Source organism: Salvelinus namaycush, chromosome 24, assembly GCF_016432855.1.
Source record: "Salvelinus namaycush isolate Seneca chromosome 24, SaNama_1.0, whole genome shotgun sequence".
Taxonomy (NCBI): domain Eukaryota; kingdom Metazoa; phylum Chordata; class Actinopteri; order Salmoniformes; family Salmonidae; genus Salvelinus; species Salvelinus namaycush.
In genome coordinates, this window is record NC_052330.1 from 36,295,789 (window position 1) to 36,367,877 (window position 72,089).

General features: G+C 44.8%; 1 protein-coding gene across 3 annotated transcripts; it reads left to right on the plus strand.

Annotated features, from left to right (window-relative positions):
- The first annotated feature begins 880 nt into the window (after positions 1-880).
- On the plus strand, positions 881-58,839 carry LOC120019208 (feline leukemia virus subgroup C receptor-related protein 2-like). 3 transcript variants are annotated; one of them, XR_005472302.1, is made up of 11 exons: positions 881-2,013; positions 13,715-13,856; positions 26,350-26,490; positions 30,506-30,573; positions 38,545-38,648; positions 43,093-43,203; positions 43,736-43,841; positions 50,776-50,887; positions 52,529-52,584; positions 55,501-55,653; positions 58,266-58,839. XR_005472302.1 is itself a non-coding variant. In XM_038962526.1 (10 exons), exons 1-10 carry the CDS (start codon positions 1,408-1,410, stop codon positions 58,329-58,331), a joined length of 1,512 nt encoding a protein of 503 aa, XP_038818454.1. In that variant the 5' UTR covers positions 882-1,407; the 3' UTR covers positions 58,332-58,839. The 3 variants fall into 3 exon arrangements, 2 of the variants coding, with proteins under 2 accessions (XP_038818455.1, XP_038818454.1); XM_038962526.1 differs by lacking the exon at positions 55,501-55,653 and having other exon boundaries at positions 882-2,013; XM_038962527.1 differs by lacking the exons at positions 50,776-50,887; positions 52,529-52,584; positions 55,501-55,653.
- Positions 58,840-72,089: the final 13,250 nt, after the last annotated feature.

Consider the following 72,089-nt stretch of genomic DNA (forward strand, 5'->3'; position numbering starts at 1 on the left):
GTCCGCCAGATCAGATCAGACACACACACACACACACACACACACACACACACACACACACACACACACACACACACACACACACACACACACACACACACACACACACACACACACACACACACACACACACACACACACACACACCTCGGACAAAATGACTTAAGTAGTACTTTCAAGTATTTTTACACCACTGTCTATTCCTCACCGGTCTGGAGTATGTGGTGAGTCATTCACAATATAATTATATTCCTATACATTCTGCTTACAACAAAATATCTTGCATGTTTCAGAATGTTGCATTGAACGTGGCTAAAATTGTGTTATTTCGATCACAATTGCCACAGTAAAGGGAAACGTTAATAGTGTTAACTAACAGGGGAAAACTCAAGATGCACGTTTAGAGGGAACATTGGGTGGAAGCTTATTTTTAGTCGGCAACCACAGTTGGGATGTTCGGTTGCAAAATGTAGCTCCTCCTCCATCGTGCCCAATTTCAACACAGACGGCATTGAGGGTTCATTGGGTAGTGGGTTGGTTGGCCCTACGTGGTGACGTAAACGGGCGTTTACGTTGGACGTGTTCGTTTTGCATGGCCCGGTTGTCCGTCTCAGTGGAGTTTAAACGTTTTAAAAACACAGGTGCCAAACTCATTCCACGGAGGGCCGAGTGTCGGTGGGTTTGCGCTCTTCCCTTGTACTTGAGTGATGAATTAAGGTCCGTAATTAGTAAGGAATTCCTCACACCTGGTGGACTTGGGCTGAAATTGAAAGGGGAAAAACTAAACCTTGCAGCCCATAGGCCAAGCTGTCACGCCTGTTTTAAACCATCCCATTATTGGTCCTTAAGAGAAATCTCCACCCACCCGAGACAGCTGGCCATGTAAAACCAACTGGCCCATTGATACTTCGCTCGACGCTGAACAGAATGACATCTCCATACATTATTTAAAAACAAATGTAGGGCTACATTTGTTGAGTTTGAACGGCTTGTGAAAGTAGGCTACTGTTTTTTTTGTCAACTTCAGCACAACAGGAACAGGAAAAGTGCCCCTATGCAGGCTACTTGCAAATGTAGTCTATGAGTGGCTTGTCTAGTTTACCCTTTGCACAGCGAGTTATTTAATAGTTGTTTAGCGAACTGAAACTTCACATTTTCATCTCAGGGAATGCCTTTGCTTTAAACTACTTTATTTGCTAACGTGGCATCAAATAGAAAGTGGTGTCGGTTGTAGTTTCTGATTGGTGAACTTCGAGAGGTGGTGTAGCTGGTTTGGCTTGTGTACTAGAGTACTGTCAAAAGATCTGGAGCTGTCACATAGCCAGGCTGGTCCGAACTCTCACTAAAATGTAAGAGGCATACGTGTCTGTATTGTATTCACCTGCCCGTCCTTAATTAAACTTCAACATGAGTGGCGAAAATGAAAAACCCGCCTTGGTTTATGGCGAAATCAACGACAATCAAAATGTGTTAGATCTGGAAAAAATTACAATTATGAAGTATGCCGTTGACAGCGAGGACGTGCGCATGGAGCACAAGATAGGACTCCAGAACAGCGACGATACAAACCAAACCATCAAACTATACAAGCGGCGATGGCTCATCGTGTTGCTGTTCAGCTCGTATTCTCTCTGTAACTCGTTCCAATGGATCCAGTACGGAATTATCAACAACATTTTCATGAAGTTCTACGGGGTAGATTCTTTCACTATAGATTGGATGTCTATGATATACATGTTGACTTACATTCCCTTCATATTCCCGGTCACCTGGTTACTGGATAAGAAGGGGCTCCGTGTCATTGCGCTGGTTGCTACAGCCATGAATTGCGCGGGGACTTGGATCAAAGTGACCAGTGTGAGACCCGACCTGTTCGCGGTCACCATGTTCGGACAGTTCTGCTGCTCCTTTGCGCAGGTGTTTATCCTCGGGATGCCGTCGAAGATCGCCTCGGTGTGGTTCGGATCGGAGGAGGTGTCCACCGCTTGCTCCATCGGGGTCTTCGGAAACCAGGTATGTTATGTTGTCTAAGGTCCAATATATTCAAAAGTAATTGCAGATGTAGCTATTTGTTTATGTTGTCAGTCATTTTGCACTTTTTTTTAATGATTAGTCACTTATCGGAATGTTAAAGATTACTCCACCCATGTGTCCATTTGGTCCAGTTGGGAATTGCGCAATGACGCAAGATTCTCAAGCCACCGCTGGCCTATATTGGCCAGTTGGTAATCTCTCATCCTCTGCCCTCAAAGGTGAAAGGTCAATGTCATCACGTACATATTCATTTGTTCCACTGACGAGACTGAGAGAACAGTGTACAGTGTGAGTCTAGTCACAAGTTCAAGCCACCATGAATAATCTCTTTATCTCTGGGCCTGAAAGGTGAAAGTCACAGTTACAGATGTATTTGTCCCACTGACCAACTGGCCTGGCTTGAGAGATCAATGTATAGGGTTATCTATACCATAGCATAATCACAGGACATAAGCCCTCAGGGCACCATAACAATTTCAATGGAAGTGGGAAACTAAACATTTCCATTTACTCCTCTCGAGTCCAATGACCATTTGCCAAGTAAGGTTCCTGTGTTGTTGAAGTTCTAAGTTTGGACGTCATGCTTGCTTCTTCATTCCGTGCTGTTTGAGATCCATAGGTGCTGAATAAGGGATTCTCATATCTCTTTATAACGCACGTGCAGGAACACTCAAAGTAGCACCGGAGTGAGAGACTCACAAAGCTGTGTGAGGAAGACGAGATGTTTCTGAGGACCAGTCAAAAAAACATGGGCCTTAGAGACAATCCTTAGGCTTAACCTTCTTGTTACAGGGAAGTCGACATCTCAGCGTAACACTTCTAAAGGATATGTATCTACAGTAGGCCTATTTACATGTTTAAAAAAACATAAATTGACATTGTTACGTTACAGCCTTATCCTAAAATTGCTGGGGATTCGTAAAAAATAAATATCTATGCACAATACCCCATAATGACAAAGCGAAAATAGTAAAGAAAATAATCACAAATCTAAAAAAAAACGACCTTATTTCCATAAGTATTCAGACCCTTTGCTATGAGACATGAAATTGAGCTCAGGTGCATCCTGTTTCCATTGATCATCCTTGAGATGTTTCTACCACTTGATTGGAGTCCACCTGTGGTAAATTAAATTGATTGCTCATGATTTGGAAAGGCACACACCTGTCTATATAAGGTCCCACAGTTGACAGTGCATGTCAGAGCAAAGACCAAGCCATGAGGTTGAAGGAATTGTCCGTAGAGCTCCAAGACAGGATTGTGTCGAGGCACAGATCTGGAGAAGGGTACCAAAAAATGTCTGCAGCATTGAAGAACACCATGGCATCCAATCCATAATTCTTAAATGGAAGAAGTTTGGAACCACCAAGACTCTTCCTAGAGCTGGCTGCCCAGCCAAACTGAGCAATCTGGGGAGAAGGTCACCTCCCTGACCAAGGCCCAAGAAACTGATGGTCACTCTGACAGAGCTCCAGAGTTCCTCTGTGGACATGGGAGAACCTTCCATAAGGGCAACCATCTCTGCAGCACTCCACCAATCAGGCCTTTATGGTAGGGTGGCCAGATGGAAGCCACTCCCTCCACAATCACCCGACCTCAACCCAATTGAGATGGTTTGGGATGAGATGGACCGCAGAATGAAGGAAAAGCAGCCAACCAGTGCTCAGCATATATGGGAACTCCTTCAAGACTGTTGGAAAAGCATTCCTCATGAAGCTGGTTGAGAGAATGCCAAGAGTATGCAAACCTGTCAAGGCAAAGAGTGGCTATTTTTGAAGAATCTCAAATATAAAATATATTTTGATTTAACACTTATGTAATCATGTAGTAACCAAATGTTATTTCATAGTTTTGAAGTCTTCACTATTCTTATTATAAAGGAAAACCCTTGAATGAGTAGGTGTCTAAACTTTTTACTGTGTTATTTATATATATATATACATATACTACACAATCTGACTAAAACCCAGATGAGAGCGTAGTACTTTTTCACAGTTGCGTTTCTCTAAGGAAGTGTACACCAGTGTAGGCTAAGTTATTCGGCTAATGTGGTAATATGTTAGGCAAATGGACTGGAACACCAGCTATAGCTAACTACTGAGTTGTTGCACATTAACAGAGTTGTCTTAATTCATCACATGTTGTCTTGAAACACACAGAGTAATTTAACCTCTGACCTCTAGCTGGTGTTCATGGAGACTTTGCTTCTTCTCGCGTCAGTTTGTTATTTTCATAAGTATTGTTTTGGTTTTTCTTTTCTTATTCCTAGTTAGTGATAACACTCATTTTCAGGCCCACAAATTAACTTTGAGACTGGTAATTAAATAATGAGACGGGTTTTCTCTCTTATTTCACGTTATCCCATTGTTACCATGCAACAAGGTGTCTCAGATGTGCCGATGCCTTTTCCAAATAAGGAAGTGTAAAAATAAAAATAAAAATAACCAGGACACTGCATTCTCTTAAGTTATCATGAATTAATTCACCACGCACTGCAATAAGTAACCTCAGATCAAGTTCTTTCCCTATTATTTTTTTAAACTATACAATAAAGTTTACATATCCTATGAAGGCTAAGTTATTCAGCCAGTATGGAAATGTATTAACCAAATGGGGTGAATCACTGAGGCCCAACTGTTCATGTGAAACTACTCAGAGTTGTCTTAGTTTAGCTGAAAAACATTCCTTACCTCCAGGAGATTTAACGGGGGATTATCTAGCAAAAAATCTACAAGGGTGCATGTGTCAGCATATGGTCTCACAAGTGCTCTGAGGATCTCATCTCGGTACCTAATGGCAGTCAGGCTACCTCTGGCGAGCACATGGAGGGCTGTGCGGCCCCACAAAGAAATGCCACCCCACACCATGACTGACCCACCGCCAAACCGGTCATGCTGGAGGATGTTGCAGGCAGCAGAACGTTCTCCACGGCGTCTCCAGACTCTGTCACGTGCTCAGTGTGAACCTGCTTTCATCTGTGAAGAGCACAGGGCGCCAGTGGCGAATTTGCCAATCTTGGTGTTCTCTGGCAAATGCCAAACGTCCTGCACGGTGTTGGGCTGTAAGCACAACCCCCACCTGTGGACGTCGGGCCCTCATACCACCCTCATGGAGTCTGTTTCTGACCGTTTGAGCAGACGCATGCACATTTGTGGCCTGCTGGAGGTCATTTTGCAGGGCTCTGGCAGTGCTCCTCCTTGCACAAAGGCGGAGGTAGCGGTCCTGCTGCTGGGTTGTTACCCTCCTACGGCCTCCTCCACGTCTCCTGATGTACTGGCCTGTCTCCTGGTAGCGCCTCCATGCTCTGGACACTACGCTGACAGACACAGCAAACCTTCTTGCCACAGCTCGCATTGATGTGCCATCCTGGATGAGCTGCACTACCTGAGCCACTTGTGTGGGTTGTAGACTCCGTCTCATGCTACCACTAGTGAGAGCACCGCCAGCATTCAAAAGTGACCAAAACATCAGCCAGGAAGCATAGCAACTGAGAAGTGTTCTGTGGTCACCACCTGCAGAATCACTCCTTTATTGCAAGGTGTCTTGCTAATTGCCTATAATTTCCACCTTTTGTCTATTCCATTTGCACAACAGCATGTGAAATGTATTGTCAATCAGTGTTGCTTCCTAAGTGGACAGTTTGATTTCACAGAAGTGTGATTGACTTGGAGTTACATTGTGTTGTTTAAGTGTTCCCTTTATTTTTTTGAGCAGTGTATATACATTGCAATTATTTTCGAATGAGCGGCCGTTCATGTGCAAAGGATTAGCACTTCAATTAATATAATTATCAACTGTAGTGAATCCATTTTGTCTTTCCCGCTCTTTTTCTGTCCCACCCCTTTCCATTGTCTACCAAGCGTCATACCAGTTTAGCCCAATAGGGTCTTATCAATACGTTGTTAGTAACCAATATCTACTGTTTATGTATCTGTGGTTAGTAAGTAAATAATTAAGCCAATTTGTATAGCTGATTCATCATTTAGGCTAGGGTTCGTGCAGATATCCAAAGGTATGCGACGTTCAGTAATGAGAACTGATGAGGGAATATTGATACGTTACTAGAAGACTAATTGTTAAGATATGAAAATATCTGAGGAGTCAATTCGGAAGTAGACTCTATATAAATTTTCCCGTGGTGCCCCAACTTAGTCAATTAAAGTTAACGTGATTAAACTAATCATATAATAATTACAGAATTATTTGATAAAATAAAATAAGTCTTCACATTTTAATGATAGTCAGACACGACAAGGTGTTCTAAAACTTTGGGCTGAAATATTTGAATATTTGCTTTGATAGTCGTTTTTACAATTTGTCGTATCAATGCTTAATAAAAAAAAAACTAACCATCTGATATTTGAATAGACATTTTATAATTTCATAAAGAGAAAAGTAAAGCTGTTAACAATTTTTGTTAACTAAATTGTTTTTGTTGAAAACATTGATTGCTTTTTCAAGTGTGTGTGAGAATGTTGCTTACTCAGTCGTCAATTGACAGCATTTTGGCCAACAGGTCCAGATTGGACCATACCTGAAGGAATCTTAAAGGTCCGTTTCACAATTTTGGACCACACATTATTGGGCTCCCGAGTGGCGCAGCGGTCTAAGGCACTGCATCTCAGTGCAAGAGGCGTCACTACAGACCCTGGCTTAAATCCAGGCTGGATCACATCCGGCTCATGATTGGGAGTCCCATAGGGTGCCGCACAATTGCCCCAGCATCATCCGGGTTTGGCTGGGGTAGGCTGTCGTTGTAAATAAGAATTTGTTCTTAACTGACTTGCCTAGTTAAATAAAGGTTACATTTTAAAATAAATTAAGATACAGTAGAGCACAGCTGAGTACAATGCAGTAATGTCGAGTGTATTCAGTACTGTATCCTACTGTACTATCCTGAATGAAACCCTACTGTACTCTGATTGCAACTGCACTGTACTCTAATATACAATAGAGTTAAAATCAGCTGTACTGTATTTAACTGAATCAAACTGTACTGTGTTGTCCCAAAAATTATTCTAAGTGTCTTTCCAACGTCCTCTAGCTTAATGGGTACATTACCGAACAAAACGAACATTTCTTGTGGGAGTCCTGGGACTGTACTCATTCTATTGAATTAAAATCAGCTGTACTGTATTTTGCTCTACTGTGCTCAACTGAATCAAACTGTACTGTGTTGTCCCCAAAAATTATTCTAAGTGTCTTTCCAACGTCCTCTAGCTTACTGGGTACATTGTTACAATGGGGTTGATTGTCAGATTGTGACAACCAGTCCTCCAATGCTAATGCTAGTTAGCATTAGTTAGTAAGATGCTCGATAGCACATGGCTTGACCTAAACTTAAATAGGCTTGAAATAAAGCTGTCCCTTTCCTCTTTTCAATAAAAGTAATTGTTTATGGATACTCCCATCATACAACTACTTATTAAATAAATAGCAAACATATGAATATTTACTTTAACCCATGAGAAAATCTATTCCCCCCTCAATGTTTTGTGATTCTGAATTGACCACATTGATGACCTCTGTTATACAGAACACTTTTCTTTTATGTTTTTATTTTATCTTGATATTATTCTCCAAATTATATTATTATTCTCTAAATGATATATATAGAACTCAAATAGGCTGTAACTACTTTAGAAGCACATATTGTGCCCTAAAAAATGAATATGTAATGCTGTAAATGTACTGAACAAAAATATAAACAATTTCCAAAGATTTTACTGAGTTACAGTTAATATATAGAAATCAGTCAATTGAAATAAATTCGTTAGGCCCTAATCTATGGATTCCACATGACTGGGCAGGGGCACAGCCATGAGTGGGCCTGGGAGGGCATAGGCCCACCCACTTCCAAGCCCACCCACTTGGGAGCCAGACCCAGACATTCAGAATGATTTTTTTTTTCCCCACAAAAGGGGTTTATTACAGACTGACATTTCATCAGCTGTCTGGTTAGCTGGTCTCAGACGACCCCGCAGGTGAAGAAGCCGGATGTGGAGGTCCTGGGCTGGCATGGTTACACGCGTTTGTGAGGCTGGTTTGAGGTACTGCCAAATTCTCTGAAACAAAATTGGAGGGATGATAAAGAAATTAACATAATTCTCTGGCAACTGCTCTAGTGGACATTCCTGCAGTCAGCATGTCAATTCTGACTTCTGTGGCATTGTGTTGAGACAACTGCACATTTTATTGTCCCCAACACAAGGTCCACCTGATGCCTACCTAATTATTATTTTCAAAATCAGTAAGTAATCAAATCAAGTTTATTTTTTATATAGCCCTTCGTACATCAGCTAATAGTAGAGCCTTAAATAGATAAGTTAACTTGTCCGTGAGATTTACACGGTTATCAAAACGTCACGCCAGGGTGAGCCTCCACACAACATAGCCCTTAAGTGTTTCTAAAATCCCCTATGGGGAAAAATTAATGGTGGAAAAAACGATTGGAGCCATTTCCCTGTTTTGACCACTAGGTTTTATGGGTATTATGACTCATACTGTGCTACTCTATTGCAGCCAGCACTTGTAGGTCAAAGTAACAACTCAAATTAACACATCCCTCAGAAAAACGAATCATAACTTAAACTGCACATCGCTAATCTATGATCATTGATTTCCGTAAGATGCTATCTTTCTGTCTGTGCCCTCAAATGTTTGGATATACTAGTAAAGTTAACAGGTTGTTAGCTAGCTAGCCAATGAGGTAACATGCTCTAAAGTGTAAAAAAAAAAAAAAAAAAGGTTAACAACGTCGATGTGCGAGTAGTTTTAGAACTGCCCACAACATGGTTTATGGATGGAAAAAGCGTTCTCGGCGATCCTCTACTGGAAGATAAGTATTGCGCTGGTAAAATGGGACAGATCTTTTGAGCTAGACGCAAGCTGTTTTCACTGTAGTAATGGGTACTTTTGAAACAACGGTACAGCGAGCCCTTATCATTACAACAATTTATATTTTCATAGTCGCACAAAATAAAACTCCGTCGCACTGCTAAATATTTTTGTGGTATGCCCCCTCATCCCCTCCATTAGAGCCCTGACAACACATCCAAATGAATGATAGATTTCACAATTATTTTCTTAAATGATTGATCAACACAGATACTTAAGGTACTTGTTATGTTGTCTGTGACTTGGTGGCTACATGGTGCTGAATGTGCATGGTGATGAGCCTGAGATCTATTTATCTCCAGTAAATATCAATGTCTTCATTTTGTGACATGATGGTTGGTGCTTAGCTGCCAATTTAACAAATGAAAAATGATCTTACTCTGAAATCCATCTCATCCATATAAACCTAACCTGTCCAGTTTTCACTATCAGCCAACTGCAAGTGGTCTTGGATCGTTAGTATTTTAAATACCTAGAGAGTTAGAGTTGGGTTGAATAGGTCACTGTGGCAAGAACTCTGTGACATCCGCTTTCTGAATAGAATGTGTGTTTTTACTCTTTGGACCAAGGGTCACATGTTGTATCTAATCGGCATTGAGCTAATCCACGAGCTCCAAGTCCACTAGTGAGTGGATATTTGATCCCCTAAACGGGTGACGGTCCCAAAGCATAAAGATGTATCATTTGATCCTTATCCACCACAGAGTATTTCCAACTGCCTTTACACCGTCGGCTGGGAAAGCGTCTGATGTCAGTCATTTAAAGCTATCAGCTAAAATCAATTCAAATCACATGCTTGGTAAACAACAGGTGTAGATTAACAGTGAAACGTTTACTGACGGCTCTTCCCAACAACGCAGAGAAAAAAATAGGTGTTGCAGACTAACAGTGGGTGTTGCTCAAAATGCGTACTACCACGCTTCAAGCACGCAAATTGGAGCATGAGTCCAAATCAAAGTATTCCAAACGGAGCACGGAGGGCACTTCTTGAATACGTACTCTCTGTTTGAACATATTTTGAAGCACACATTCGATGGAAGCTTCAAAGGAAAGTATGCAAAGAAATATGATGCAATCACGTAAAACAATGTACGCAACATTTCTTGAAATCGATGTCGGCCATTATTTGAGCTGAAGCGAGATAATAATTATAAATAATAATAACAATGATAAAATACACTACGACTGAATGAATGAAATGTTGCCGATTTGACATCTCATTTGTTGCCTGACTACAATATCTTATCTAGATACATTAATAAATACATGCTGTGTTATTTTTGCCATGTTTACCTGCCTACGTACCATAGATCATAAGTCAATAGTGCTAACTGTCTAGCTACTACAGTCGTGGCCAAAAGTTGAGAATAACACTAATTTTCAGTCTGCTGCCTCAGTATGTATGACGGCAATTTGCATATACTCCAGAATGTTATGAAGAGTGATCAGATTAATTGCAAAGTCCCTCTTTGCCATGCAAATGAACTGAATCCCCAAAAAACATTTCCACTGCATTTCAGCCCTGCCACAAAAGGACCAGCTGACATGTCAGTGATTCTATCGTTAACACAGGTGTCAGTGTTGACGAGGACAAGGCTGGAGATCACTGTCATGCTGATTGAGTTCGAAAAACAGACTAGAAGCTTCAAAAGGAGAGTGGTCCTTGGAATCATTGTTATTCCTCTGTCAACCATGGTTACCTGCAAGGAAACATGTGCCGTCATCATTGCTTTGCACAAAAAGGGCTTCACAGGCAAGGATATTGCTGCAAGTAAGATTGCACCTAAATCAACCATTTATCGGATCATCAAGAACTTCAAGGAGAGCGGTTCAAACGTTGTAAAGAAGGCTTCAGGGCGCCCAAGAATGATCAGCAAGCGCCAGGACCGTCTCCTAAAGTTGATTCAGCTGCGGGATCGGGGCATCACCAGTACAGAGCTTGCTCAGGAATGGCAGCAGGTAGGTGTGAGTGCATCTGCACGAACAGTGAGGCGAGGACTTTGAGGATGGCCTGGTGTCAAGAAGGGCAGCAAAGAAGCCACTTCTCTCCAGGACGAACATCAGGGACAGACTGATATTCTGCAAAAGGTACAGGGGTTTGACTGCTGAGGACTGGGGTAAAGTCATTTTCTCTGATGAATCCCCTTTCCGATTGTTTGGGCCATCTGGAAAAAAGCTTGTCCGGAGAAGACAAGGTGAGCGCTACCATCAGTCCTGTTTCCTGCCAACAGTAAAGCATCCTGAGCCCATTCATGTGTGGGGTTGCTTCTCAGCCAAGGGAGTGGGCTGACTCTCAATTTTGCCTAAGAACACAGCCATGAATAAAGAATGGTACCAACACATCCTCCGAGAGCAACTTCTCCCAACCATCCAGGAACAGTTTGGTGACGAACAATGCCTTTTCCAGCATGATGTTGCACCTTACCATAAGGCAAAAGTGTTAACTAAGTGGCTCGGGGAACAAAACATCGATATTTTGGGTCCATGACCAGGAAACTCCCCAGACCTTAATCCCATTGAGAACTTGTGGTCAATCCTCAAGAGGCGGGTGGACAAACACAAACCCACCAACTCCAAGCATTGATTATGCAAGAATGGGCTGCCATCAGTCAGGATGTGGCCCAGAAGTTAATTGACAGCATGCCAGGGCGGATTGCAGAGGTCTTGAAAAAGAAGGGTCAACACTACAAATATTGACTCTTTGCCTTTGACACTGATGAAATTCTTGTAATTATACTTCAATATTGCATAGTAAAATCTGACAAATCTAAAGACACTGAAGCAGCAAACTTTGTGGAAATTAATATTTGTGCCGTTCTCAACTTTTGGCCACGATGGTAGTTGCAAACAAAATAAATACAGGCTTAATTTATTTATTTTTGGGGGCTTGCCTGTTTTGCATGTTATTTTGGCATTAATACATGGTCTTATCAATTTGCATTTGGTACCTTGGGTCGAGTGTTAGCACCAACTCACGAAACCCCCGTTTCTACACCGTGTAAATTGGGGCCATGTTAAGTTGCAACGGCAGCTGTTAACTCCTTCCATCTTCGTGATTCTTTGCAATATTGTGTGCCGCGGGCAAAAGCCTCTTGCAAACGTCTGAGTCGGGGGTTTGTTTAGAGCTCTCGGCTATACTTTTGGGTCTCATCCGTAGACTCTCATTCGTACTGTTTCACATAATTCTTGCGTAGGTGGTAAGAGGTTAGTGGTTTGAGCCTGTTGTCGGGACCGGCCTGCGGCATATTTTGCAGAGGTCGGTTTTTTGGTCTGTCAGACTTTTCATACCCAAACCACGTCCATGCGACCGAAGTAGTCCCTCTTTTAGGTACGGGCTCTGTGTCTCCGGGCTCTGTGTCTCCGGGCTCTGTGTCTCCGGGCTCTGTGTCTCCGGGCTCTGTGTCTCCGGGCTCTGTGTCTCCGGGCTCTGTGTCTCCGGGCTCTGTGTCTCCGGGCTCTGTGTCTCCGGGCTCTGTGTCACGCTCACTCTCCATGTTTGTGTTGCAAATGTCTTTCCACATGGCTTTCTCCATTCAACTACCTGTTGCTGACTTGGTGTTCAAGATACTTTTGACCATGTAGTGTTGTATGTGGGCTCTCCTTCAAATTAGTGGATTTGGCTATTTCAGCCACACCCGTTGCTTACAGGTGTATAAAATTGAGCACACAGCCATGCAATCTCCATAGACAAACATTGACAGTAGATTGGCTTCACTGAAGAGCTCAGTGACTTTACACATGGCACTGTCATAGGATGCAATCTTTCCAACAAGTCAGTAAACCAACTTTCTGCCCTTCTATTGCTGCCCCGGTCAACTGTAAGTGCTGTTATTGTGAAGTGGAAACGTCTACGAGCAACAACAGTTCTGCTGTGAAGTGGTAGGCCACAAGCTCACAGGACCACCGAGTGCAGAAGCATGTAAAAATGGTCTGTCCTCAGTTGAAACTCACTACCGAGTTCCAAACTGCCTCTGGAAGCAAAATTAGCGCAACTGTTCGTCGGGAGCTTCATGAAATGGGTTTTCATGACCGAGCATCCGCACAGATCACCATGCATAATGCCAAGCGTTGGCTGGAGTGGTGTTAAGCTCTCTGCCATTGGACTTTGGAACAATGGAAATGGTTTTCTGGAGTGACGAATCACGCTTTACCATCTGTCAGTCCGATGGACGAATTTGGTTTTGTCGGATGCCAGGAGAACACTAGCTGCATGGTTCAGGCTAGGCCCCTTAGTTCCCGTGAAGGGAAATCTTACCACTACAGCATAGAATGATATTCAAGACGATTCTGTGCTTCCAACTTTGTGGCAACAGTTTGGGTAAGGCCCTTTCCTGTTTCAGCATGACAATGCCCCCGTGCACAAAGCGAGGTCCATACAGAAATGGTTTGTCAGGATCAGTGTAGAAGAACTTGACTGGCCTGGACAGAGACCTGACCTCAACTCCATCGAAGACCATTTGGGATGAATTGGAACGCAGACTGCGAGCCAGGCCTAATCGCTCAACGTGTACAGTATGTGTTGGTCATATAGAGTCTCTATGGTTACATCACTTTGTGGCTTTTCAAAAACTAGACGTCACTTCTGGACATTTTTGGAAGGGATGGACCAACATGCACTGTGAAGTATCACGTTTGAGCCAGGTTAATTTTACACTGGTGTAGTGCTACTGTAACTAGATTGAATGAAAAGCTGTCTGCCAAATTTTGTCTGTCTCCAACATGCATATTCACTATACACGTTTGTGTTTTCTGCTAAAGCTGTACTGTCTGTCTTCTCTTCCAGTTGGGTATAGCCATTGGGTTCCTGGTCCCTCCCATCCTGGTGCCTAACGGTGAGGACATGGATCAGCTGGCCTATGACATCAGTATCATGTTCTACATCACAGCAGGAGTTGCTACGCTGCTCTTCATACTGGTCGTCATGGGTAACTATTATACACTTATTATAATGCACTATGTAGCCCACAGGTGTACATGTAGTGACAGGCATGGATCTACACTCACTTCCTGTAGGCCCTATTCCAATGAGGCACTGGTGATTATCAATAGATCTGAATTAAAGGGCAAGATCAGGAACGTTATGTGAACATGTAGACTCTGATCTGGTTATGGAGATGAATATGAAAAGCGGTGGAAATTCCACTTAAATCTGACGTGGGGATATCTCTACTTTCTAGATGCAGACGTTGGATAACCAGCTACTTGAACGAACAGCGACCTTGTAACCTACGGTAGTGCAGCGCTGTGATACTAGTAATCCACTGACTAGGCCTGGGAATTGCCAGGGGACCTCACAATATTACTGCTACTCTCACGATTCTTTATCTATTGAGATTTACTACTGCTATTTTATTGGGATTTGACGGTCCAAATTGTTCACGGCATGTCTGCTGCAGAGACGAGAGAGCATGAGAGTTTTGTTTTGATCAGTCATGGAAGCTAAAACGCTGAAAACATGTCTCTGTATTTCAAAAGAAGATGGAGAACAAGCTATAGGATAGACAGAGTTTTGGTGCAGGTACAGCCGACTAGCGCTAGCTAATGCTACTTAGCAAAACGTTGTATGAATCAAAAATATTTTTTACTAGTCGATACTTGGTGTCAACATATCTATATAATATTGCAAAATATAGCTCCCCCCCCCCCCCCCCCCCCATCACAAACCATTATCACTGTAACCTACATACAGGTTGCACTATGACCTGTTCAGCTAACGTTGTGCAATTTAAGCCTACTCATTCTGAGGTTTATTTTCATATGACCTGATTTCACTCCATAGCTGTTACAGTCTTTTGTCCCAAATTACACCCTATTCCATACCTAGTTCACTGTGGGCCCTGGTCCAATGTAGTGTACTATATAGAGAATAGGGTGCTGATTGGGACTCGGATACTGTCTTGCTGGTGAAGTGCTATATAAAGGATCTGATGATAAAGGAGGATGTAGCCTGCAGGTAGTCTGCACAGAGAGGATATATTGGACTGAGGGTTAATGCTGTCTGAGCAAGGCTCTGCTGCCTTTTTTGGGTTCTTGTTTTGCGCTACCTAGTGAATATTTACTGGTCACTAGAGCCTGTCTGGTTGCTAGATGCCCTGTCTGTCTGTCTCTGTCTGTCTGGGCCATCTGGGAGCCTGAGTTATGCCCTGCAAAATGTGTGCCAGGTGCGGAATCTTGTGCGACAGACTGTTATCTAGCTGGAATGTTGTGTAACGGCAGAGACGGTTGTCTAGCTGGAATGTTGTGTAACGGCAGAGACGGTTGTCTAGCTGGAATGTTGTGTAACGGCAGAGACGGTTGTCTAGCTGGAGACTGTTGTGTAACGGCAGAGACGGTTGTCTAGCTGGAGACTGTTGTGTAACGGCAGAGACGGTTGTCTAGCTGGAGACTGTTGTGTAACGGCAGAGACGGTTGTCTAGCTGGAGACTGTTGTGTAACGGCAGAGACGGTTGTCTAGCTGGAGACTGTTGTGTAACGGCAGAGACGGTTGTCTAGCTGGAGACTGTTGTGTAACGGCAGAGACGGTTGTCTAGCTGGAGACTGTTGTGTAACGGCAGAGACGGTTGTCTAGCTGGAGACTGTTGTGTAACGGCAGAGACGGTTGTCTAGCTGGAGACTGTTGTGTAACGGCAGAGACGGTTGTGTAACGGCAGAGACGGTTGTCTAGCTGGAGACTGTTGCGTAACGGCAGAGACTGTTGTCTAGCTGGAGACTGTTGTGTAACGGCAGAGACGGTTGTCTAGCTGGAGACTGTGTAACGGCAGAGACGGTTGTCTAGCTGGAATGTTGTGTAACGGCAGAGACGGCTGTCTAGCTGGAGAATGTTGTGTAACGGCAGAGACGGCTGTCTAGCTGGAGAATGTTGTGTAACGGCAGAGACGGCTGTCTAGCTGGAGAATGTTGTGTAACGGCAGAGACGGCTGTCTAGATTCATGCTGTGTCTCTCAATGGATGAAAGAGGACAGAAATCGTTGACAGGCATGTTTCAGGTGTTTTATATGTGTGTGTGTGTGTGTGTGAATCTGGAAGAGGACAACAATGAGTTTTAAGATGTGAATATTAGCCTGAATGTAGCATTTACCTTGCCATGGTTTTCAGTACATTTGACTCTCAGTACTTTACATGGATACTACAGTAGCTGAGTACTAGGGAACTGTGTATATCTAGAACAGCTTCATTACACTCCAACGAGTTTCAATGTCTTATAAGTAGCCTTGTACAAGCCGGAATGGTACACAGGGCAGGAAGCCTATCTCCTATAGCGTGTACAAGTACACTCCCTGGATGCTAGTCTATCGTAGGGCCTTCAGTGTCTTGAGTTTGAGTGTACCTCGGGGTGCCTGTTCAGTGAGGACTGAAATTTCTTTTTTTTTTAGTTGACAGTACTTAGCAAAGAGTACACTCCTGCTGGTTGAGACACCCCAGGGAAGATTATAGATTAGAGCTAAGAACAGAGACATCTGTACACAAAGATATCTGCCCCCTGACTCCAGTCTGAAAGTCAGCTTTATGCAAGTCATGTAACAGTCATGATTCCACAGTTGACATTCCTTTTGGGTCTGAGATTAATTTTTTTTGTCTTTTTTTTTTTTTAATCCTTGAAAGACTATTTTTTTTTTTGTCAGCTAGCTGAAGATTAATAGCCTGACAGGAATGGTAAGATGTACTTGTTTGTCCTATAAGTTTTGAAAGAACCAATTACAAGACTGAGGCAAAACCCATTTAAAAACCTTCCAATATTTGCTTGTTCAGACAATGGCCTCTAGGTCTATGAATCTCTCTCTCTAAATGGATGAAGGTCAGTTATGTTTATCTGGAAGAGTGTAATAATATGTTGATGCGTAAAATGCATCACATTTTCCGGGCTTTGTCAGGGTTTTAAGTACATCGATTCATACAGTACTGTGTATGCTTGCTGGCTGAGTACTTAGTCATTATTATTAATTTAATAATAATGACAGTGATTTAAAAATACAAACAAATGTAATAAAATTAAATACAGAAATATCTAATTTACATAAGTATTTACACCCTTGAGTCAGTACATGTTAGAATCACCTTTTCGACAGTGATTACAGCTCAGTCTTTCTGGGTAAGTCTATTTTATTTAACTCGGCAAGTCAGTTAAGAACAAATTCTTATTTACAATGCCGGCCAAACCCGGATGACGCTGGGCCAATTGTGCGCCACCCTATGGGACTCCCAATCACGACCGGTTGTGATACAACCTGGATTCGAACCAGGGACTGTAGTGATGCCGCAAGCACTGAGATGCAGTGCCTTAGACCGCTGCAGCACTCGGGAGGCCATTTCTAAGATGGTGTGATTCCTCTCCAACAAGCCTTTTAGTTTCAATGTCTTGTAAGTAGCCTTGTCCAAGTTAGAACATCCCCTATTTCCTGTTTCTGTTTGATGTACAAGAACACTGGACAGGACACTAGTCTATCATAGGGCCTTTAGGGTCTGGGGTTAGTGAGGGTCTGGGGTTAGTGAGGGTCTGGGGTTAGTGAGGGTCTGGGGTTAGTGGGGGTCTGGGGTTAGTGAGGGTCTGGGGTTAGTGAGGGTCTGGGGTTAGTGAGGGTCTGGGGTTAGTGAGGGTCTGGGGTTAGTGAGGGTCTGGGGTTAGTGAGGGTCTGGGGTTAGTGAGGGTCTGGGGTTAGTGAGGGTCTTGGGTCTGGGGTTAGTGAGGGTCTGGGGTTAGTGAGGGTCTTGGGTCTGTGGTTAGTGAGGGTCTGTGGTTAGTGAGGGTCTTGGGTCTGAGGTAAGTTGAGGTGTTATTGACCCATTCCTAGAGAGACGGCGCCAAGACCTTCAACTTTCTGATTATCCTGTAGACAGCTGTCTCCAGGGAAGGTGTACACACACAGATGGGTCTCAGCAGCCAGTGTGTTGCATTGAGAGTGTGTCTTGGGTCTGTGTAGCTGTGGGTTCCAGTTCAGTGAGTACAGTCTAGGTTAGAGTACTTAGTTGGAGTAGACTCGTGCTGGGGAGGGCTAGTTCACTGATAACCCCTGCTGGTTGAGACCCCCCAGGGAGGGCTAGTACACTGATAACCCCTGCTGGTTGAGACCCCCCAGAGAGGGCTAGTACACTGATAACCCCTGCTGGTTGAGACCCCCCAGGGAGGGCTAGAACACTGATAACCCCTGCTGGTTGAGACCCCCCAGGGAGGGCTAGAACACTGATAACCCCTGCTGGTTGAGACCCCCCAGGGAGGGCTAGTTCACTGATAACCCCTGCTGGTTGAGACCCCCCAGGGAGGGCTAGTTCACTGATAACCCCTGCTGGTTGAGACCCCCCAGGGAGGGCTAGTTCACTGATAACCCCTGCTGGTTGAGACCCCCCAGGGAGGGCTAGTTCACTGATAACCCCTGCTGGTTGAGACCCCCCAGGGAGGGCTAGTTCACTGATAACCCCTGCTGGTTGAGACCCCCCAGGGAGGGCTAGTTCACTGATAACCCCTGCTGGTTGAGACCCCCCAGGGAGGGCTAGTTCACTGATAACCCCTGCTGGTTGAGACCCCCCAGGGAGGGCTAGTTCACTGATAACCCCTGCTGGTTGAGACCCCCCAGGGAGGGCTAGTTCACTGATAACCCCTGCTGGTTGAGACCCCCCAGGGAGGGCTAGTTCACTGATAACCCCTGCTGGTTGAGACCCCCCAGGGAGGGCTAGTTCACTGATAACCCCTGCTGGTTGAGACCCCCCAGGGAGGGCTAGTTCACTGATAACCCCTGCTGGTTGAGACCCCCCAGGGAGGGCTAGTTCACTGATAACCCCTGCTGGTTGAGACCCCCCAGGGAGGGCTAGTTCACTGATAACCCCTGCTGGTTGAGACCCCCCAGGGAGGGCTAGTACACTGATAACCCCTGCTGGTTGAGACCCCCCAGGGAGGGCTAGTTCACTGATAACCCCTGCTGGTTGAGACCCCCCAGGGAGGGCTAGTTCACTGATAACCCCTGCTGGTTGAGACCCCCCAGGGAGGGCTAGTTCACTGATAACCCCTGCTGGTTGAGACCCCCCAGGGAGGGCTAGTTCACTGATAACCCCTGCTGGTTGAGACCCCCCAGGGAGGGCTAGTTCACTGATAACCCCTGCTGGTTGAGACCCCCCAGGGAGGGCTAGTACACTGATAACCCCTGCTGGTTGAGACCCCCCCAGGGAGGGCTAGTACACTGATAACCCCTGCTGGTTGAGACCCCCCAGGGAGGGCTAGTACACTGATAACCCCTGCTGGTTGAGACCCCCCAGGGAGGGCTAGTTCACTGATAACCCCTGCTGGTTGAGACCCCCCAGGGAGGGCTAGTTCACTGATAACCCCTGCTGGTTGAGACCCCCCAGGGAGGGCTAGTTCACTGATAACCCCTGCTGGTTGAGACCCCCCAGGGAGGGCTAGTACACTGATAACCCCTGCTGGTTGAGACCCCCCCAGGGAGGGCTAGTACACTGATAACCCCTGCTGGTTGAGACCCCCCAGGGAGGGCTAGTACACTGATAACCCCTGCTGGTTGAGACCCCCCAGGGAGGGCTAGTTCACTGATAACCCCTGCTGGTTGAGACCCCCCAGGGAGGGCTAGTTCACTGATAACCCCTGCTGGTTGAGACCCCCCAGGGAGGGCTAGTTCACTGATAACCCCTGCTGGTTGAGACCCCCCCCAGGGAGGGCTAGTACACTGATAACCCCTGCTGGTTGAGACCCCCCAGGGAGGGCTAGTTCACTGATAACCCCTGCTGGTTGAGACCCCCCCCCAGGGAGGGCTAGTTCACTGATAACCCCTGCTGGTTGAGACCCCCCCCCCAGGGAGGGCTAGTTCACTGATAACCCCTGCTGGTTGAGACCCCCCCCCAGGGAGGGCTAGTTCACTGATAACCCCTGCTGGTTGAGACCCCCCAGGGAGGGCTAGTACACTGATAACCCCTGCTGGTTGAGACCCCCCAGGGAGGGCTAGTACACTGATAACCCCTGCTGGTTGAGACCCCCCAGGGAGGGCTAGTTCACTGATAACCCCTGCTGGTTGAGACCCCCCAGGGAGGGCTAGTACACTGATAACCCCTGCTGGTTGAGACCCCCCAGGGAGGGCTAGTTCACTGATAACCCCTGCTGGTTGAGACCCCCCAGGGAGGGCTAGTACACTGATAACCCCTGCTGGTTGAGACCCCCCAGGGAGGGCTAGTACACTGATAACCCCTGCTGGTTGAGACCCCCCAGGGAGGGCTAGAACACTGATAACCCCTGCTGGTTGAGACCCCCCAGGGAGGGCTAGTTCACTGATAACCCCTGCTGGTTGAGACCCCCCAGGGAGGGCTAGTTCACTGATAACCCCTGCTGGTTGAGACCCCCCAGGGAGGGCTAGTTCACTGATAACCCCTGCTGGTTGAGACCCCCCAGGGAGGACTAGTTCACTGATAACCCCTGCTGGTTGAGACCCCCCAGGGAGGGCTAGTACACTGATAACCCCTGCTGGTTGAGACCCCCCAGGGAGGGCTAGTTCACTGATAACCCCTGCTGGTTGAGACCCCCCAGGGAGGGCTAGTACACTGATAACCCCTGCTGGTTGAGACCCCCCAGGGAGGGCTAGTTCACTGATAACCCCTGCTGGTTGAGACCCCCCAGGGAGGGCTAGTTCACTGATAACCCCTGCTGGTTGAGACGCCCCAGGGAGGGCTAGTTCACTGATAACCCCTGCTGGTTGAGACCCCCCAGGGAGGGCTAGTTCACTGATAACCCCCTGCTGGTTGAGACCCCCCAGGGAGGACTAGTTCACTGATAACCCCTGCTGGTTGAGACCCCCCAGGGAGGACTAACTCCGAGATAAGAACCACAAAGACATCTGCAGCATTTCTTCACCCCCAGACTCCTCGCTGAAAGCCTGCTCTGTCAAGAGAAAGTCAGCTTGAGGCACGTCAGTCAGGATTCCACAGTCGACATTCCTTTGGGTCGGCGACTAAGGCAGAGTCCGACATGGCACGTTATTCACTGTATAGTGCACTTCTTTTGCCCTGGGCCCATGGGTAATTAGGGGGCCATTCTGGACACAGACATGTATTTGTTACTGTTGCTCTGTGTCTTTTAGACCCTTGAAAGCCATGATTTAAAAATAAAAAAATAATCAATGTAACGTTTTGTTTAACTAGACAAGTCAGTTAAGAACACATTTTTAATTACAATGAGGGCCTACACCGGCCAAACCCGGTTAAACGTTGGGCCAGTTGTGCCCCGCCCTATGGGACTCCCAATCACGGCCGGATGTGATCCAGCCTGGATTCGAACCAGGGACTGTAGTGACGCCTCTTGCACTGAGATGCTGTGCCTTAGACCGCTGCGCCACTCAGGAGCCCAAAATGAACGTCCTTGTGGCCTGCACACTATAGAAATAGCCCCTAGCGACGGTCTTTGTAGACTTTGTATCTTCATAGTTAAACACCTGTTGACAGGAGTAGTGAACTGGACTTGTTTGACCTACAGAAAGTATTCATACCCCTTGACTTACTCCGTTTTGTTGTTACAGCCTGAATTCAAAATGGATGAAATAGATTTCCCACAATACTCCATAATGACAAAGTGATATAAAAAAATACAAACAAATGTATTGAAAATTAAATACAGATCTCATTTACATAAGTATGCATACCCCTGAGTCAATACATGTTAGAATCACCTTTGGCAGAGATGATGGCTCTAAGAGCTTTGCACACCTGGATTGTACAGTATTTGCCCATTCTTTAAAAAAAGTATTCATGCTCTGTCATTTGTGGTTTATCATTGCTAGACAACCATCTTCAAGTCTTGTCATATATTTTCAAGCAGATTTAAGTCAAAACTAACTTGGCCTTGTGTTTAGGTTATTGTCCTGCTGAAAGGGGAATTCATCTCCAAGTGTCTTGTGGAAGGCAGACAACCAGGTTTTCCTCTATGATTTTGCCAGTGCTTCGCTCCATTCCGTCCTTAACAATTACAAGCGTACCCATAACATGATGCAGCCACCATTTATGCTTGAAAAGATGGAGAGTGGTACTCAGTAAAGTATTGGATTTGCCCCAAACATAATGCTTTGTATTCAGGACAGAAATGTCATTTTTTTTGCATTATTACTTTAGTGCCTTGTTGCAAATAGGATGCATGTTTTGGAATAATTTTTATTCTGTACAGGCTTCCTTCTGTTAACTCTGTCAATTAGGTCCCGGGCTGTTTTAAAGTCACCATTGGCCTCATGTTTCCACTTTGACATTATGGGGTATTGTAACGTGGGACAGTGACACATTTTAAATGCAGGCTAACACAACAATTTGGATAAAGTAGAGGGGTGTGAATACTTTCTGAATGAATTGTATCTCCTATGGGAGCAGTGGTGACACACACACACTATCATTTGATCACTCACACATAATATGCATTTATACTGACTCTACACACCCACTCCTATTCAAACTGCTGCTACTCTGTTTATCTTCTATCCTGATGCCTAGTCACCTGACCCCTATACACATCTACCTCCATCACTATACATATCTACCTCCATCACTCCAGTATCCCTGTCACCTTACCCCTATACACATCTACAGTTTAAGTCGGAAGTTTACATACACCTTATCCAAATACATTTAAACTCCGTTTTTTCCTGACATTTTAATCCTAGTAAAAATTCCCTGTCTTAGGTCAGTTAGGATCGCCACTTTTTATTTTAAGAATGTGAAATGTCAGAATAATAGTAGAGAATGCTTTTATTTCTTTCATCACATTCCCAGTGGGTCAGAAGTTTACATACACTCAATTAGTATTTGGTAGCATTGCCTTTTTAAATTGTTTAACTTGGGTCCAATGTTTCGAGTAGCCTTCCACAAGCTTCCCACAATAAGTTGGGTGAATTTTGGCCCATTCCTTCTGACCGCTGGTGTAACTGAGTCAGGTTTGTAGGCCTCCTTGCTCGCACACACTTTTTCAGTTCTGCCCACACATTTTCTATGGAATTGAGGTCACGGCTTTGATGTCCACTCCAGTTTCTTGACTTTGTTGTCCTTAAGCCATTTTGCCACAACTTTGGAAGTATGCTTGGGGTCATTGTCCATTTGGAAGACTCATTTGCGACCCAAGCTTTAACTTCCTGACATGTCTTGGGATGTTGCTTCAATATATCCACATTTTCCTTGCTTGTGATGCCATCTATTTTGTGAAGTGCACCAGTCCCTCCTGCAACAAAGCACCACCACAACATGATGCTGCCACCCCTGTGCTTCACAGTTGGGATGGTGTTCTTTGGCTTGCAAGCCTCCCTCTTTATCCTACAAACATAATGATGGTCATTATGGCCAAACCGTTAGATTTTTGTTTCATCAGACCAGAGGACATTTCTCCAAAAAGTACGATCTTTGTCCCCACATGCAGTTGCAAGCTGTAGTCTGGCTTCTTTATGGAGGTTTTGGAGCAGTGGCTTCTTCCTTGCTGATAGGCCTTTCAGATTGTCGATTATAGGACTCGTTTTACTGTGGATATAGTGTGACGACCCTGCCACTCTCTGCCATATTCTCTCTTTGCTCTTGTTTCCTTATTAGGATGCCAGTGGGCAGAGCCGGGAGGGTCGTCAGCGACATGGGAAACACCTGGGCCCGGGTGTGTCCCAGGATAGACCTCTTCCACATTCATTGGGAGACTCTCTCCATGCAGACACACTATTGTTTACCTTAGTTAATAAATATTTTTTGTTATTCCTTATCTCCACGTTGTCTCCCTTTTTTGTTATGGGCTTCGAGCCGGTTCGTGACAATATATTCTTCTGTACCTCTTTCCTCCAGCATCTTCACAAGGTCGTTTGCTGTTGTTCTGGGATTGATTTGCACTTTTCGCACCAAAGTACGTTCATCTCTAGGAGACAGAACACGTCTCCTTCCCCCTGAGCGGTGCCGTGTCTTTGGCTGTGCCGGATTAAGTGATATGACATGCTATTCTATGAAATCCTTTCTCTGTAATTAATATTACCTGATTGAGCTAATCATGTAAATGTAATTAACTAGAAAGTCGGGGCACCACGGAAGAAATAATATTTATAGAGCAGTTATCTTCCGAATAAACTCTTAAAGACCTAGTAATATTTTACATCAATAGCAGTCAATATTAATCGTCACCTTATTTCAGTCTCATCTGAAAGTTGTAAATTCCTGGTTATCTTCACGAACCCTGGCTAACAAGTTGAATCAGCAATACAAAATTGGGTTTATTTATTTACTAAATACCTAACTAATCACACAGAATTACATATACACAGAATGAATACAAATTATGTCATAACGGAAAACGTCCCTAGCGGAGGGAACATATATGACAGCTGGTTACACAAAGAAAAGGGGTTTGAGTGAAAGAGCGGGAAGACAGAAGAACAAAGGGAGAAGCGATGTCTCTATCGGGCCGTAGGCAGCTACGCTATCGTAAATACAGAATCTTATGCATTCTAAATTACCGCACATTTGGAAAAGGAAAATGCAATAAATATTTACTCTGAGCTGCACTTCAATAGGTTGGTGGTAGATGGAAGGCCGTGTTGCCCAACAGAGTCCTTTGAAGAGTGTCTCTGGTGAACGGGAAACGTGTCGTCATGTGGTAGACGGGATACTCTGTCCGTCCTTTCCTAGCCCACGTTTACAGCGGCCGCTGCTAACTCAACGGAGGTATCACTTCTGTAGCGAATAAGAGTTCAAAGTTCATACCATTCGCAACCAAAGCTCACGCTGAGGTTGGCTTCGTTCTGTAGTTATTATCTGAATCCTTCTGACATCGGACCATCATCCTAATGTAAATGTAACCTCCGGGTTCGTCAAGGGCTTATATAGTGGAGGGAGAAGGGTGTGTTTCATAGTTTAACCCATGTCTCTTCACAGGGGCGGGCCACTGATTGAGCAAAACCCTAACCTTATGAAAACCCAAATCTCTCATTTGGAAGCTAAAATTACATTTAATCTTTTCACAAAATGTTATATTTAAACATTTGAATTGCACAACAATTCCATGTCAATCTGACATCTATAATGTGTAGACTTTCCCAGATACAGTTTAGGTCTTCCTGTCATCAGTCATAATGTCTCAGATGACAACTGAACTGAAATCATATTAATTAAGTACCAACGCATATTTTCAACTGGTTCTATTACCGGAATATGGTTCCTTTCCCTCCACTTGTTTGATGTTCCCAGACTCTATGTTTAACCAAGGCTATTCAAGAGTCCCTCTGTAGAGTCAAGAGAGAGGGAAGGGAGGAAGGTATTTATGGGGGGGTCTTAAACCTTACCCACTGGCCAACGTCATGACAGCGGTATGATGGCTGTGTGGTCCCATGGTGTTTAGACTTAAGTACTATTGTTTGTACAGATGAACCACCACCCTTCAGGCGTTTGGAAATTGCTTCCAAGGATGAACCAGACTTGTGGAGGTCTACCATGTTTGCAAATTTATACAAAATAAATAAACTGGATGTCACATTTACATGTATTCAGACCCTTTACTTTAGCAGTTCAGATTCAGCTAGTTAAGGTCTTGTTGAGCAGCTAGTTAGTAGAATCAGGTGTGTTAAATTAGGGGTTGGACTGAACCCACAGGACGGTAGATCTCCAGGAAGAGGGTTGGGCAGCCCCGTCTAGAGGCTATATGAAGCTGAGCTGAATCCCTTACTCTTGTGGGAATTAGCCTATACGGATAAGGCTAAATTTGAAATGTTTCTTGAAGGAAAAATTATGGAAATACATAAACATGGCAGGACAAAAAGGTGATGACAAAAAAAAAAAAAAAGAATATACGCTTCGTACATGATAAGAATATTCATGGAACGTTTGGAGTAGGTGCAACATCATACCAATAAAGGACAAGGGTTTGAGAGCGAGGTCTAACTGGTGTTTCCAAGTGGCCACACGCCTCTTCGAAGTGTGCACAGTTCCTAAGTAATTTCAATGCACTTTCATGACTCATAGAATATTCTACAACTATAAGGGGCTTTTTTTGCTCTCCTAGCTGTGCCGTTGAGGAACTGAAGCAAGCACACTTGTAGTTTTGTTTGAAACACAACCCTGCATCGCCGCTTTTACACAGTTAACGTTGTTTATGAAATCCAAAAGCTGTCCATTTTTATAAATCTTCATCTGGGTTTGGCGGGCATCATTTGAAAGCCTGTTATGTTGTTGTCATGACTAGCTAAAGCTGAGAAGCACAGATCCTGAGTTTCGACAGCATGTTTAGCATGTTATTGTACAGCTGCTGCGTTCCAATTTAGACACTTGTCTATGTCACAGTCTGCCATTTTCAACCTGTATACAGGTACAAGTGTGAAGGCACTCTGCATCAATGCTCTGCATCTTCTCTGTATAACCCACTCTAATTCTTAAATATCCCGTTACGTTCTTTTTGACTATGTTACTGATGTCTCCATCTGTCTCTCTCTTCAGCGTTCCAGGAGCGTCCGGAGCTCCCTCCTACCCAGGCCCAGGCCACAGCTCGCTGTATCCCTCCAGAACAGTACTCCTACACCGCCTCCATCCTCAGGCTGCTCCGAAACAAACCCTTCCTCCTCCTCATTCTCACATACGGTCAGTACTTAACCCCTTGTATCACTGTTGAGTTGAGCTGTCCAGGGCCATCCTGGTTATGCATTCATCATAGTTTTTGGAGGACAATGTGAAAACATCCTGTGCTGTCTCGGGTATTATGTTTCAAGTAGGCATGCCAGTTGTGAACTGTCTGCCAGTGTGTTACCTGTTCCACCTGACCTACAGTTACCTAGTGAACTACATTTTTTTTGTCATTTAATAGACACTCTTATCCAGAGTGACTTCCAGGAGAAATTTGGGTTAAGTGCCTTGCTCAAGGGCACATCAACAGATGTTTCACCTAGTTGGCTCAGGGATTCGAACCAACAACCTTTTGGTTACTGGCCCAACACGTTTAACTGCTAGGCTACCTGCCGCTCAGCAATGTGCCTATTTTTCCCACTCTGCATCACAGGTGCACCATTAATGTGTTATCCTATGGGAAAGGACTCTGTGCCGGCTAGGACGTGATTGGCTGTTCCCAGATCCACAAGGAAATGTATTGGTCGCATGTCAACGTGTAAAACAATGTTTTTTCTTTTCTTTTCTTTTTTTACTAATCAGTCTCATATATTAATGGAAGCACTGTAGTTTACGGTGCTGAAAGAGTAGGGTCACATCTGGACTAACAACTATTATAAAGAATGAATTATCCTGGTCGTTATGTAGGAACAACTATTATAAAGAATTACGAATTATCCTGGTTATGTAGGAACAACTATTATAAAGAATGACAAATTATCCTGGTTATGTAGGAACAACTATAAAGTGACAAATTATCCTGGTAGGAACAACTGTTTGTTACTGAAAAACAATCGATAATAGAGGATATATGTATTAAGAATGTACTGGGAACTTTCACTTATGCTGTATGTGGGCCATCCTAAAAATGTGTACCTTACTGTTAGTTTCTGTGTACCTTACTGTTAGTTTTTGTGTACCTCACTGTTACTTTCACCTTAGTTTCTGTGTACCTCACTGTTACTTTCACCTTAGTTTCTGTGTACCTTACTGTTAGTTTATGTGTACCTTGCTGTTAGTTTATGTGTACCTTACTGTTAGTTTCTGTGTACCTTACTGTTAGTTTATGTGTACCTTACTGTTAGTTTCTGTGTACCTTACTGTTAGTTGCTGTGTACCTTACTGTTAGTTGCTGTGTACCTTACTGTTAGTTTCTGTGTACCTTACTGTTAGTTTCTGTGTACCTTACTGTTAGTTTATGTGTACCTTACTGTTAGTTTCTGTGTACCTTACTGTTAGTTTCTGTGTACCTTACTGTTAGTTTCTGTGTACCTTACTGTTAGTTTATGTGTACCTTACTGTTAGTTGCTGTGTACCTCACTGTTAGTTTATGTGTACCTTACTGTTAGTTTATGTGTACCTTACTGTTAGTTTATGTGTACCTTACTGTTAGTTGCTGTGTACCTTACTGTTAGTTTCTGTGTACCTTACTGTTAGTTGCTGTGTACCTTACTGTTAGTTTCTGTGTACCTTACTGTTAGTTTATGTGTACCTTACTGTTAGTTTCTGTGTACCTTACTGTTAGTTTATGTGTACCTTACTGTTAGTTTCTGTGTACCTTACTGTTAGTTTCTGTGTACCTTACTGTTAGTTTATGTGTACCTTACTGTTAGTTTCTGTGTACCTTACTGTTAGTTTATGTGTACCTTACTGTTAGTTTCTGTGTACCTTACTGTTAGTTTCTGTGTACCTTACTGTTAGTTTATGTGTACCTTACTGTTAGTTTCTGTGTACCTTACTGTTAGTTGCTGTGTACCTTACTGTTAGTTTCTGTGTACCTTACTGTTAGTTTCTGTGTACCTTACTGTTAGTTTATGTGTACCTTACTGTTAGTTTCTGTGTACCTCACTGTTAGTTTCTGTGTACCTTACTGTTACTTTCACCTTAGTTTCTGTGTACCTCACTGTTACTTTCGCCTTAGTTTCTGTGTACCTCACTGTTAGTTTCTGTGTACCTCACTGTTACTTTCACCTTAGTTTCTGTGTACCTTACTGTTAGTTTATGTGTACCTTACTGTTAGTTTATGTGTACCTTACTGTTAGTTTCTGTGTACCTTACTGTTAGTTTGTGTACCTTACTGTTAGTTTCTGTGTACCTCACTGTTAGTTTCTGTGTACCTTACTGTTACTTTCACCTTAGTTTCTGTGTACCTCACTGTTACTTTCGCCTTAGTTTCTGTGTACCTCACTGTTAGTTTCTGTGTACCTTACTGTTACTTTCACCTTAGTTTCTGTGTACCTCACTGTTACTTTCACCTTAGTTTCTGTGTACCTCACTGTTACTTTCACCTTAGTTTCTGTGTACCTTACTGTTAGTTTCTGTGTACCTCACTGTTAGTTTCTGTGTACCTCACTGTTACTTTCACCTTAGTTTCTGTGTACCTCACTGTTACTTTCACCTTAGTTGCTGTGTACCTCACTGTTAGTTTCTGTGTACCTCACTGTTAGTTTCTGTGTACCTCACTGTTAGTTTCTGTGTACCTTACTGTTAGTTTCTGTGTACCTCACTGTTAGTTTCTGTGTACCTCACTGTTACTTTCACCTTAGTTTCTGTGTACCTCACTGTTACTTTCACCTTAGTTTCTGTGTACCTCACTGTTACTTTCACCTTAGTTGCTGTGTACCTCACTGTTAGTTTCTGTGTACCTCACTGTTAGTTGCTGTGTACCTCACTGTTAGTTTCTGTGTACCTCACTGTTACTTTCACCTTAGTTTCTGTGTACCTCACTGTTACTTTCACCTTAGTTTCTGTGTACCCCACTCTTAGTTTCTGTGTACCTTACTGTTACTTTCACCTTAGTTTCTGTGTACCTCACTGTTACTTTCACCTTAGTTTCTGTGTACCCCACTGTTAGTTTCTGTGTACCTCACTGTTACTTTCACCTTAGTTTCTGTGTACCTCACTGTTACTTTCACCTTAGTTTCTGTGTACCTCACTGTTACTTTCACCTTAGTTGCTGTGTACCTTACTGATAAACACCACAATCAGAGCTACTTCATTTAATAGAACAGCATACAGTTTGTCCATGACTAGCAAATAGTTTCTATATAGCACCAGAAACCTCAATAATATAGTTTGTTAAAATGGGGGCAATTCACAAACACTTGAATGAAAGGATTGTAACATTTATTTAGCTTATTGTAGCATTCAGTCGTCATAGCCACAAAATAACATTACCATATAACTGAAGGTGGAAATTTTCTGAATGAATCAAACCACCATTTTTGTTGTTGTTGTTTCTAATCCAATCGTGGCACACCCAGACTGTGATTGGTATGGCAGGCTGTGTCCCAATTTGTCCTGGTACTTCTGGTGAACATGCGGATGCCTCACGTCACCCAGAGTCTCAACTGTGTGGTGGAAGGAGGCAGAGGAAAGATGTTGTTTTCTAGACAGCTTGAATTTACCGCTCTGGATCTGACGTTGGGCCATAGACATCACCAAGGCCTCGAAGAAGTGCTACAACATACAGCGACAACACACACGCCCATCTGGAACAAAGACAACAGGGATTTTACTGTCTCCTGCTGTGTGAGAAGTCCACAGTAATAGTAGAGTAATACTATAACTGTCACGCCCTGACCGTAGTAAGCTGTTTATTATCTCTGTTGGTTGGGGCGTGATAGTGACTAGGGTGGGTTATCTAGGGTTTTTGTATGTCTGTTGGCCTGATATGGTTCCCAATCAGAGACAGCTGTTTATCGTTGTCTCTGATTGGGGATCATATTTAGGTAGCCATTTCCCTTTTGTGTTTGTGGGATCTTGACTATGTTTAGTTGCCTGTCTGCACTATTTTGTATAGCTTCGTTTCATTTGTGCTTTATTGTTTTGGTGAGTTTCCAGTTTATTAAAAATATGTGGAACTCTACTCACGCTGCACCTCGGTCTCACTCATACAACGATCGTGACAATAACCTGCTGTGGGTGCTCTCTAAGAAAGCTCTCTGAAAGTCCCTGTTGGCTGTGCCTCACTTGCTCTTTCTCTCACCAACAGGACTGAACGTGGGCTGCTTTTATGCTGTGGGCACGCTACTGAACCGCATGATCATCGAACACTACCCTGTAAGTCCTACACTGCCCTGTAAGTCCTACACTGCCCTGTAAGTCCTACACTGCCCTGTAAGTCCTACACTGCCCTGTAAGTCCTACACTGCCCTGTAAGTCCTACACTGCCCTGTAAGTCCTACACTGCCCTGTAAGTCCTACACTGCCCTGTAAGTCCTACAGTGCCCTGTAAGTCCTACACTGCCCTGTAAGTCCTACACTGCCCTGTAAGTCCTACACTGCCCTGTAAGTCCTACAGTGCAGTATGTGGGCACTGAAACACATTGACAACACTATAACAATGAGCGTGTTATTTGGTTAACAGTACAAACATTCTAGAATACAACAATGAGTGTGTTATTTGGTTAACAGTACAAACATTCTAGAATACAACAATGAGTGTGTTATTTGGTTAACTGTACAAACATTCTAGAATACAACAATGAGTGTGTTATTTGGTTAACAGTACAAACATTCTAGAATACAACAATGAGCGTGTTATTTGGTTAACAGTACAAACATTCTAGAATACAACAATGAGCGTGTTATTTGGTTAACAGTACAAACATTCTAGAATACAACAATGAGCGTGTTATTTGGTTAACAGTACAAACATTCTAGAATACAACAATGAGCGTGTTATTTGGTTAACATTACAAACATTCTAGAATACAACAATGAGCGTGTTATTTGGTTAACAGTACAAACATTCTAGAATACAACAATGAGCGTGTTATTTGGTTAACAGTACAAACATTCTAGAATACAACAATGAGCGTGTTATATGGTTAACAGTACAAACATTCTAGAATACAACAATGAGCGTGTTATTTGGTTAACAGTACAAACATTCTAGAATACAACAATGAGCGTGTTATTTGGTTAACAGTACAAACATTCTAGAATACAACAATGAGCGTGTTATTTGGTTAACAGTACAAACATTCTAGAATACAACAATGAGCGTGTTATTTGGTTAACATTACAAACATTCTAGAATACAACAATGAGCGTGTTATATGGTTAACAGTACAAACATTCTAGAATACAACAATGAGCGTGTTATTTGGTTAACATTACAAACATTCTAGAATACAACAATGAGCGTGTTATTTGCTTAACAGTAGAAACATTCTAGAATACAACAATGAGCGTGTTATTTGGTTAACAGTACAAACATTCTAGAAGTATAGTAAAAGGTCAGGAGAGATTACATTACTGAAGGGTGAAGTTATTTAACAAAGCCCTGTTCTCCCTTACCTAAAGAGGGTTGTGGCTGGGGGTTGTCGCTGTGGGTGTAGGGGGTTAGGGGGTTGTTGCCAGGTGGCTGGGGGTTAGGGGGTTGTTGCCAGGTGGCTGGGGGTTAGGGGGTTGTTGCCAGGTGGCTGGGGGTTAGGGGGTTGTTGCCAGGTGGCTGGGGGTTAGGGGGTTGTCGCCAGGAGCTGGGGGTTGTCGGGGGTTGTGGCTGGGGGTTAGGGGTTTAGGGGGTTGTGGCTGGGGGTTGTCGCTGGGGGTGTAGGGGTTTAGGGGGTTGTCGACAGGTGGCTGGGGGTTGTCGCTGGGGGTGTAGGGGGTTAGGGGGTTGTCGCCAGGTGGCTGGGCGTTAGGGGGTTGTTGCCAGGTGGCTGGGCGTTAGGGGGTTGTTGCCAGGTGGCTGGGGGTTAGGGGGTTGTTGCCAGGTGGCTGGGGGTTAGGGGGTTGTTGCCAGGTGGCTGGGGGTTAGGGGGTTGTTGCCAGGTGGCTGGGGGTTAGGGGGCTGTCGCCAGGTGGCTGGGGGTTAGGGGGCTGTCGCCAGGTGGCTGGGGGTTAGGGGGTTGTCGCCAGGTGGCTGGGGGTTAGGGGGTTGTCGCCAGGTGGCTGGGCGTTAGGGGGTTGTTGCCAGGTGGCTGGGCGTTAGGGGGTTGTTGGCTGGGCGTTAGGGGGTTGTTGCCAGGTGGCTGGGGGTTAGGGGGTTGTTGGCTGGGGGTTAGGGGGTTGTTGCCAGGTGGCTGGGCGTTAGGGGGTTGTTGCCAGGTGGCTGGGCGTTAGGGGGTTGTTGCCAGGTGGCTGGGGGTTAGGGGGTTGTTGCCAGGTGGCTGGGGGTTAGGGGGTTGTCGCCAGGTGGCTGGGGGTTAGGGGGTTGTCGCCAGGTGGCTGGGGGTTAGGGGGTTGTCGCCAGGTGGCTGGGGGTTAGGGGGTTGTCGCCAGGTGGCTGGGCGTTAGGGGGTTGTCGCCAGGTGGCTGGGCGTTAGGGGGTTGTCGCCAGGTGGCTGGGCGTTAGGGGGTTAGGGGGTTGTCGACAGGTGGCTGGGGGTTGTCGCTGGGGGTGTAGGGGGTTAGGGGGTTGTTGCCAGGTGGCTGGGCGTTAGGGGGTTGTTGCCAGGTGGCTGGGCGTTAGGGGGTTGTTGCCAGGTGGCTGGGGGTTAGGGGTTTGTCGACAGGTGGCTGGGGGTTAGGGACTTGTCGACAGGTGGCTGGTCGTTATGAGCTTGTCGACAGGTGGCTGGGCGTTAGGGGGTTATTGCCAGGTGGCTGGGCGTTAGGGGGTTGTTGCCAGGTGGCTGGGGGTTAGGGGGTTGTCGCCAGGTGGCTGGGGGTTAGGGGGTTGTCGCCAGGTGGCTGGGGGTTAGGGGGTTGTCGCCAGGTGGCTGGGGGTTAGGGGGTTGTCGACAGGTGGCTGGTCGTTATGGGCTTGTCGACAGGTGGCTGGGCGTTAGGGGGTTGTCGACAGGTGGCTGGGCGTTAGGGGGTTGTCGCCAGGTGGCTGGGGGTTAGGGGGTTGTCGCCAGGTGGCTGGGGGTTAGGGACTTGTCGACAGGTGGCTGGGGGGTAGGGGTTTGTCGACAGGTGGCTGGGGGTTAGGGGGTTGTCGCCAGGTGGCTGGGCGTTAGGGGGTTGTCGCCAGGTGGCTGGGGGTTAGGGGGTTGTCGACAGGTGGCTGGGGGTTAGGGACTTGTCGACAGGTGGCTGGTCGTTATGGGCTTGTCGACAGGTGGCTGGGCGTTAGGGGGTTGTCGCCAGGTGGCTGGGCGTTAGGGGGTTGTCGCCAGGTGGCTGGGCGTTAGGGGGTTGTCGCCAGGTGGCTGGGGGTTAGGGGGTTGTCGCCAGGTGGCTGGGAGTTAGGGGGTTGTCGCCAGGTGGCTGGGGGTTAGGGGGTTGTTGCCAGGTGGCTGGGGATTAGGGGGTTGTTGCCAGGTGGCTGGGGGTTAGGGGGTTAGGGGGTTGTCGCCGGAGCTGGGGGTTGTCGGGGGTTGTGGCTGGGGGTTAGGGGTTTAGGGGGTTGTGGCTGGGGGTTGTTGCTGGGGGTGTAGGGGTTTAGGGGGTTGTCGACAGGTGGCTGGGGGTTGTCGCTGGGGGTGTAGGGGGTTAGGGGGTTGTTGCCAGGTGGCTGGGCGTTAGGGGGTTAGGGGGTTGTCGACAGGTGGCTGGGGGTTGTCGCTGGGGGTGTAGGGGGTTAGGGGGTTGTTGCCAGGTGGCTGGGCGTTAGGGGGTTGTTGCCAGGTGGCTGGCCGTTAGGGGGTTGTTGCCAGGTGGCTGGGGGTTAGGGGTTTGTCGACAGGTGGCTGGGGGTTAGGGACTTGTCGACAGGTGGCTGGTCGTTATGAGCTTGTCGACAGGTGGCTGGGCGTTAGGGGGTTGTTGCCAGGTGGCTGGGCGTTAGGGGGTTGTTGCCAGGTGGCTGGGGGTTAGGGGGTTGTTGCCAGGTGGCTGGGGGTTAGGGGGTTGTCGCCAGGTGGCTGGGGGTTAGGGGGTTGTCGCCAGGTGGCTGGGGGTTAGGGGGTTGTCGCCAGGTGGCTGGGGGTTAGGGACTTGTCGACAGGTGGCTGGTCGTTATGGGCTTGTCGACAGGTGGCTGGGCGTTAGGGGGTTGTCGACAGGTGGCTGGGGGTTAGGGGGTTGTCGCCAGGTGGCTGGGGGTTAGGGGGTTGTCGCCAGGTGGCTGGGGGTTAGGGGGTTGTCGCCAGGTGGCTGGGGGTTAGGGGGTTGTCGCCAGGTGGCTGGGGGTTAGGGACTTGTCGACAGGTGGCTGGGGGGTAGGGGTTTGTCGACAGGTGGCTGGGGGTTAGGGGGTTGTTGCCAGGTGGCTGGGCGTTAGGGGGTTGTCGCCAGGTGGCTGGGGGTTAGGGGGTTGTCGACAGGTGGCTGGGGGTTAGGGACTTGTCGACAGGTGGCTGGTCGTTATGGGCTTGTCGACAGGTGGCTGGGCGTTAGGGGGTTGTCGACAGGTGGCTGGGGGTTAGGGGGTTGTCGCCAGGTGGCTGGGGGTTAGGGGGTTGTCGCCAGGTGGCTGGGAGTTAGGGGGTTGTCGCCAGGTGGCTGGGGGTTAGGGGGTTGTCGCCAGGTGGCTGGGGGTTAGGGGGTTGTCGCCAGGTGGCTGGGGGTTAGGGGGTTAGGGGGTTGTCGCCGGAGCTGGGGGTTGTCGGGGGTTGTGGCTGGGGGTTAGGGGTTTAGGGGGTTGTGGCTGGGGGTTGTTGCTGGGGGTGTAGGGGGTTAGGGGGTTGTTGCCAGGTGGCTGGGGGTTAGGGGGTTGTCGACAGGTGGCTGGGGGTTGTCGCTGGGGGTGTAGGGGGTTAGGGGGTTGTTGCCAGGTGGCTGGGGGTTAGGGGGTTGTCGCCAGGTGGCTGGGCGTTAGGGGGTTGTCGCCAGGTGGCTGGGGGTTAGGGGGTTGTCGCCAGGTGGCTGGGGGTTAGGGGGTTGTCGCCAGGTGGCTGGGCGTTAGGGGGTTGTCGCCAGGTGGCTGGGGGTTAGGGGGTTGTCGCCAGGTGGCTGGGGGTTAGGGGGTTGTCGCCAGGTGGCTGGGGATTAGGGGGTTGTTGCCAGGTGGCTGGGGGTTAGGGGGTTGTCGCCAGGTGGCTGGGGGTTAGGGGGCTGTCGCCAGGTGGCTGGGGGTTAGGGGGCTGTCGCCAGGTGGCTGGGGGTTAGGGGGTTGTCGCCAGGTGGCTGGGGGTTAGGGGGTTGTCGCCAGGTGGCTGGGCGTTAGGGGGTTGTCGCCAGGTGGCTGGGGTTAGGGGGTTGTCGCCAGGTGGCTGGGGGTTAGGGGGTTGTCGCCAGGTGGCTGGGGGTTAGGGGGTTGTCGCCAGGTGGCTGGGCGTTAGGGGGTTGTCGCCAGGTGGCTGGGCGTTAGGGGGTTGTCGCCAGGTGGCTGGGCGTTAGGGGGTTGTCGCCAGGTGGCTGGGCGTTAGGGGGTTGTCGACAGGTGGCTGGGGGTTGTCGCTGGGGGTGTAGGGGGTTAGGGGGTTGTTGCCAGGTGGCTGGGCGTTAGGGGGTTGTTGCCAGGTGGCTGGGCGTTAGGGGGTTGTCGCCAGGTGGCTGGGGGTTAGGGGTTTGTCGACAGGTGGCTGGGGGTTAGGGACTTGTCGACAGGTGGCTGGTCGTTATGGGCTTGTCGACAGGTGGCTGGGCGTTAGGGGGTTGTCGACAGGTGGCTGGGGGTTAGGGGGTTGTTGCCAGGTGGCTGGGGGTTAGGGGGTTGTCGACAGGTGGCTGGGGGTTAGGGGGTTGTCGACAGGTGGCTGGGGGTTAGGGGGTTGTCGACAGGTGGCTGGGGGTTAGGGGGTTGTCGACAGGTGGCTGGGGGTTAGGGGGTTGTCGACAGGTGGCTGGGGGTTAGGGGGTTGTCGACAGGTGGCTGGGGGTTAGGGGGTTGTCGACAGGTGGCTGGGCGTTAGGGGGTTGTCGACAGGTGGCTGGGCGTTAGGGGGTTGTCGCCAGGTGGCTGGGCGTTAGGGGGTTGTCGCCAGGTGGCTGGGCGTTAGGGGGTTGTCGCCAGGTGGCTGGGCGTTAGGGGGTTGTCGCCAGGTGGCTGGGCGTTAGGGGGTTGTCGCCAGGTGGCTGGGCGTTAGGGGGTTGTCGCCAGGTGGCTGGTCGTTAGGGGGTTGTCGCCAGGTGGCTGGGGGTTAGGGGGTTGTCGCCAGGTGGCTGGGGGTTAGGGGGTTGTCGCCAGGTGGCTGGGGGTTAGGGGGTTGTCGACAGGTGGCTGGGGTTTAGGGGCTTGTCGACAGGTGGCTGGGCGTTAGGGGGTTGTCGACAGGTGGCTGGGCGTTAGGGGGTTGTCGACAGGTGGCTGGGCGTTAGGGGGTTGTCGACAGGTGGCTGGGGGTTAGGGGGTTGTCGCCAGGTGGCTGGGGGTTAGGGGGTTGTCGACAGGTGGCTGGGGGTTAGGGGGTTGTCGCCAGGTGGCTGGGGGTTAGGGGGTTGTCGCCAGGTGGCTGGGGGTTAGGGGGTTGTCGCCAGGTGGCTGGGGGTTAGGGGGTTGTCGCCAGGTGGCTGGGGGTTAGGGGGTTGTCGCCAGGTGGCTGGGGGTTAGGGGGTTGTCGCCAGGTGGCTGGGGTTTAGGGGGTTGTCGACAGGTGGCTGGGGATAAGGGGGTTGTCGACAGGTGGCTGGGCGTTAGGGGGTTGTCGACAGGTGGCTGGGCGTTAGGGGGTTGTCGCCAGGTGGCTGGGGGTTAGGGGGTTGTCGCCAGGTGGCTGGGGGTTAGGGGGTTGTCGCCAGGTGGCTGGGGTTTAGGGGGTTGTCGACAGGTGGCTGGGGGTTAGGGGGTTGTCGCCAGGTGGCTGGGCGTTAGGGGGTTGTCGCCAGGTGGCTGGGGGTTAGGGGGTTGTCGACAGGTGGCTGGGGGGTAGGGGTTTGTCGCCAGGTGGCTGGGGGGTAGGGGTTTGTCGACAGGTGGCTGGGGGTTAGGGGGTTGTCGCCAGGTGGCTGGGGGTTAGGGGGTTGTCGCCAGGTGGCTGGGGGTTAGGGGGTTGTTGCCAGGTGGCTGGTGGCTGGGGGTTAAACATGAACTTATGAAAACAGCAGCTCTTTGCTATATTTGTTGAGTCTCTCTGGTCATGGTTTTAAACGTTTTCAACTTTGCTGTGCGTTTTTATTTTAGTCTGGCTCGAGGAAACTGTACAGACACGATCTGATTGGCCAGCGGTAGGCCTATAGGTGCGCTTGATTTGGACTCTGGGCCTGCTGGGTAGGTGGAGTTCTACCTTCAGACACATGAAATGGTTCAAAATGGGAACACTTTGCCTTCCTGGCACTAGGCCTATTGAATCAAGTACACCTACCGCCAACAGTGAAAAATGAATAAAAAAATAAATAATAGATGTCTTAATTCAGTCCCTCCCTCTTGGCACTAACCATTCAGTGTTTGAATATCTGAAGGCTCTGAAATACGTACTGTATAATCAGTGTAGTGGTGCGGCTTCCACAATCCACCATGTTGCTTTCACCTTACAGATCTGTTAACAAGGCTTTACAGTTTTTTACAGAAATGTTTGGTGATCGACTAGGAGTGGCTTGGAAATGGACCAGTTGGTAACCACTGCCCTAAACCTATTGACCAGATCAGCATCAGTATAGAATTCAGTATCAAATAACTTTTTATTTGTCACATTTGCCAAATACAACAGGTGTAGATCTTACAGTGAAATGCTTACTTACAAAAAATAAAAATAAAATAAAAAATAAAAAATAATAATAATAAAAAATAAATAAATAAAAGAAAAATACAAATAAGAAATAAAAGTAACAAATAAAGAGCAGCAGTAAAATAACAGTAGTGAGGCAATATACAGGGTATTACAGTACAGAGTCATTATGGAGGCTATATACAGGGGGTACTGGTACAGGGTCAATGTGCGGGGGCACCGGTTAGTTGAGGTAATATGCACATGTAGTATGATATCTTATCTCCTACAGATAGACTGTCACTCCCTCTGCCACGTGATGTGACCTGTATAGCTTCACTTTCCTCAGTTCAATACTGATGAAAACTCAACATACAGTAGCTCAGGGAAACCTGTTTCCAACCTAGTCAGTAGTTGGTTAGAATAGCATGCACAATGGTTCTGCTTCACAAATGGAACCCTATTCCCTTTATAGTGCACTACTTTAGACCAGAGCTCTATGGCACCCTATTCCCTATTATAGTGCACTACTTTAGACCAGAGCCACAAGTGCAAACACACACACACACACACACTAACCCTAGTCTCCCCTGTCTGTCCTGACCCGCAGGGTGAAGAGTTGAATGCAGGGAGGATAGGTCTCACCATCGTTATCGCTGGCATGGTGGGATCACTGATCTGTGGCATCTGGCTGGACAGAACCAAAACATACAAGTAAGTCAAGTCCAGGTTATTTTAAAGAGCATTTTACATGGGTCACAACAACACATCAAATCCATTCAGAATGAAGGTGGAATGGGGAAAGGAGTATAGAGATACAGGAAGATGGTCGAGTTGCTGTGATCCAATCCAGTGAACGAAGCTGATTATGATGTCATCACAGCTAGTGTTGCCCACTGGGAAAGAAACTCGCTGTGAAGCTTTTTCAGCAATGACTTGTGTGAGACGCTTTTGTCTTCAGTTCTTGTACTGTTCATGTTTTATCCTTTCATGTTGTTGGCCGGCTGTGTGAGACTTCTATCTCCTTGCCTGTGTAGGATGTTGGTTTGTATTGTTAGACTGTCTCCTTGACTGTGTGGGATGTTGGTTTGTATTGTTAGACTGTCTCCTTGACTGTGTGGGATGTTGGTTTGTATTGTTAGACTGTCTCCTTGACTGTGTGGGATGTTGGTTTGTATTGTTAGACTGCCTCCTTGACTGTGTGGGATGTTGGTTTGTATTGTTATACTGTCTCCTTGACTGTGTGGGATGTTGGTTTGTATTGTTAGATTTTGGTATTCTTCTTGTTTCCAGCTTGTTGTTTTCATGTTTGTGGCTGTCCCTCTGTTTCCTGCTGTGTGTGTGTGTGTGTGTGGCTGTGTGCTTGGGACAGGACAGGGCCCAGCTCTGTTTGTCCAGGTGCAGCCTGTTTATCTCTTCTAAACCCCTGACCCCTAACCTCTGATCCCATGGGGTCACTGGCCACGAGTTCAGAGAGAACCCCCTCAGGGGTCCAAGGTCTTATTTTTTTAACTTTAGTTTATTTAGTAAAAATGTTACATAACACTTAAACTTGTTTTGTTAAGGGCTTGTAAGTAAGCATTTCATGTGGCAAATAAAATGAGATTTTGATTTTTGTCGTCCAGTCCCTTGCTCCTCCTGTGAACCCATTCCTCACATGGTCGCTAGGTCAGGAAGAATGTTTACCATATAACACGTGTTGTCACTGTACATGGTAGGACGTGACGTCTGGTTTTCAAAGCTCCTTAAGCTGGCCATTGGGTCATTTAAATTATAACCTCTACTTCATCACCCTCCCGGATCCGGGATCCTCCTCATCAAAAAAGCTGACTAGCATAGCCTAGCCTAACGGGACAGGGATATCATATAATATAATTTTCATGAAAGCACAAGTCCAATACAGCAAATGAAAGATAAACATCTTGTGAATCCAGCCATCATTTCCGATTTTTAAAATGTTTTACAGCGAAAACACTATGTATTTCTATTAGCTAACCACAATAGCCAAACACACAAGCGCATATTTTCACCATGTTTCCACCGCATAGGTAGCTTTCACAAAACCGACAAAATAGAGATAAAATTAGTCACTAACCAAGAAACAACTTCATCAGATGACAGTCTTATAACATGTTATACAATACATTTACTTTTTGTTCGAAAATGTGCATATGAGGTATAAATCATAGTTTTACATTGCAGCCACCATCAAAAATAGCACCAAAGCAGCCAGAATAATTACAGAGAGCAACGTGAAATACATAAATACTCATCATAAAACATTTATGAAAAATACAAGGTGTACAGCAAATGAAAGATAAACATCTTGTGAATCCAGCCAATATTTCCGATTTTTAAGTGTTTTACAGCGAAAACACAATATAGAATTATATTAGCTTACCACAATAGCCAAACACACAAACGCATTTATTCACCGCAAAGGTAGCTTTCGCAAAAACCAGCAAAAGATATAAAATTAATCACTAACCTTTGGACAACGTCTTATAACATCATGTTATACAATACATTTATGTTTTGTTCGAAAATTTGCATATTTAGAGCTGCAAATCGTGGTTATACATTGTGAATACGTAGCAACATTTCCCCAGAATCTCCGGAGATATTTTGGACACTCACCTAATCTGACCAAAGAACTCATCATAAACTTTACATAAAAATACTTGTTGTATGGCAAATGAAAGATACACTGGTTCTTAATGCAACCGCTGTGTTAGATTTTTAAAAATAACTTTACCACAACATACAGCTTGGGTTATTGTGAGACAGTGCTCACCAACACGGCGGAGAATAGACATCAACATATTACACAGAAATACGAAATAACATCATAAATGTTGTCTTACTTTTGCTGAGCTTCCATCAGAATGTTGTACAAGGAGTCCTATTTCCAGAATAAATCGTTGTTTGGTTTTAGAATGTCCATTTCTTCTGTCGAATTCGCGCCCCAATGCTAGCCAAGGTTGCTAACATTCCCATCCTCTCTCGACGCAAAGAACGGAAAACTCCAAAAGTCCCAATAAACGTTGAATAAACTGATAAAACTCGGTTGAATTTTTTTTTTCACTTTCTGTATGGAAGTTTGCTGCCAAATTTTTCACTTCCTGTATGGAAGTTTGCTGCCAAATGAGTTCTGTTTTACTCACAGATATAATTCAAACAGTTTTAGAAACGTGAGTGTTTTCTATCCAATAGTAATAATAATATGCATATTGTATGATCTAGAACAGAGTACGAGGCCGTTTCATTTGGGCACGATTTTTTCCAAAGTGAAAACAGCGCCCCCGTATTGACAAGAAGATAACCAGCAATAGTTACAAGTCTTTGCCCGTTCTTTAAACAGGGATGCATGAGAACCTTTGCTGCCAGTATAGTGATGATAGTAAGTGAAGTGGTAGACTCCACACTGGTGCTGTAAAGATACCCGCTGAAGAGGAAGAACTGTGAGAGAGGTGAGTACATGGTTACAGACGTATGAGATCTGAGAACACAAGGTGTAGTAATAGTTCCTACTACAGTACAGATGTCTCTATTCTGGCTGTAAGCTTTTTCCGATGTTGAGGAGCTTTCTGTAGACCGCAGGGATCTGTGTTGAGGGCTCCGTAGTTCCCGTTTAGTTCCGTGGCCGGCTGAGAATGCCACCTTGTTTTAGTTTGCCTAAGATGGATAGAGAGGGAGAACGTGTTATACTTGCTTGATGTCCTCATCTGAACCTGGCCATCATGCCAACAGATTCAGTTCATTAGGACAATGTTACCTGCATTCTCCTTTAGTTCCTTCACCTGTCTGTCTGGCCTCCAGTTGGGATGTTAAAGTTGGAGACATGTGAATACCAAGCTTTCAGACCCTAGTTTCAGAACAAATGCAAACCACATATACTGTAAGAAGGGTTGCAAAATGCCAGTAACTTTCCCCAAATTCAGTTGTTTTCTCTCAGAAATCCTGGTTGGAGGAGTCTGGTTTTCTTTTATACTTTTATTTATATTTCTTCATTACTCCTGGAAATCTCCCAACTGCAATTTCAGCTAATTTTGAGAGTTACCGCAATTTTGCAACCCTAACAATGTCGTCCAGTTTTACATTTTCTATGTGTAGGGTAGCCCGAAATATATTAATAAAATAAAAATTAGTCTCACCAACATTGTTTACGTTACCTTGTTCCTGCCCCACTCCCACTTTATCCTCTCAGCAAATAGAGACATCCCTAGGTGTTGTTCCCTCCCACTTTATCCTCTCAGCAAATAGAGACATCCCTAGGAGTTGTTCACTCCCACTTCATTGGTTGGCAGTCACTGTGTAAAGACGTACATGGGTGTGTTCGACAACACGGGTTCTGTCCACACCAACGTGGGTGTGTTCGACAACACGGGTTCTGTCCACACCCACGTGGGTGGGTGTGGACAGACCAACGTGGGTGTGTTCAGGGAAGTGAAACTCGCTCTGAACGTTGCAGATGGAAATAGAATGCATGGAGCTGACAGGATCTATTTTATTCAGTTATTCATCGCTACTCTGTAACTGACATGCCAGGATTATTACAACTGATATGCATCCACAGCTCCCATGTGTGTTGATTTGGATCTATGTGTATTGGATTTGTCTCTGGGGATATCTGAGCAGCTAACCGATCGCTGCAGCTGTACATAGCCCATCTCTAAATAGCCCACCCAATCTACGTACCTCATCCCCATATTGTTTTTATTTACTTTTCTGCTCTTTTGCACACCAGTATCACTACTTACACACCATCATCTGCTCATCATCATCTGCTCATCTATCACTCCAGTGTTAATCTGCTAAATTGTAATTATTTTGCTACTATGTCCTATTTATTGCCTTACCTCCTCACGCCATTTGCACACACTATCTAGACGTTCTTTTTTTCCTTTTGTGTTATTGACTGTACGCTTGTTTATTCCATGTGTAACTCTGTCTTGTTTTTGTCGCACTGCTTTGCTTTATCTTAGCCAGGTCGCAGTTGTAAATAAGAACTTGTTCTCAGCTAGCTTACATGGTTAAAAAAATAAAAAAATTGTCAGTGTGGATTGTCTCTAGGATATCAGTGGATCCTGTGAATTGTGTGTAATGTCGTCTGTTTCCCAGACCATGACTGATTTGATTTATTGATTGTGTCTTTCAGACAGACTACCCTGACGGTCTACCTCATGTCCTTCGTAGGGATGTTGGTCTATGCCTTCACCCTCAGTCTGGGACATCTCTGGGTAGTCTTCCTCACCGCTGGAGCTCTGGGGTAAGACCTGTCTCTCTCGCTCTCTCGCTCGCTCTCTCTCTCGCTCTCTCTCTCTCTCTCTCTCTCTCGCTCTTTCTCTCTCTCTCTCTCTCTCTCTCTCTCTCTCTCTCTCTCTCTCTCTCTTTCTCTCTCTCGCTCTCTCGCCAGTATCAGATAGACTAAAATATATTTGTATTGAGCTAAATTTAACTCAACTAAACCAAGCTGCCCCAACTTAAAACACCATGAAAAATATTTGCATATCATTCTAACAAACGCCCCTCATAAGTACACAGCCAATGGAATCTTTGCTAACGAGCTCAGTGACCATTGTTCCCATTGGCCTGCATTAGAGATGCTAAGCTACCTAAATCGTGTCCAATAACTATTACGAAGAGATATTTACAATGTAGAAAATAGTAAAAATTAAGAAACCCCTTGAATGAGTAGGTGTGTCAACTTTGACAGGTACTGTATATACAGCAGTAATACGTGCTATAATATTTCCATATGTCTATATAGCGCTTTATTATAAGTGTGTGTGTGTGTGCAGGTTCTTCATGACAGGCTACCTGCCCCTGGGCTTTGAGTTTGGAGTGGAGCTGACCTACCCCGAGTGTGAAGGCACCTCTTCAGGCCTGCTCAACTGCTCTGCACAGGTGAACACACGAACACACACACAGCAGCTGCTGCAGACAGTGAGCAGATCAGAGCTTTTGGTATCCATGGAAATACAGTGCATTCGGAAAGTTTTCAGACCTCTTGACTTTTTCCACATTTTGTAATGTTAGTCTTATTCTAAAATGTATTAAATAGCTTTTTTTTCTTCACCAATCTACAAACAATACTCCATAATGACAAAGCACATTTTTTTTTTTTTTTTTTTTTTTAAATGTTTGCTAATTTATATTTTTTTAAAAACAACTGAAATTACATTTACATAAGTAATTCAGACTCTTTACTCAGTACTTTGTTCAAGTCTTTAGGTACCGTTTGGCAAACTCCAACCAGGCTGTCATGTGCCTTTTTACTGAGTGGCTTCCTTATGGAAGGTTCTCCCATCACCACAGAGGAACTCTAGAGCTCTGTCAGAGTGACCACTGGGTTCTTGGTCACCTCCCTGACCAAGGCCCTTCTCCCACTATTGCGCAGTTTGACCGGGCGGACAGCTCTAGGAAGAGTATTGGTGGTTCCAAACTTTTCATTTATGAATGATGAATGCCACTGTGTTCTTGGGGACCTTCAATGCTGCAGACATTTTTTTTTGTACCCTTCCCCAGATATGTGCCTCGACACAATCCTGTCTCGGAGCTCTACGGACAATTATTTTTGACTTCATGGCTTGGTTTTTGCTCTGACATGCACAGTCAACTGTGGGACCTTATATAGACAGGTGTGCCTTTCCAAATCATGTCCAGTCAATTTAATTTACTACAGGTGGACTCCAAGTTGTAGAAACATCTCAAGGATGATCAATGGTAACAGGATGCACCTGAGCTCAATTTCATAGCAAAACAGTCTGAATACGAATGTGAATAAGGTATTTTTGTTTTATTTTTAATAAATTAGCAAACATTTAAAACATTTTTTCACTTTGTCATAATGGGGTATTGTGTGTAGATTGACGAAAATATTAAATGTAATCCATTTTAGAATAAGGCTGTAATGTAACAAAATGTGGAAAAAGGGAAGGGGTCTGAATACTTTCCGAATGGTGTTTGTTTATATCTATCTCTCTATCTCAAACATACTGTTGACAGGTAGGCTATGGTGTAACTTAATGTTTTGCTTTGTGTGGTATGTTTTCTGGTTTTTGACACTTGTGTAGGTGTCATAACCAGAAATAAAATAACGCAATATATGTCATAACAGGTTTAAATATATGTGTTATGAAAGCCTCACCAGCTAGCTACCAGTCTTTTTTTAGTTTCACTGTCCGATCATAAAAAACAAAACAAAGAGCCACTAATAGTTATTTTTACATTTCCACAAAACGGTCTGTATGTGTTGCTTGATATGACTAAGTTAACACAAATGTATCAAAGAATAGGTCACGAATGGGTAGCTACTGCCTGGCCAGTCATCTAGCTAGGTACATTTCAGTAATTGTTACCCTCCTAAACTAACTTGAAAATATTTGTCTGAAAATGAACTAGTCGCCAGTTATTGTTGCCTGTGCTGTAATCATGTCTAACCAGTTGGCTAATGTAGCCTGTGGTGTAATCATGTCTAACCAGTTGGCTAATGTAGCCTGTGGTGTAATCATGTCTAACCAGTTGGCTAATGTAGCCTGTGGTGTAATCATGTCTAACCAGTTGGCTAATGTAGCCTGTGCTGTAATCATGTCTAACCAGTTGGCTAATGTAGCCTGTGCTGTAATCATGTCTAACCAGTTGGCTAATGTAGCCTGTGCTGTAATCATGTCTAACCAGTTGGCTAATGTAGCCTGTGGTGTAATCCTGTCTACCAGTTGGCTAATGTAGCCTGTGGTGTAATCATGTCTACCAGTTGGCTAATGTAGCCTGTGGTGTAATCATGTCTAACCAGTTGGCTAATGTAGCCTGTGCTGTAATCATGTCTAACCAGTTGGCTAATGTAGCCTGTGCTGTAATCATGTCTAACCAGTTGGCTAATGTAGCCTGTGGTGTAATCCTGTCTACCAGTTGGCTAATGTAGCCTGTGGTGTAATCATGTCTACCAGTTGGCTAATGTAGCCTGTGGTGTAATCATGGCTAACCAGTTGGCTAATGTAGCATGTGTGCGCCCATGAGCTCCCAAGTCTCGATAGCTGGGTCTTTTGGCGTCCACGTTTAGCTTGTGGGATTGGATACTGCATGGCCAGTGTGAGCCACCGTACCAACTAGCTAGCTACATTTCATTCAGTAGCTATCCTTCTAAATACGGTGGTCACTGGATAAACTAGCTATGAGTTGAGTGGAACATATCATCTGATAATTCTGTCCAGTTCACTGCATCGGCCCAATTTTGAAGGAGGCACAAATTGTCGAGATTCAGCGAGCAGTTGACAGAATTGGTGTTTAATTTGTTCCCATTCTGACTCTTCTTGTATTAGGCTTCAGGCATAGTGGACTGTATGTACAGAAGAAAGTTAAGTTTTAAAAGCCAATTATTGTTAATGTCTTTTATGTGAATGTTTACTTTGATAACTATACAAAATTGTTATCTTATTGCCTTATTGTTATCATATTTAGTCATTCCAATTTTCGATGTAACTTACACTTACTATGTATTCCCCTCAAAGTTCTTGGTTTATTAATACACAACTTGTGTATGTCTAATATGTAAGACTAAGTGTAATTTGTAGTCTGTTTTGATGCAGATATGTAGATAAAGTGGAACTGACACTGTTTTAGCAACATGAAATATGATTTCAATCTGGGTAACACTTTATTTGACACCCAGTGTCAACTTTTTATGACAGTCAAAACCATGTCATAATGTCATAAGCACGGACATAACCTGTCCTAATGTGGTCATAACAGTGTCATATATTTAAACCTGTTGTGACAGATATTGTATTTTATGGCTGGTTATGACACCTACCAATAAGCCTGTCAAAACCTAAATGTTTTTCAAATCAGTTTTTTCCTGCCAAGAAGTTTCGTTTGAAAGTTTGCTTTCTTAAATCCTTTGTTGTAGTGAATTCTTTACAGTCATGTTTTTTTTTTCTTCATTTTAAATAGCTAAGTAATCATATAAAAAAAAAAAAAACTTTTTGACACCGTCATGAAGCATTATGACCATACCGTGTCACTTGGACAAGCTAGCTAGGTCCTCTTGTTATCTATGCTGGTTGTTAGCTTGTGTATAGCTGCACGGGACACTTCACGTTTTATGGATGATATTTACAGAGTCGGGTGAACTCCATTCCTGACAGGCTGATCAGATTCAATAGCTGCCTCGGAGGCTGATATGTAAGGGTGGGGCCTTTTTTATAGGCTGTCTTCAAGGAGCCTGTCTATATGAATCAGCATACAAGGCAGCATCAGCCTCTGAGGCTGCTATTGAATCTGATCAGTCTGTCAGTAACAGAGCTCATCCCCTGGATCTGATATGCATCTGCCTAATAAAGCACTTTGACATCAAATTTTATTGGTCACATACACATATTTTGCAGATGCTATCAGAGGTGCGGGGAAATGCTTATGTTTTCATGTAGCTCCAACAGTGCAGTAATACCAAACAATATAAAAAGATACACACAAATCCCCCAAATAAAGATCGCGAGCCTGGTTCTGGTAGTTCCTATTGAGTTAGTTTTTGTATTAACTCAATATTAGACAAGTATTATATTATTAAACAAATATTTAATCACGATCTCTGCTGTTGCTCTGAATTCCCGAAACTTCTCTATTTCGGTCCCTTTCTGTCACTCTCTCGATTTCTCGCTCTGTTGCTTTCTCTCTCTCTGTCTCGTGCACTCTCTTTCTCTCTCGCTCTCTGTCTCGCGCTCTCTGTACCTCCTTTCAATTCAAATTCGAAAGGCTTTATTGGCATGGATGGTGTTATCACATACATTGCCAAAGCAAACATATATAGACATGTATCAAATCAACGATGACAGATGGATGATAATAATAATAAAAATAATACTGAGTGAGTAGTAACAATTTAACAGGACACTACAGTAAGACATGAATGAGGACAATGATGAAATACACAGATATAATTGGTCTGGTTGGTTGTTTCACTGGCTGTCCCTGCGGGTGTGACAGGAAGTTACATATTTTGCAGCTTATATGGTACAAAGGTGTTTTTCTCCAAATAGATATTGGATTTTTTTCCTTTTCTGTTTTAGTTTTAACATTTTTGTATTTAACATTTTAGCAAAGAAAATTTGCCTGTAAGTCTACATAGTTCTGTTAGTGTAGGAGAAAGTACAGCTCTGCCAGGACCTCTGAGGGTTAGAGTGAGCACAACCTGTCCTCTCTGGGTTGTCGGACCGGTCTGTAACGGATGGTTTCTATGGCCAGGCTGTCCTCTCTGGGTTGTCGGACCGGTCTGTAACGGACGGTTTCTATGGCCAGGCTGTCCTCTCTGGGTTGTCGGACCGGTCTGTAACGGACGGTTTCTATGGCCAGGCTGTCCTCTCTGGGTTGTCGGACCGGTCTGTAACGGACGGTTTCTATGGCCAGGCTGCCCTCTCTGGGTTGTCGGACCGGTCTGTAACGGACGGTTTCTATGGCCAGGCTGTCCTCTCTGGGTTGTCGGACCGGTCTGTAACGGACGGTTTCTATGGCCAGGCTGTCCTCTCTGGGTTGTCGGACCGGTCTGTAACGGACGGTTTCTATGGCCAGGCTGTCCTCTCTGGGTTGTCGGACCGGTCTGTAACGGACGGTTTCTATGGCCAGGCTGTGCTCAATGAGTCTGTACATTTGTCATTGTTTCTCTCAGTTTTCTATCAGTCACGGTGGTCAGATAGTCTGCCACCATGTACTGTCTGTTTAGAGACAAGTAGCATTAGATGTTTTTTGTGGTGTCTTTCCAATAGGTGATATTTTTGATTTGTGATGATTTGAGTGCTGTCCTGTGGCTTTGTTGGATTGGTAGGGGTTAGTGAACTAAGCCTCAGAACCAGATGATTGAGGGGACTCTTTTCTATGGTCACCTCTTGACATTGGAGGACTTAGTAATGGTAGGAGTAGGGGTCAGTAGTTAAAGATTATACAATTTGGTGGCTTTTTTTGGAAATTAATCAGAGGGGAATTGGCATGATTCTACTCTGCTTGTGTTGTTTGGAGTTTCTCTGTACTCCGAGGATGCTCTAACAGAATTCCACATGCAGGGTTCCAGTTGGGTGTTTGTCCCGTCTGTCAAATTCTTGCTTCGTAAGCGGACCCCACACTTCACTGCCGTATAGTGGACCCCACACTTCACTGCCGTATAGTGGACCCCACACTTCACTGCCGTATAGTGGACCCCACACTTCACTGCCATATAGTGGACCCCACACTTCACTGCCATATAGTGGACCCCACACTTCACTGCCATATAGTGGACCCCACACTTCACTGCCATATAGTGGACCCCACACTTCACTGCCATATAGTGGACCCCACACTTCACTGCCATGTAGTGGACCCCACACTTCACTGCCATGTAGTGGACCCCACACTTCACTGCCATATAGTGGACCCCACACTTCACTGCCATATAGTGGACCCCGCACTTCACTGCCATATAGTGGACCCCGCACTTCACTGCCATATAGTGGACCCCGCACTTCACTGCCATGTAGTGGACCCTGCACTTCACTGCCATATAGTGGACCCTGCACTTCACTGCCATGTAGTGGACCCCGCACTTCACTGCCATATAGTGGACCCCGCACTTCACTGCCATATAGTGGACCCCGCACTCCACTGCCGTGCAGTGGTATTGGTTCTGTTATTGATTAGAATTTTATGAGCCAGTTTCTAATTTGTGCATCTAATTTAATACATTGTTTAATGGCATAGAAAGCCCTGCTTGCTTTGTCTTTCAGTTCATTCATGGCTAGGTTGAAGTTCCCTGTGACGCTGCAGGTTGACGTTGCCCGTGGCGCTGCAGGTTGACGTTGCCCGTGGCGCTGCAGGTTGACGTTCCCTGTGACGCTGCAGGTTGACGTTGCCCGTTATGCGTACGTGTGTTCAGTAGAGCCCAGTAAAAAAGTATATCAGTTTCCCTGACATCCGGTCCTTTTTCTGGAATATCAGAATGTTTGTCTTGTTGAGATTGACTGTCAGGGGTCCAGGTCTGACAGAACTGTAGCAGATGATCTAATGGTTGCTGTGACCATCTCTTGTGTGAGACAGCAGCACCAGGTCATCTGACTACAGGAGGCATACGTGTCTTTAAGAGTGAGATCGGGCGCTGTTGATTGCTCAAGCGTTTTTTTTGCCATTTTATTTATCTAGATATTAAATAGACTTAAGCTGAATTTGTTCCGCTGTTTTACTCCTCACCCTTGGGAAAATAAATGTTGACTGCATTTGTTATTAGTGTACATTGATTTGATTACATTTTTTTCTTCCAACACCACTTTTAAATTAATTTCAGTCAAATTTAATCAAATGCTTTTTGGAAATCTACAAAGCATGAGCATTTTGTTTTGATTTACATGTTTTATCAATTAGGGGTGTGTAAGATCTAAATATGGTTTGATAATTTGGTATACAATTTGACTTTTGCTCAGGTTGTTGTGTTCACTCAGAACGTGCAGTGATCTGCTGTATATCTCCCCCAGGTTGCTGTTGACACAAATGCAACGATAATTGTTTGGGTCAAATTTGTCTTGTTTATTTTATTTTATTTTTCATGTAAAATTGGTATTATTAGTCCCTGGTTCCAGATGTCAGGGAAATGGCCTATTCCCAACACTGATAACCAGTTTAAGTATGGCAGTGATACATTTGGTGCGCGCCACAGTTTGGGAACTACTGGTGTAGAGGGCCACTTCCCCCGACAGGTGTTTGGTATCATTTTCACTATCTGTCAAGGAAAGATAATTGATAATTCACTCTCTCACTTTCTCTGTCTCCGTCTCGCTCTCGCTCTCTCTCTCTCTGTCTATATATATATATATATACACAGGTGTTTGGTATCATGTTCACTATCTGCCAGGGGAAGATCATAGATAACTACGGGACGCTGGCAGGAAACATCTTCCTCTGCGTCTTCCTCTTCATCGGATCGGTCCTCACAGGTAAAGACCTTTTTCTGATGATGATGATGATGGTGGTCAAAAGTAGTGCACTACATAGGGAATAGGGTGCAATAGGGCTCTGGTCTAAAGTAGTGCACTACATAGGGAATAGGGTGCCATAGGGCTCTGGTCTAAAGTAGTGCACTACATAGGGAATAGGTTGCCATAGGGCTCTGGTCTAAAGTAGTGCACTACATAGGGAATAGGTTGCCATAGGGCTCTGGTCTAAAGTAGTGCACTACATAGGGAATAGGTTGCCATAGGGCTCTGGTCTAAAGTAGTGCACTACATAGGGAATAAGGTGCCATTGGCTACTGTAATCCAAGTCCACATTCACCCACATGAGAGGAAAGTGAGCCTACTGATTGGGCCTGAAGGGTTAACGTCAGAGAGCTGCTGTGTTATTCCTTAAATACAGCCATACTGGCTACTGGAGAACATCATGGCTGAAGTCCAAGTTCACCAACATGACAATAGACTATCCCTAACCTCGTCCTCTGGAGCACAAGGGAGGTGCACATTTTGGTTTTTCTGACCCTTACACTACACAGCTGATGGTCAAATTATCAAAGAATGATTATTTAGTTGATATATTTGAATCCGATGTGTAGTGCTGGGGCAAAAAACCAAAACGTGTACCCAGTGGGGGCCCCAGGACCCAGTTTGAGAAACCCTGCACTAGATGATTATGTTAATGATGTGAAGGGTTAAAGGTCAGTCCAGAGGGTTACTGCGGTGGTAATATTTTGGGGAGAACAAACAATTGAAGTAATAAATCAATGAGCCCTAAACTCCTCTTAAAAAGTAAATACTGGTTATTGGAGACCAGGGCTAAAGTCCCAAGTTCATTTATGTTAATTATTTATTTATTGTATGACTAGAAGGGTTAAGGGTCAGCAACAGAGGGTTACTGCATGGGCAGTACATAAGGCAAACTATAGTTACATAAAGGTTAAATTAAACATGTAAATAATTGGTGATCATGAGTTGACTTGTCATTCTGAGCCATGGCATAGATAATGAACTTTGTCGTGTTGTAATATTAACAAAGTCATAAACCACTGTGTTATGAATTAGTCCTTCCAGCTTTTTTATTAAAGGATTTATATCGTAGTACGGTGTACCTTTTTGTATTGAGTGCCCTCTAGTGGAAGCTGTACCTTACTGTCTTTGCTACAGGGAATATTCCTTCATGCTATTTGACAAGCAACACAGTGAAACAAATTATGTATTCACCTGGTCCACGTATCAAACTCCCCTCCTCGAAGCCGGAGTGTCTGCGGGTTTTCACTACACAGATTGGTTAGGAACTTTCACCCTCACCTGGTTGTCTAGGTCTTAATTGATTAGTTAAGGACCCTCACCTGGTTGTCTAGGTCTTAATTGGTTAGTTAGGAACCCTCACCTGTTTATCTAGGTCTTAATTGATTAGTTAGGGACCCTCACCTGGTTGTCTAGGTCTTAATTGGACACCACTGACCTGAACCGTAAAAAACCTGATCATGGAATTGTATAGAGGGATCTGCTGAAAGGTCATGTGTTGCAGGCAGGCATCAAAATGGCTGGCACACACCTCTCTAGTCTTAAATAAACCCCAAACATGCATGTCCACTTTCTAAGAAATGTATTTCTTCTCTCCAGGCTTCATCAAGTCAGACCTGCAGAGACAGAAGGCCAACCAGTTAGCCAAGGCAGCTGTAAGTGTGGGGGGGGGGGGGGGGGGGCTGGCTGGCTGAGGGGTGGGGGTTAGGGCAGTGTGTTAAATCTGTTTCTGTGTAGCTATGTATGCATGTCTGGTGCAGTAATGCTCCTCAAGTCACCTCACAGTATTTTGCTGTTGCTCCTAGAATGACTTGTCTCATGCTGGATTGTCTGTGTGGTTTAATGTCGTCTGTGTGGTTTAATGTCGTCTGTGTGGTTTAATGTCGTCTGTGTCGTGTGTATGTCTGTTAATAACCCCTTACTATATAAATATATATCTCCCTCTCAGACAGGCACGTTTTTTCCAGTAAGTCAGAAGTCGTAAAATGTGACCACTTTGCTAGGTGTTGTGACCTCAATAGGACAACCTGATCAGGTCGCTCTCGGAAAACCTAGTAATTTATTGAAAGCAGTAACTCCCCTCATTTCAAAATAAATAATGAAGTTTTGTAAATGTTTGTTTTGGTAACACTTGACATCCCGCGTCAAAACGTTATGGCACGGTCATAACAGCTGACATAACTTGTCATAACCTGTCGTAATATGGTCATAACACTGTCATGACATATATTTAAACCTATTGTGACACAGTGCATTCGGAAAGTATTCAGACCCCTTGACTTTTTCCACATTTTGTCACGTTACAGCCTTATTCTAAAATGTATTAAATAGTAGTTTTTTTTCATCAATCTACACACAATACCCCATAATGACAAAGCAATAACAGGTTTGCAGAATTTTCTTTACAAAAATGGAAATATCATATTTACAGCAGCGATTACAGACTTGAGTCTTCTTGGGTATGGCACTACAAGCTTGGCACACCTGTATTTGGCGAGTTTCTCCCATTCTTCTCTGCAGATCCTCTCAAGATCTGCCAGGTTGGATGAGGAGCGTCGCTGCACAGCTATTTTCAGGTCTCCAGAGATGTTGATCGGGTTCAAGTCCGGGCCACTCAAGGACATTCAGAGACTTGTCCCGAAGCTGCTCCTGTGTTGTCTTGGCTGTGTGCTTAGGGTGAACCTTTGCCCCAGTCTGAGGTCCTGAGTGCTTTGGAGCAGGTTTTCATCAAGGATCTCTCTGTACTTTGCTCTGTTCATTTTTCAATCGATCCTGAGTAGTCTCCCAGTCCATGCATGATGCTGCCACCCATGTTTCACTGTAGGGATGGTGCCAGGTTTCCTCCAGATGTGACGCTTGGCATTCAGACCAAATCTTGGTTTCATCAGACCAGAGAATCTTATTTCTCATTGTCTAAGAGTCCTTTAAGTGCCGTTTGGCAAACTCCAAATGGGCTGTCATGTGACTTTTACTGAGGGGCTTCTGTCTGGCCACCCTACCATAAAGGCCTGATTGGTGGAGCGCTGCAGAGATGGTTGTCCTTCTGGAAGGTTCTCCCATCTTCACAGGAACTCTAGGGCTCTGTCAGTGACCATTGGGTTCTTGGTCACCTCCCTGACCAAAGCCCTTCTCTCCCGATTCCTCAGTTTGGCCGGGCGACCAGCTCTAGGAAGAGTCTTGGCGGTTCCAAACTTCTTCCATTTTAGAATGATAGAGGCCACTTTGTTCTTGGAACTTCAATGCTGCAGAAATATTTTGGTACCCTTCCCCAGATCTGTGCCTCGACACAATCCTGTCTCAGAGCTCCACGGACAATTCCTTCGACCTCATGGCTTGATTTTTGCTCTGACTTGCACTGTCAACTGTGGGACCTTATAAAGACAGGTGTGTTCCTTTCCAAATCATGTCCAATCAATTGAAATGACCACAAGTTGTAGAAACATCTCAAGGATGATCAATGGAAACAGGATGTACCTGAGCTCAATTTCAAGTCTCATAGCACAGATTCTCAATACTTATGTAAGTATTTCATTAATTGGTATTGTGTGTAGTTTGATGAGGGGAAAAAATGAATGTTATCAATTTTAGAATAAGGCTGTAACGTAACAAAATGTAGAATAAGAGAAGGGGTCGGAATACTTTCAGAATGCACAATTTTATTTTATGGCTGGTTATGACACTGACAAAAGTGTCAAAACCTACCACACAAGGCAAAACATTCCATTGCACCATAGTCTACTCGTCTCAACAGTATGTTTATGTTATATAGCATTTTCTGAAATTGACCATATTAAATTATCATTGTAATTGAGCACACATTGATGTCAGACATGCACCTACCCCAATGCTCTGTTGCTGATGACTGGGATGAATGCAGGACTAGGTTTCAGGAGCAGGACAAGACATCCTCTTTTTGACTGATGACTGACATAAGGACCTGTACGTGATTGGCCAATCTGGCTTATATGATTATGATGGTCATAATGCTTCTTGACAGTGTCATAAAGGTTATTTTCTACAATTTATTTAAAATATGAACAAAAACATGACTTAAGTATTCATTACAACAACAACGTATTTAAGAAACAAACTTTCAAACAAAAGGAAACTTCTTGGCAGGAAACAAATTATTTGATTAAATCAACAATGTCACTCTGTATTGTGTTTTGTGTGGAACCCCAGGAAGAGTAGCTGCTGCTTTTACAACAGCTAATGGGGACCCTAATAAAATACCGTATGTAAGAGAGCCATAAAATAACGCAATATATGTCAGAACGATTGTAAATATATGGGTCATGACAGTGTTATGTCAGCTGTTATGACATGATTATGATCGTGTCGTAACGTGTTATGACACTGAGGGTCAAGTAAAGTGTTGCCGTTTGTTTACAACGTCGTACATGGAGGATTTGTTATTGTTGTTTTATTGTTTTTATTGTTTTTCCTGAGAAGTAACATTTTTAGAGATGCAAGGTGTTCTTCCCGACAGCGATTATAACATGATAGTACTTCCAATTAACCCCTGATGTAAAATTTGAAGGTGAATAAAAATAAAAAAAACACTGTTCCAGGCGGACGGAGAGCTCTCTGGTCAGCAGCAGGACTACGGGGCCACGGCTCTAATCAACAAGCCAGACTGCCCTTCTGCTTCTCTTCAGGCTTGATCACTAACCCATATACCCTATAACCCCTACACTCTTAGCTCGAACCTCAGACGGGCCAAGGTAGGGGCACAGCCAACCAATAATCACCACACGCTTCCCTGTCATTATTCTCTTCGGAGTGAATCCTAACTTCAGCTTTAGTCTCCCCATTCGACATCGGTGCCAAGTCTTAAGTTAGGATTCACTCTCCTGTACACCTTTTGCTTTTGACCAAGAATTTCCTGGAAGCTTTGTAGTGCAAAAAAAAAGATGATCTAAGTTCTAGGAAGTTTTTTGGGAAATTAAAAAACGTAACCCTCCACCCCTCATCTGAATCCTGCTGTTGTTCTATTTTCACTTCCCTCAACTCTCCACGCTCCAGATTACATGATTAGACACAGGTTATTTTCACTTCCCTCAACTCTCCACGCTCCAGATTACATGATTAGACACAGGCTATTTTCACTTCCCTCAACTCTCCACGCTCCAGATTACATGATTAGACACAGGTTATTTTCACTTCCCTCAACTCTCCACGCTCCAGATTACATGATTAGACACAGGTTATTTTCACTTCCCTCAACTCTCCACGCTCCAGATTACATGATTAGACACAGGTTATTTTCACTTCCCTCAACTCTCCACGCTCCAGATTACATGATTAGACACAGGTTATTTTCACTTCCCTCAACTCTCCACGCTCCAGATTACATGATTAGACACAGGTTATTTTCACTTCCCTCAACTCTCCACGCTCCAGATTACATGATTAGACACAGGTTATTTTCACTTCCCTCAACTCTCCACGCTCCAGATTACATGATTAGACACAGGTTATTTTCACTTCCCTCAACTCTCCACGCTCCAGATTACATGATTAGACACAGGTTATTTTCACTTCCCTCAACTCTCCACGCTCCAGATTACATGATTAGACACAGGGTATTTTCACTTCCCTCAACTCTCCACGCTCCAGATTACATGATTAGACACAGGGTATTTTCACTTCCCTCAACTCTCCACGCTCCAGATTACATGATTAGACACAGGTTATTTTCACTTCCCTCAACTCTCCACGCTCCAGATTACATGATTAGACACAGGTTATTTTCACTTCCCTCAACTCTCCACGCTCCAGATTACATGATTAGACACAGGTTATTTTCACTTCCCTCAACTCTCCACGCTCCAGATTACATGATTAGACACAGGTTATTTTCACTTCCCTCAACTCTCCACGCTCCAGATTACATGATTAGACACAGGTTATTTTCACTTCCCTCAACTCTCCACGCTCCAGATTACATGATTAGACACAGGTTATTTTCACTTCCCTCAACTCTCCACGCTCCAGATTACATGATTAGACACAGGTTATTTTCACTTCCCTCAACTCTCCACGCTCCAGATTACATGATTAGACACAGGTTATTTTCACTTCCCTCAACTCTCCACGCTCCAGATTACATGATTAGACACAGGTTATTTTCACTTCCCTCAACTCTCCACGCTCCAGATTACATGATTAGACACAGGTTATTTTCACTTCCCTCAACTCTCCACGCTCCAGATTACATGATTAGACACAGGTTATTTTCACTTCCCTCAACTCTCCACGCTCCAGATTACATGATTAGACACAGGTTATTTTCACTTCCCTCAACTCTCCACGCTCCAGATTACATGATTAGACACAGGGTATTTTCACTTCCCTCAACTCTCCACGCTCCAGATTACATGATTAGACACAGGTTATTTTCACTTCCCTCAACTCTCCACGCTCCAGATTACATGATTAGACACAGGTTATTTTCACTTCCCTCAACTCTCCACGCTCCAGATTACATGATTAGACACAGGTTATTTTCACTTCCCTCAACTCTCCACGCTCCAGATTACATGATTAGACACAGGTTATTTTCACTTCCCTCAACTCTCCACGCTCCAGATTACATGATTAGACACAGGTTATTTTCACTTCCCTCAACTCTCCACGCTCCAGATTACATGATTAGACACAGGTTATTTTCACTTCCCTCAACTCTCCACGCTCCAGATTACATGATTAGACACAGGTTATTTTCACTTCCCTCAACTCTCCACGCTCCAGATTACATGATTAGACACAGGTTATTTTCACTTCCCTCAACTCTCCACGCTCCAGATTACATGATTAGACACAGGTTATTTTCACTTCCCTCAACTCTCCACGCTCCAGATTACATGATTAGACACAGGTTATTTTCACTTCCCTCAACTCTCCACGCTCCAGATTACATGATTAGACACAGGTAATTTTCACCTACAGTATGTTGAATAAGATGTATGTGATAATCTTTTAACCCTTTAACCTTTTTGATGTGTAGTTCCTAGTACCTGTATGTGTATATTTATGTAGCGTGTTATTTATCTGTTGTGTTGCTATGGATACTCAAACAGTTGGTCTGCTTGTATTTCAGACTAATACTGTTTTTGCATCAGGATAAAAAAAAAAAAAAAAAAATCTGGTAACTTCTCCAAATTCCCAGATTTCCTGAAATCCCGGTTGTAAGATGCCTCGGAATCAGAAGGGAATAAAGCAGAGAATCCTCCAGCTGAGATTGTTGGAAAACCTTGGGATTCTGGGAAAGTTATTAGAATTTTGCAACCCTAATCAGAATAGTCTTTTTAGTTGGATTGTTTTTGATTGACAGGTCCCGGCAGACCCAGAGGATGGGAACATCTCTGCCCCTGCAGTCCTCGACGAAACCAGGTTTTAGAGACGGACGATCTGCTGGACACTCTCACACACACACACACACACACACACACAATAAATCACTCGTTTATGACCACTTCCCTTTAACACTGTCCAATAAGGCTGCATTAACACTGGCAGCCCAATTCGGATCTTTTCTTTCACTAATTGGTCTTTTGACCAATCAGATCAGCTCTGAAAAAGATCTGACGTGATTGGTCAAAATACCAATTACTGGAAAAAAGATCAGATTTGGGCTGCCTGTGGAAACGCTGCCTAAGAGTCTTCCACTATTTATGCCTAATTGTGCAAATACCATTTCTTTATTATTTATAGAGAAATGTGTGTATGTGTTATGGTCGCACGCACACAGTGCCTTGGCTTAAAATATTCAGACCCCTTTGTCCACATTTTATTGCGTTACAGCCTGCGTTTAAAATTGATTACATTTAGAATTTTGGTCATAATGTCAAAGTTGAAATACAGTACCAGTCAAAAGTTTGGACATTCAAAGGTTTTTCTTTTATTTTTACGATTTTCTACATTGTAGAATAATAGTGAAGACATCAAAACTAAGAAATAACACATATGGAATCATGTAGTAACCAAAAAAGTGTTAACCTCTCTGGGATATGTGGGACGCTAGCGTCCCAATTGGCCAACATCCAGTGAAAATGCAGAGCGCCAAATTCAAATAAATTACTATAAAAATTAAACTTTGATGAAATCACACATTCAATATACAAAATTAAAGCTACACTTGTTGTGAATCCAGCCAACATGTCAGATTTCAAAAATGCTTTACGGCGAAAGCAAACATAGCTATTATCTGAGGATAGCACCCCAGCTAACAATCACAGACCATCATATTTCAACCCTCCAGGCGCGACACAAAACGCAGAAATAAAGATATAATTCACGCCTTACCTTTGACGAGCTTCTTCTGTTGGCACTCCAATATGACCCATAAACATCACAAATGGTCCTTTTGTTTGATTAATTCCGTCGATATATATCCAAAATGTCAATTTATTTGGCGTGTTTGATCCAGAAAAACACCGGTTCCAACTTGCGCGACGTGACTAAAAAATATCTCAAAAGTTACCTGTAAGCTTTGTCCTTACATCTCAAACTACTTATGTAATACAACTTTAGGTATTTTTTAACGTAAATAATCAATAAAATTGAAGACTGGATGATCTGTGTTCAATACCTGAGGAAAACAACGTGTAACGAGCCTCTGTGTAAAAGAGAAAGAGAACTTCCCTCGAGCCTCATTCTGAACAGTGTTACTTCTTCATTTCTCAAAGGAAAAACCTCAACCAATTTCTAAAGACTGTTGACATCTAGTGGAAGCGATAGGAACTGCAAGAAGGTCCCTTAGAAATCTGGATTCCCAATGAAAACACATTGAAAAGAGAGTGACCTCAAAAAAACAAAAACAAATCTGAATGGTTTGTCCTCAAGTTTCGCCTGCCAAATAAGTTCTGTTATAGTCACAGACATGATTCAAACAGTTTAAGAAACTTCAGAGTTTTCTATCCAAATCTACTAATAATATGCATGTCTTAGTTTCTGGGCATGAGTAGCAGGCAGTTTAATTTCTTTTCATCCAAAAATCTGAATGCTGCCCGCTATCCTAGAGAAGCTAAACAAATCAAAATATATTTGATATTCAAAGCAGCCAGCCTTTGCCTTGATGACCGCTTTGCACACTCTTGGCATTCTCTCAACCAGCTTCATGAGGAATGTTTTTCCAACAGTCTTGAAGGAGTTCCCACATATGCTGAGCACTTGTTTACAGCAATTCCTTCACTCTGCAGTCTGACTCATCCAAACCATCTCAATTGGGTTGAGGTCGGGTGATTGTGGAGGCCAAGTCATCTGATGCAGCACTCCATCACTCTCAAATAGCTCTTACACAGGCTGGAGGTGTGTTTTGGATCACTGTCTTGTTGTTAAGCAAATGATAGTCCCACTAAGTGCAAAGCAGATGGAATGATGTATCGCTGCAGAATGCTGTGGCAGCCATGCTGGTTCAGTGTGCCTTTTAATTTTAAATATATCACTGACAGTGTCACCAGCAAAGCACCACCTCACCATCTCCTCCATGATTCACGGTGGGGACCACACATGCGGAGATCCTCCATTCACCTACTCTGCATCTCACGAAGACACGGCGGTTGGAACCAAAAGTCAGACCAAAGGACAGATTTCCACCGGTCTAATGTCCATTGCTCGTGTTTCTTGGCCCAAGCAAGTCTCCTCTTATCGGTGTCCTTTAGTTGTGGTTTCTTTGCATGAATCAGGCCTTCATGGTCGAATTGCTGCAGTCTCCTCTGAACAGTTGATGTTGAGATGTCTGTTAAACTCTGAAGCATTTATTTGGGCTGCAATTTCTGGTAACTCTAATGAACTTATCCTTTGCAGCAGAGGTAACTCTGGGTCTTCCTTTCCTGTGGCGGTCCTCATGAGAGCCAGTTTCATCATAGTGCTTGATGGTTTTTGTGACTGCACTTGAAGAAACTGTCAACATTATAAAATAATTATTGATTGACTTATCTTCAAAGGAATGGACTGTCGTTTCTCGTTACTTATTTGAGCTGTTCTTGGCATAATATGGACTTGGTCTTTTACCAAATAGGCCTATCTTCTGTATACCCCCCTTCCTTGTCATAATACAACTGATTGGCTCAAACGCATTAAGAAGGAAAGAAATTCCACATTAACTTTTAACAATTCACACCTGTTAATTGAAATGCATTCCAGGTGACTACCTCATGAATCTGGTTGAGAGAATGCCAAGCGTGTGCAAAGCTGTCAAGGCAAAGGGTGGCTACTTTGAAGAATCTCAAATATAAAATATTTTGATTTGTTTAACACTTTCTTTTGGTTACTATATGATTCCATATGTGTTATTTCTTAGTTTTGTTGTCTTCACTATTATTATACAATGTAGAAAATAGTAAAAATAAAGAAAAACCCTTAAATGAGTAGGTGTTTCCAAACTTCTGACTGGTACTGTGTGTGTGTGTACATACCGTATGTGTTTTTTAGCGACATAAAGAATATATTTTTTCTCTCAAGGTTTCAGTTGCATCGAAGTATTACTAAAACGATCCCAAAGACATGGAACACTTTTCTAAATGTATCCATTGAGCTTTTAGTTTTTGCTAATCTTTGTCTTTAAAAAAAGAAGCTCATATCCCCTTGGAGAAATGTTTTTACAAATGCTGATTGCTTGTAAAAAATATAAATTGACATATTGATGACATAGAAAAATAATTATATATTTTTTAAGGTGCATTATTGTTAACTTAATGAATGGTAGTATTGAGGTTGAGTATTTTTTAAACATTTTTTTAATCTGTTACTTTTATAGTAACACAAATAACTGATTGTATAGTTGTGTATAATAGTTAATGTTGTTCAGTGAACATGTTGTGTTTATTTACCTGTTGAATAGATGTGTCTGACATTTTGTTGTCATAAAGATTGGTGTCCTAAAGTATTTGAGAGCCTGTTGAATCTGTAAGATACATCTTTATCATCACACCCTGCTAGCATCACATGACCAGACTGGCCTTTTACACACCGCATGTACCTCATAAACACTAGGTGGAGACATTGTAATTCTGTTTTTATTTTTTTATTTCACCTTTATTTATATTATTATTATCATATTTATTTATTTATATTTATATGCCTTTATTTACACCTTTATATTTGAACTGATAGTAAAAAAAATGATCCAGGGACTGATGATGGTGAAACCACATCACTAAGATAAGTTAGGTAAGGCAAGGAGGGTTGCTAGACATCTACCTCCGCAGTGCCGTGACGGTAGACATGCAGTAGGTTTGGATTAAGGTGTTGCTAATAGCACATCTGATTTGTCTTTCTGTGCAGTGGTGTATTATGGTCGAGTCCAGCTGCCTCAGGACTGATTCACACAAACCCCCTCCCTCCCTGATCCAGGCCCATCCCACACCCCTCCCTCCCTGATCCAGCCCCATCCCACACCCCTCCCTCCCTGATCCAGCCCCATCCCACACCCCCCTCCCTCCCTGATCCAGGCCCATCCCACACCCCCCTCCCTCCCTGATCCAGGCCCATCCCACACACCCCTCCCTCCCTGATCCAGCCCCATCCCACACACCCCTCCCTCCCTGATCCAGACCCATCCCACACCCCCCTCCCTCCCTGATCCAGACCCATCCCACACCCCCCTCCCTCCCTGATCCAGCCCCATCCCACACACCCCTCCCTCCCCGAGCCAGCCTCATCCCACACCCCTTCCTCCCTGATCTAGCCCCATCCTACACCCCCCTCCCTCCCTGATACAGGCCCATCCCACAGCCCCATCCCTCCCTGATCCAGCCCCATCCCACACCCCCCTCCCTCCCTGATCAAGCCCCTCCCTCCCTGATCCAGCCCCATCCCACACACCCCTCCCTCCCTGATCCAGACCTAGCCCCTCCCTCCCTGATCTAGCCCCTCCCTCCCTGATCCAGACCCATCCCACACCCCCCTCCCTCCCTGATCCAGACCCATCTCCAGTCATAACATTGACTGGTCAGGGGCCTGTTATGTCTATTGGAGACAGTAAAAGCACAGGGTGTGTGTGTGATTTTTCCCATCAACAGCGCTGTTAGATGCAGGTGCCTTGTATTTGAGAACAAATCCATGTCAGGTGGTTATATCAAAGCCTGGTAGCAATGAGGCAGTTATCTCCAGGGTAAGGGGGAGACCGTGAGAGGATATACCCAGGGAGAGGAGCTCTGTGGTAGGGTAGAGGAGCTGGGCTTGACCAGCATATCATGGAGCCCGGAAGGAGCTTTGTTTGTGTTGCCTGTTCAAACAGCGGCAGGGCAGGGATTGATGGTGCTGGCTGAGAGCTGTACTGTACACGCCTGGCCTGGTGCTGGGCTGGACATAAACAGGACAGAGACGGGGAACGAGGGGGGGGTATGACAGATGAGAGGGAGAGACGGATAAGGAATTAGAGAAAATGTAGGAGAAAAGAGTGAACCCGAAAGGAGGAATGAATGAAATAAATTAAGACATTTTAACTCTCAAATGATTGGTCATGTCGGCCTTCACACTGAGCGTTGTGTACTTGGAGTCTGAGAAGTGACAGTGAGTGGTGGTCTGGCTCTGTGCCAGAGGGATGTGGTTGGTAACAGTAAGTCCCTGCTCCTGGTTGCCTCCCTAATGGCACCCTATTCCCTATATAGTGCACTACTTTTGACCAGTGCCCTATTCCCTATATAGTGCACTACTTTTGACCAGAGCCCTATTCCCTAGACGGTGCACTACTTTTGACCAGAGCCCTATTCCCTAGACGGTGCACTACTTTTGACCAGAGCCCTATTCCCTAGACGGTGCACTACTTTTGACCAGAGCCCTATTCCCTAGACGGTGCACTACTTTTGACCAGAGCCCTATTCCCTAGACGGTGCACTACTTTTGACCAGAGCCCTATTCCCTAGATGGTGCACTACTTTTGACCAGAGCCCTATTCCCTAGATGCTCCACTACTTTTGACCAGAGCCCTATTCCCTAGATGGTGCACTACTTTTGACCAGAGCCCTATTCCCTAGATGGTCCACTACTTTTGACCAGCGCCCCATGTGACACAACTTGTCACACATTCACCCAGTTCCCAGAAGAGAGAACGAAAATCCCACTGGGATTTGTTTTTTGTTGAGTTTCCAAAGTTTCATTCTGTGTGTGAACAGCTGTAAGTTAATATATAGCATATACCTGGCAGAGGAGGCTGGTGCGAGGAGCTATAGGAGGATGGGTTCATTTATTCCGTTCCAGTCATTACAATTGAACACTTTTTTAAACCAATGGAAACCATTTGTTCATTCTATTGATTCCATTCCAGCCATTAAAATTAACCCATCCTCCTATAGCTCCTCCAACCAGCCTCCTCTGATACCAGGAGTATTCAAATCTTACCTACTGCTGATTTTCTGTTCTACCTAATAATTAATTGCACCAACATGGTGTCCCAGGTCAAAAATCCATCCCTGACTAGACAGGAAGAATGTAAAAAAAAAAAAAGCTGTGGAACTGGCTTTAAGGTCCAGATTTTAATTTGATGGTAATATACCATAGTAGCATATCCTACCTACCACTCTGTTCTGTTGGACCTAGCAGAGTCAGTGCCATCTTGAAGGAAATCCTCCCTCCCCTTTCACTTGTCGTTAGCTTTCATAATCGCCTTCTATCTATAGCAGTCCTGGGCAACTCCAGTCCTCAGGGGCCTGATTGGTGTCACAAACTTCCCCCATCATCCATAGAAACACACCTGATTTAAACTAACTGCGTTTTAAATCAAACTAAACTAAACTGAAGATCAATGTTAGTTGATTATTGGAGTCAGGTGTGTTAGCTGGAATTGGGGGTAAAAGTGTGACACCAATCAGGCCACCAGAGGACAGGAGTTGCCCAGGCCTGATCTATAGGGAAGTTCATGTGGTCTGCTTTCCAGTGTGACAAGTTTGTTGCTAAGCTACACTGTGCCTCGAGTGGCACCCTATAGTAGTGCTACCTATAATGCACTACTTCAGACCAGGATCCATAGGGCTCTGGTCTCAACTAGAGCATTATATAGGGGAAACCATTTAGGACTCATGTGGTGCGTTTTCCAGCATGACAGCGCGAAGTCACTCAACTACATGGTGTCTGTGTCCTAGCAGCCTGTGAGTGTAGTACCAACAGCTCTTCGCCGTAAAGAAGGAAAATCTCTCAACACATGAAACAGCTCAGCAACTTTTAAAGGCACAATCTGGGATATTTTGACATTTTTAATTTGAGAGTGGTTACATTTCTCAAGCCCTGGCCTCCACCACTTAAGTTGAGACACCGGGCTGGTGAAATGTAACTACTCTCAAATAAAATATCCCAGATTGGGTCTTTCTAAAGCCATCCAGTCGTCTCGTGTGTTGAGATTGAGAGCCGTTGGTTTGGAACACAAACTCCAGAATGTGTCTCTCCTGTAAATTGTGGCCGGGTTGATTAGCTACTGCAGTTAGGGCCTAATTTGTTCCAGCGTTGTGGCAAGGTTTACCACGTGTTGTTTTCTGGGGTTTTCTTTTATGGTGAGAAAAAAGAAAAAAAACAGCCTCCCTTTTTTTAAAAGGGGGGAAAAACCACTTCATGTTCTGAGGCTAAGCTACTGTTTTGGCTTTTACTTGGGCGTTAACTCCCACCCCATCTAGAGATTGGTCTGTCGATCGGTCTCTCCATTAAGCGATTTGTGGAGCCTGTATCCTGTACATGGTTATGGAAACAGACTGTGATGCTGTTACACACACACACACACACACACACATCTAGAGATTGGTCGATTTAGTTCAGTATGCACTCTTTACAGGTGTGATGGAAACAGGGGTTATAGGATTAGGTTATGTAAGATGTGTTCTATTGTCCCCTGTGACCTCCACCTAACCATACTGAACATATAGATCACCCCATACTGAACATAGATATCACCCCATACTGAACATGGATATCACCCCATACTGAACATATAGATCACCCCATACTGAACATAGATATCACCCCATACTGAACATGGATATCACCCCATACTGAACATATAGATCACCCCATACTGAACATGGATATCACCCCATACTGAACATAGATATCACCCCATACTGAACATGGATATCACCCCATACTGAACATGGATATCACCCCATACTGAACATGGATATCACCCCATACTGAACATGGATATCACCCCATACTGAACATAGATATCACCCCATACTGAACATGGATATCACCCCATACTGAACATATAGATCACCCCATACTGAACATAGATATCACCCCATACTGAACATGGATATCACCCCATACTGAACATATAGATCACCCCATACTGAACATGGATATCACCCCATACTGAACATATAGATCACCCCATACTGAACATAGATATCACCCCATACTGAACATAGATATCACCCCATACTGAACATGGATATCACCCCATACTGAACATGGATATCACCCCATACTGAACATAGATATCACCCCATACTGAACATAGATATCACCCCATACTGAACATATAGATCACCCCATACTGAACATGGATATCACCCCATACTGAACATGGATATCACCCCATACTGAACATAGATATCACCCCATACTGAACATGGATATCACCCCATACTGAACATATAGATCACCCCATACTGAACATGGATATCACCCCATACTGAACATGGATATCACCCCATACTGAACATATAGATCACCCCATACTGAACATAGATATCACCCCATACTGAACATGGATATCACCCCATACTGAACATGGATATCACCCCATACTGAACATAGATATCACCCCATACTGAACATAGATATCACCCCATACTGAACATAGATATCACCCCATACTGAACATAGATATCACCCCATACTGAACATGGATATCACCCCATACTGAACATAGATATCACCCCATACTGAACATGGATATCACCCCATACTGAACATATAGATCACCCCACACTGAACATAGATATCACCCCATACTGAACATAGATATCACCCCATACTGAACATATAGATCACCCCATACTGAACATAGATATCACCCCATACTGAACATGGATATCACCCCATACTGAACATAGATATCACCCCATACTGAACATGGATATCACCCCATACTGAACATAGATATCACCCCATACTGAACATAGATATCACCCCATACTGAACATGGATATCACCCCATACTGAACAAGGATATCACCCCATACTGAACATAGATATCACCCCATACTGAACATGGATATCACCCCATACTGAACATAGATATCACCCCATACTGAACATGGATATCACCCCATACTGAACATAGATATCACCCCATACTGAACATGGATATCACCCCATACTGAACATATAGATCACCCCATACTGAACATATAGATCACCCCATACTGAACATAGATATCACCCCATACTGAACATGGATATCACCCCATACTGAACATATAGATCACCCCATACTGAACATGGATATCACCCCATACTGAACATATAGATCACCCCATACTGAACATGGATATCACCCCATACTGAACATATAGATCACCCCATACTGAACATAGATATCACCCCATACTGAACATGGATATCACCCCATACTGAACATATATATCACCCCATACTGAACATAGATATCACCCCATACTGAACATGGATATCACCCCATACTGAACATATATATCACCCCATACTGAACATGGATATCACCCCATACTGAACATATAGATCACCCCATACTGAACATATAGATCACCCCATACTGAACATATATATCACCCCATACTGAACATAGATATCACCCCATACTGAACATGGATATCACCCCATACTGAACATGGATATCACCCCATACTGAACATATAGATCACCCCACACTGAACATGGATATCACCCCATACTGAACATATAGATCACCCCATACTGAACATATAGATCACCCCATACTGAACATAGATATCACCCCATACTGAACAAGGATATCACCCCACACTGAACATGGATATCACCCCATACTGAACATATAGATCACCCCATACTGAACATATAGATCACCCCATACTGAACATAGATATCACCCCATACTGAACATAGATATCACCCCATACTGAACATAGATATCACCCCATACTGAACATAGATATCACCCCATACTGAACATAGATATCACCCCATACTGAACATATAGATCACCCCATACTGAACATGGATATCACCCCATACTGAACATATAGATCACCCCATACTGAACATAGATATCACCCCATACTGAACATGGATATCACCCCATACTGAACATGGATATCACCCCATACTGAACATGGATATCACCCCATACTGAACATAGATATCACCCCATACTGAACATGGATATCACCCCATACTGAACATATAGATCACCCCATACTGAACATAGATATCACCCCATACTGAACATAGATATCACCCCATACTGAACATAGATATCACCCCATACTGAACATAGATATCACCCCATACTGAACATAGATATCACCCCATACTGAACATAGATATCACCCCATACTGAACATAGATATCACCCCATACTGAACATAGATATCACCCCATACTGAACATAGATATCACCCCATACTGAACATGGATATCACCCCATACTGAACAAGGATATCACCCCACACTGAACATGGATATCACCCCATACTGAACATATAGATCACCCCATACTGAACATGGATATCACCCCACACTGAACATGGATATCACCCCATACTGAACATGGATATCACCCCATACTAAACATGGATATCACCCCATACTGAACACAGATATCACCCCATACTGAACAGGGACACAGATATCACCCCATACTGAACAGGGACACAGATATCACCCCATACTGAACAGGGACAGGGATGTCACCACAAACTTGACTGGTGCAACATGCCTTGCTAACTATGATGAAGACAGACATTGATTGTGCAAGTAATTCTATAGCTAGCTAGTATTCTTCAAAACATTCACTATCAGATTTTCACACAGCCAGTATTCCCCAGCGTTAGCTAGTTAAAAAAAACCTGACACAGCTAAAAAATTACTAAACTGTAAATGTAAAGCTAACTAGTTACTAGTCAGGAGAAAGCTTCTAGTTGCTTGCGTTTTTTCTTGCATATCAAAGTTTATTCACATTCATAAACATTTTAATGAAACGGATTTTGTTGTTGCCAACAACAATGACTTAACCTGGTGTGGTGAGTAATGATGGTGGTGCTACACACAACTTTTTGTCTTACTGCCACACTGCTTGAAACAACCCAGGGGGAGAACGAAGCGGTCGTCAGTGGGGGCAGGGAAGTGACTCTCGTTCCAGCAGCAGAGGCTTTTTCAAAATAAAAGTCCCTCAACTAATCCGGTGAGATTTCAAAATAAGTTGTCCCCCCCCCCCCCCAGCTCATACCCCCCTTGTCGAGAACACACTGTGGAACTTTGAAGGAGATTTGAGCTTCTTCAAAATACACACTTTACAGGGGCAAGAAAAAGGTGTTTTTTTGAAAGAAGTTGAAGCAGAAAAAGCCTTTGATTTAACAACCCTCTTTTCTTGTGAAAGCGAGCGCCTGGCCTATGAGACTTGTCCCAAATGACACCCTATTCCCTTCGTAGTGCATATCTAGGGAACAGGGTTAAATTTTGGACACAGCCTATACCTTCAGAGTTGGTTTGTCCAGGTTTCTCAGGTTTCAAAGCTGGCCGTGCGATCAGAGCCTCAGAGCTGAGAGAGAGTGGGGTGCGAGCGAGAGAAGGTCTGTGGGACTTGGCAGCGAGCGGTGCAGCGGTCCTGAAGCTCCAGACTGAAGACCCTTTGAGGCACTAGAGGAACGTGCTTCGTAGTTTTAAATAAACACACACACAGCCAAATGTACAGCCTGCCGCATGAATACACATGTCATCCTTCAGCCTGCTAGCTGCTACTTTTACAGGAATACACATTTCATCCTTCAGCCTGCTAGCTGCTACTTTTACATGAATACACGTGTCATCCTTCAGCCTGCTATCTGCTACTTTTACAGGAATACACATTTCATCCTTCAGCCTGCTAGCTGCTACTTTTACATGAATAAACATTTAATCCTTCAGCCTGCTAGCTGCAACTTTTACAGGAATACACATTTCATCCTTCAGCCTGCTAGCTGCAACTTTTCTGTGATCGAGTTTGATTTGATCACGCGGCCCGCCGTGCCCCATGATGCAACAGGAAGGAAAATGATGGCCTTAAACCTGTGTATTGTACCTATATCTAGCCTGCATCTAGCTGACCTAGGGTGTAATCATTAATCCAAAACAGTTGCTAATGAGAGTTTCTATTGGACAAATGTAGGTAGGTTTATCCTCGTTTTTGTTCCGTTTGCTTCCGTTTTAAGAAACATTTTAACAGAATCGGCAGAATGAATATACCTGATCACCCCCCAAACACTGTTGCCTTCCATGGCAGCCACATAGAAACAGCATGATCTTTGCTCGTTGTATAATTCCTTCCCGCATCTTAAGCGCTATTCTGTGACCAGGTGGAAAAACCTTTCCTCGCCAAACCTGCATTCCATAACCGCTAACCGCTAACCGCTAACCGCTACACACGGCCTACTTCTTCGTCACGATATTAGCTAATGTCACAGTCAACATAGCTACTAGGACTAACGTGTTGCTAAACCAGCTACAATCATGCAGTACAGTGTACAGAAAGCAATTTAGCAGTAACATATGCAGGCCCTGGTTTCAATACATTTATAAAAACCAAAAGCTTATTTTTACTTGGAAAGAGTTCCAGTGTTGGATAGCTATAGTCAGCTAGCTAACATAGCATCCCTTTCTGTTTGAGCCGGGTGTTTGATTAGGCTAAACTAGCTGCAATATTCAACTTTTTGGGCGAACCAACCAAATTCACATAGAAATTGTGTGTTATAGATTTGTCATTGTCCTTGAAAGCAAGTTTAAAAAGTGGTAGATTTTTTCTATTTATGCTATTTCTATTCTTATGTTTCGTTTTGCGTGTTTTACTTATCGGTTTTTGTACACCAGCTTCAAACATGATGTTGATGTTGACCAGGCTTACTCTGTCCATGGTGACCCTCCCTGTCTTTTAAAGTAGTCTGACCCCTCCATAGGTGTATCTTAAAGAAGTTACGGACAGTTGTGTGGTGTGTGTTGAGAGGGGTGGCTGGCTGTGAGGGGTGGCTGGCTGTGTGTGCTGTGAGGGGGAGAGGGGTGGCTGGCTGTGTGTGTTGTGAGGGGGAAAGGGGTGGCTGGCTGTGTGTGCTGTGAGGGGGAGAGGGGTGGCTGGCTGTGTGTGTTGTGGGGGGGGGGGGGGGGCTGGCTGTGTGTGTTGTGAGGGGGAGAGGGGTGGCTGGCTGTGTGTGCTGTGAGGGGGAGAGGGGTGGCTGGCTGTGTGTGTTATGAGGGGGAAAGGGGTGGCTGGCTGTGTGTGCTGTGAGGGGGAGAGGGGTGGCTGGCTGTGTGTGTTGTGGGGGGGTGGCTGGCTGTGTGTGTTGTGGGGGGGGGTGGCTGGCTGTGTGTGTTGTGAGGGGGAGAGGGGTGGCTGGCTGTGAGGGGTGGCTGGCTGTGTGCTGTGAGGGGGGAAGGGGTGGCTGGCTGTGTGTGCTGTGAGGGGGAGAGGGGTGGCTGGCTGTGTGTGTTGAGAGGGGTGGCTGGCTGTGTGTGTTGTGAGGGGGAGAGGGGTGGCTGGCTGTGTGTGTTGAGAGGGGTGGCTGGCTGTGTGTGTTGTGAGGGGGAGAGGGGTGGTTGGCTGTGTGTGTTGTGAGGGGGAGAGGGGTGGCTGGCTGTGTGTGTTGTGAGGGGGAGAGGGGTGGCTGGCTGTGTGTGTTGTGGGGGGGGTCAGGTACGACTGGGGGGTATTTAGCGGGGTGTGATGTAAGCTCCAATGATGAGGAGGTCCTGTTAAACCAGCAGGGTGACGAGGAGGTCCTGTTAAACCAGCAGGGTGACGAGGAGGTCCTGTTAAACCAGCAAGAGGATGAGGAGGTCCTGTTAAACCAGCAGGGTGACGAGGAGGTCCTGTTAAACCAGCAGGGTGACGAGGAGGTCCTGTTAAACCAGCAGGGTGACGAGGAAGTCCTGTTAAACCAGCAAGGGGATGAGGAGGTCCTGTTAAACCAGCAAGAGGATGAGGAGGTCCTGTTAAACCAGCAGGGTGACGAGG

Bases quoted from the DNA above. Each gene is read 5' to 3' on its own strand.
- LOC120019208 (XM_038962526.1), top strand. From the start codon at position 1,408: ATGAGTGGCGAAAATGAAAAACCCGCCTTGGTTTATGGCGAAATCAAC. The intron at 26,491-30,505 runs GTCAGTACTTAA...TCTCACCAACAG, and splicing joins CCTCCTCATTCTCACATACG to GACTGAACGTGGGCTGCTTT. The intron at 38,649-43,092 runs GTAAGTCAAGTC...TGTGTCTTTCAG, and splicing joins GACAGAACCAAAACATACAA to ACAGACTACCCTGACGGTCT.